The sequence below is a fragment of the Cetorhinus maximus genome, chromosome 12, assembly GCF_964194155.1.
Source record: "Cetorhinus maximus chromosome 12, sCetMax3.hap1.1, whole genome shotgun sequence".
Lineage (NCBI taxonomy): Eukaryota > Metazoa > Chordata > Chondrichthyes > Lamniformes > Cetorhinidae > Cetorhinus > Cetorhinus maximus.
Window position 1 is genome coordinate 75,114,092 of NC_135890.1, and position 72,089 is coordinate 75,186,180.

Genomic DNA, 72,089 nt, shown 5'->3' on the forward strand with positions numbered 1-72,089 from the left:
TCCAGACTCCTGATGGAAACAGTAAAGGATGCCAAGCTGCACGACGTCTTCAGCAACCCCGCAGATTAAGTGCAGAATAGATACACCTGATCACGGCCAGACGGGTTCAGCCGTTCCAGGATTGACTTCCTGTTTGTATCCTGTGCATTCACAGTCAGGCCCACCAACGTCAAACAGGTGTTCTTCTCTGACCACTGCCTCCTACTGGCTGACTGTCACTTACAGGAAGACCTGAGGGTTGGGAGGGGAACGTGGAAGCTGAACATGCAACTGCTAACCCCAGAGAATATTGAGGAACTCAAGAGGAATTACAAAGGTTGGCAAACTGTGAAACCCCTCCTTGAGTCCCTAACACATGGTGGGAAGCGATCAAGGAGAACATCAAGAAGTTTCTCATCCTCAAAGGTGTCCATAAAGCTAGAAAGGAACAGAGGGAAATGTCCCGACTCCAGAAGAACATGCAAAACCTGTTCTGGCTGCAGTCGATGGGGGTCGATATGAAGGAGGAACTCCAAGGGGTGAAGAGCCAGCAAGCCTCATTGTTTCTCTCTGAGGCCTCCAAGATCATCTTCCAGTTCAGAGTCCTCTGTGGAGCAGGATAAGATGTGTTCACCTTTCTTCTTCCAAAAGGTACAGAGAGAGCTCTGTGATCATCAGACTAAAGGAAGAAGATGGCTCAGTAAAATCATCGCAGTCTGACATTTTGAGGATCAGCAAATACTTTTATGCCAGGTTGTATAACGTGAAGCCGACAGACAGCATGACTTCCAGTCCTTCCTGCCCTCTATCATGGAGGTCTTAGACGACAGTACTCGGGAGAGTCTGGACAAGCCACTAACTCCTGATGAAATGACTAAGGCCCTTGAGTCCTTCGAGAAGAGTAAAAGTCCCAGAAGTGATGGCTTGCCAGCTGTGTTGTATTCAACCCTGTAGGATTGCGTCGGCCCAGAATTCCTAGAAGTGCACGAGCGTATGCTCCTGGCCGGCAGTATGTCAGAATCCATGAGGAAGGGGATCATCACCCTCATCAACAAACAGAATGGGGAAAAGGAGGAAATTAGAAATTGGCGACCCATCTCACTGTTGAATGTAGACTATAAGATCTGTCCAAGGTCATCCCCAATTGGGTCAAGTCTGATCTGGAGTTGGTGATCTACCCTGACCAAGCTTGCACTGTACCTGGCAGGAAGATCTCTGACAGCCTTGGGCTACTCAGGGATATGATTGCCTATGTATGGGACAGGAGAGTGGATACCTGTCTCATCAGCCAGGACCAAGAAAAGACCTTTGACAGAATATTGCACATATACATGGTGGATGTGCTCTCCAAAATGGGGTTTGGGGAGGGAATCTCTAACTGGATCCAACTGCTCTACACAAACACCTATAGCGCAGTTTCAATCAATAGGTGGGAAACAGAAAGCTTTCCAATTAAATCTGGAGTCAGGCAGGTCTACACTTTCTCCCCTGTCCTGTTTGTATGTTGCATAGAACCCTTTTCTGATTCCATCAGGAAGGATCCGGGCATAAGAGGTCTGACGGAACCAGGCAGTGGAGGCACTCAGCCCGAAGCCTCCCTGTACATGGACGATGTCGTCGTCTTCTGCTCGGATTGGCTGGCAGTGTGCAGACCGATCAACATCTGCAACCAGTTTGAACTGTCCTCAGGAGCCATGGCAAATTGTGGCAAGAGCGAGGCCATGTTCTTTGGGAACTCGGCTGACTGATCCTTTGTCCCCTTTACTGTCAGGTCAGATGGCCTGAAGGTGCTGGAGATATGGTTCGGAGCGACCAGGGTATGCGTTAGAAATTGGATGGAGTGAGTGGCTATGGTGAAAAGAAAACTGGGCACATGGGAGCGACGCTCTCTCTCCATTGCGGGTAAGAACCTGGTCATCAGGTGTGAGGCACTGTCGGTGTTTCTGTACGTGGCACAGATCTGGCCCATTCCTCACTCCTGCGCAGTGATGATCACCTGAGCCATCTTTCACTTTATCTGGAGATCGAAAATCGATCGTTTTTGCAGGGACACGATGTACAAGCCTCTAAATAAAGGGGGGGAAACGTACCCAACGTTGCCCTCATCCTGATGGCCACCTTTGTGTGTGGCTGCATCAAGCTGTGCATAGACCCTAGGTACGGAAACACCAAGTGTCACTGCGTGCTGAGGTTCTACCTGACCCCGGTATTGAGAAGGGTGGGTCTGGCCATGCTGCTGCGGAACCCTCCAAGTATTTGGACTTTGCTGTCCCACCTGCCCCTCGTGGAAAAGTGTATGTAGAGAAACACTTTTGACCACAAGTCAATCAGGCAGTGGTTGGCACGTAATATCCTAGCGGCCCTGAGGGAAAAAGAGATGATGGATTCTGTTGGATGGTTCCCGGACTGGACTGCCAAAGTAATTTGGCAGAATTCCTCATCACCAGAACTTTCCAACAAGCACCAAGCCATAGCTTGGCTGGTGACGAGAAAGGCCCTCCCCGTCAGACCCTTCCTACATGCCAGGAGTTTCACCCCCACCACACATTGCCCTCGAGGTGGCTATGGTGGGGAAGAGGCAATTGTTCACCCCCTTGTGGAACGTGCCTTTGCAAAGAAGATCTGGAGAGAGATGCAATGGTATTTGTCAAGGTTCATCTGGAGCAGCTCTGTGACACACGATTCTGTGCTCTATGGGCTGCTCCCAGGGGCACGCACTGAGCCAAGCATCAACTGCAGCTGGAGGATCATCAACTCAGTGAAAGATGCTCTTTGGTCTGCCCGAAACTTGTTGGTCTTCCAGTGCAAAGAATTGCTCCTGACCGAGTGGTCAGACTGCAGACTGGCACATTCCAAGGTCCAGGGCTACGTTCTGAGGGATGCACTAAAGCTTGGGGCAGCAGCCACAAAGGTGCAATGGGGAAAGGTTGCTGTCTAAGACCTCCTGTCTGCCATAGTGCACCGAGGGGCTGGGAATTGTCTCGACCCCTCAGGCTGTATGACTCACAATGAATGTTGCAGTGAATACTAAATGGATCATAATTGTATTGAAGCACCTCAGAGTGCAACATGATTGATGTCGATAACTTGAATACCATTGCACTGTCTGACTGTCTGTAATGACCATTTTGAAATGGTTGTAATATTCTTTGATTGCATTGAAGCACCTCATGATCTATCTGGAAAACTTGAATATGATTGCACTTTTACTGAGTGAATTTTGAAATGTTTTGTAATGTTCTTCAGATATTTTTATGGATAAAGTATATTTTTCCAAAAAAAAATTTTAGCTAACATATTCTTTAATTTAGCTTAATTGGTGTTGGCCTTTGTGCATAATTAATCTTGATAATAAGGAAATGAATTTTTCAATCTGATTTTGGGCACACGTCTTTATATAATTTGCATGAACTTTTGTTCAAATCAGATTTCAATGCACTCTTTACTGCCATTTTGCTTCTGTATTTTTACTTAAGGTATGTAAGAAGGCTTTATATTAATCTTTAATGCAAAATTCCTTAAGGAGCATTAGTATTAACTTGCATATGTTTAAACCCCAATCCTATTATAAAAGTATCGATTAATTAATAGCTCTTTATTTATATTATAATTGAGACCCATATTACTTAGCTGTCTGTTTCTGGGCTGGTATCCAACTTTTCATGCAAGTTGTCTGGTCTTTATCTATTGTTACCATAGCCACGAACATTCCAATGGTGCAGACTTATCCTGATTGTTTTAAAATTTTAGGGTCATTCTTTTTCAAAATAACCATAGATGGATTCTAAAGAATTAATCTAATTTAAATATAATGACTTAAAAACTTAACATAATACAGCTTGGGTTATATCTTATAAAAGTTGAAATAATAATGTAAGATCGTTTAATTATCAAGGGTTAAATCTTTGGCTTTAAACCTGAGTCATAACCAAGGTACACCCCTTGCAATCTGATGTTACAGACACACAGTTCACTACATAGTTATGCATTGCATTGTTGTAAAGTAGATGCAGTAATTTCTTCTCCGCCGATGCTGCCAGACCTGCTGAGTTTTTCCAGGTAATTCTGTTTTTGTTTTGGATTTCCAGCATCCGCAGTAGCTTTTAGCTTTTTGTTTTTATCTGCAGTAATTATGTTGAACTGAACAGAAGTTTGTACTTTTTCAAATTTGCGATATCATGTATTTTAAAAAGGATAATTTTTGACGAGTTTTAATTTAGTTAAACCTTTTAAAATAGCTATTGATTCATTTAAAATCTTCAATTAAATTTATTTGAGGTTCACTACATTAAAACCATTTCTTGCTGGCTTCCCTAATTCATTGTCACTATAACAACGCATGAAATGGTTGCTGTCAGGAGACCACGTCTCACTTCTAAGATGGCTTCTTTTGCCGCCGTTAGCTTCTTCAATAAATTTAGGCCGAGAATAAGTTACTTACAGTTTGCATTCTTTATTACCTTATTTATTTATTGTAGTCCTAAATCAGTCTGAATAAGGAAGACGATTTACTGAAGGGATACCGACCCGAGTTTATGATTAGTGTGACGCTGAATTTCAAAAGCGTGAATCTTGTCTCAGCTGAAATATAAACAGAAAGTACTGGTGCAGGAGCAGAAAATGCACGGCGTTTGGCCCCGGTGTCGAAAAGATAGGCGGTCACGAAATTTGCCCTGAAAGTCTGTAAACTGGTGATTTGGAAGTACTAAGTGCTTTGAATCCTTGTCATAAGCGGGGATATAGCGATCAGCTCTATCCCGTCACGGACAAATTTCAGCCTGGTCTATCTTTAAAAGCATGATGCAAGATCCCTTTCATGCCTACGGGTACATCAGTTCATTATTCCCACTGATGTCACGCCTCTACATAAATGTGCAGAATGCAGAAAATAAAAACCTTCGAGATTTGTCACGATTAGAAAATTGCTATGAATTGTTGCAGGGGGAGCAGACAGAAAATAACGATAACGCCTGAGATAACGGAAGTCATTTTATTACACTGCGAGTATTTGCAACATTACACTGAAACATTGATCAGTTCAGAACGGACACATTGTAAAATACAGACAGCGAGATCGAGCCAACAAACTGCAACTTGTTTTGATTTAAAATGTTCCACTTTACAGCACTTGTTATTTTTAAACAAACTACACTACTGGCACAACAAATCAGCGCATAACATGTTTGAATCACACGCAGCTGGATCTTGATATGCTTGATCGGAACGGGTTTGCCTGAGTCTCGTGTTTAACCAGACAGGAGTAAAGCTCGTGTGAGTTCCAGTCTGACGCTGACAGAGTCAGATAACTGCTCACACTGAAAGTGTTGTCCGTCTCCTGCTGGATCCGACTGGTCTCAACCCCATTGCCTCTGACACTGCCATCTACAGTCCATTCAATCTCCACAGCTCCAGGGTTAAAACCGCTCACCAAACACACCAGGGTCGCCGTGTTCTTCGCTGTGATTTGATCCGATGAAGGCGGAAGGAGGGAGACCGAGGGGACCCGTGGATCTGGAAAGTGGATAAGACAAAGAAGATTCGCCTTTAATAGACATAAAAGTCGGAATCAATGTCCTACATTGTGCAATCTTTGAAAATTACACGTTACTCTACAAATCTATGAGGAATTTAGCACAAGGGAACCTCATTGGTGTTAACTGCACAACCCCTAGGGCCGGCGGTCCTGGACAATATATATAACCTGTGAAGATATTCCTACTTTTTCTGCACGACAAGGAACACATGCAAATTCTTCAGAGGAAAATAATGCGAAACAATGAGGACAGAAAATAATGTAAGGATTGAAAAAGCAATTAATTGGTATTCGGAATAAATCTTGGAACAAAATTGAGAGCAAAGATTCTGCAAGATCTACCTCAGAACACTCGAGTCCAAACAACTTCCTCTTGAAAAAACTATTAACTAAGTGTTAAGCAATTTCCAGTTTGCATTTCTTTTCACATAAGTGGTAAATACTGGGCTAATATTTGGATTTCGGCACACTCAGTGCCGAGGCCGCTTCGTTCCCCCCTGGTTTGCACAATGTTTCTCGCCAGTCCTCACTCACGCACCCCCACCCCCCACAAAATCCCACAAGCCCCACCCCACCCGATGATTTAAGGTGTAACACTTAAGAAAACTATTTCTATCACATTCAAAATACTTTCTTTGGGAACATCGTTCAGTTGACGGTGTCAAAATGATACATCTTCATTAAACATAAAACTTTTTCCAACAACCATTATTTGTAGTGTCGCCAATTATGGGCTGCCATGTTTCTTACATTACACGCGTGATTGTCCTGAAAACAAGATGCACCGACTCAACTGTGAAGCGCGCTCATATGTCCTGAGGTCGTGATAGGCGCTATTCCAATGCAAGTTCTTTTTTTCTTATTCTTAAACAGAAATACTTCCATGATAGTCACAATGAAAGATCACCCAGTGTAAGAAGATTGAAAACAAACTGTCACAATCTCCTGCCTCTTTAACTGACAGTTTGCACCATGCACCACAAGTGCCAGCTGCAATGACAAACTCTCGGTAAATTGTTCATCTCATGTAAAATAACGAAGAAAGGGCTGAAACATTACTCTTTTGTTCAATTCCAGAGCTATAGGCTGAACCACTACAATTGGTTGCGGCATTGAGATGTGGTGTCAGTTGTATCAGGGGGCCTCATCTGTACCAGATTTGCCTGTGCCGGCTTAACTATCTACTGCCGTTCTGAGAGTCGGAACCCACAAGGTCGCTTTACTTTTCTGACATTGTAATTTGGAGGCTGACTCACCGCGTAGTCTGAAAACTCTTTATCAGAGTTTTATGATCTCCCTACATTACCCGGAGTTTAGCTGAACATCATGATACTGAAATATCTGAAATCTCGTCGGGTAATTGAGCAGTTTTTGTCATCAGTTTCTATTATTGGCTAAACAATAGTTTTTAAGCGAGACCTTCCTACGCTAACATTTGTAGTAAAAGTCTAGTATTAGAGGGATAACTGAAAATATGAAAGAGCATTTTCTATTTTCTATCTCGTCTCTGTCCATTTCATTTCGATGCCGCCGAAAAACCAAGTTAAAATGGCAACAGAATCTCCGAGTTGTCAGTAATATCCCTCCTCTTAGGCTAATCACAGAATCAGCAGTAAAGTGCAATTGAGTGAATAAAAGAAACAGGTACAACAATCTGAACATCTACTCCGAGATACGCACACACAGTTCATCGGGTGGAAGATAATGATCCACTGATGTATTAAGGAAATAGATGTCATTCATTTACTGATGCTTGTTATTGAGTGTGCAGAAACTGGATGGGTGTTCATCATTATCACTAGCTGATACCAGTTTTCTTATTGTAGTCAGAGGGGATTATGGTGAAATGGGGTGTTGAGAATCTTACTTTGAACGGTTTCCACTGAGTTTGAAGACGAGATTGAGTTGCAGCAAGTTGCCACACTAACTTTCTCATTCCAAAAATGGGGATTAAAGCGTGTTATTGCTCTGAGTGGAGTGAAAGTTTTGAATTTGCGTTTTAGGCTTTTGAGCGGGGCAATCAGCGCCGGGGCTGCCAGTCTAAAAACCGTGTGGGATTCGTGGAATCTTAGAATTACAGAGCAGAGAAGAATCGCGCCTTAGAATTACAAAGAACAGGAGGCCAATCGCGCTTTTTGAAAGGCGCGTGCACGATGTCTGTTTCCCAAACATTTGGTTTTCCTTCTTTAAATGTTTCTACACTTTCCATATAAACACCACGATGGTTCCTCTCGCCCCGTCATTAAGGCTAGGCCTCAGCAGTCCGAACAGCCCCTTGGGTAAAGAATATATCCTACCCTGTCCCTTCATTCTTCTAGTAATGACATTCAACTGATGCCCTCAGGTTACGGACTGACGGGAAGGTGAAATTATCTGTTTCCATCTTGTTATAAGAATACGGAACATGACTCTGCAAATTTCCGCCAGGCCATTCAGGCAGTTTCCAGTGGACCGAGCTCCACTCCCGCTCTCTCAACTTAAAACCTCGCAGTATGGATTCATCTGAGAAAAGATTAGCCCTGTGTGCTTTTTAAAGCCTGCACACTCTCCGTAAAATTGGCCACATTTATGCCTGACTATCTTTTGTATGTCAAACGACACTCATTCACTAGCCCTGTATAAATATATTTTAAGAACTATCATCTTGATTTGCTCTAACTCAACCTACCAAACCAATAGATTTAGTGTTTTTAAAGAGTGCCTGCAGCAAATAATTTACTTACTGTCCAGGTTCAGCTTGGTTCCTCTCCCGAAGGTCGCTATTCTACTGCTACCTACAGCACAGTAATAATCGGCTGCGTCCTCCGATTTCACGTTGGTGATGGTTAAATGCATCGTGTTAGTCGATGATTCCACAGCCCCGGTAAATCGATCTGGAATACCCGAAGCTGTATCATCGTACTCGTCCCAGACCAATACAGGGGCACTGCCGGGTTTCTGCCAGTACCAGCTCGTGGAGTAGCTGTCAATGCTGCCTCCGGACATGGTACAGGTGATCTTGACGGTTTTCCCCGGGGATGTTGAGATGGATCCCGGTTGAGTCAGGACAGGATCCGCGTTTGTGCCTGGCGAAATAATAATTATTGACCAGTCACACTATGCAATTGTGAATATTGTTTGTAAGTTAGCTCTGTTAAACACAAGCACACAGAATACGAGCGATGTAAATAGCAGCGATAGTGCGGGTACTTACTGTGGAGACAGAGCATCAGTGCGGAGAGAACTCGAACCAACTGAGTCATGGTGAAGGCTCTAGTGAGGGTCAGAGAGAAAATAGTTCCTGACACAACGTGTGGCTGGACTCTTTCTGAACCTCGTCTTAAGAAGTTTCAACCTTGGCCACGTCACTGAATATTAAACATGCATGCAAATCTCCATCCACCCAAAGGGGGTAATGGAATCTCATGTCCTGAGTTGACTGACATTTGCGTAGCTTCGTATGCTAGCCATTTTAGAAAGCGAGAAACAAAATGTCAAAGAGATAGAAAGCAACACGACAATAAATGAATATCAGAAAATAAAAGGGCGGATGAAACATGGGGGGTTGGATGAACCGAAGTCTGGGCTTTAAAAGGCTGAAGATTAAAATAAAGAGTAAAAGCTGAGCGCGGTAAGCGGATTAATGATCATAGGTTTCCGTGGATAGTCAAATTGGGAAAATAGGGTGAGTTGAGATTTGATTTGTACACAGCGAAAAATTAAAAGACATCGAGCATTGCCCTTATTTAAATAAGGGATTAGATAGATATATGGAGAAATAGATAGATAGATAGATAGATAGATAGATAGATAGATAGATAGATAGATAGATAGATAGATAGATAGATAGATAGATAGATAGATAGATAGATAGATAGATAGATAGATAGATAGATAGATAGATAGATAGATAGATAGATAGATAGATAGATAGATAGAGAGATAGATAGATAGATAGATAGATAGATAAAGAGATAGATAGATAGATAGATAGATAGATAGATAGATAGATAGATAGATAGATAGATAGATAGATAGATAGATAGATAGATAGATAGATAGATAGATAGATAGATAGATAGATAGATAGATAGATAGATAGATAGATAGATAGATAGATAGATAGATAGATAGATAGATAGATAGATAGATAGATAGATAGATAGATAGATAGATAGATAGATAGATAGATAGATAGATAGATAGATAGATAGATAGACAGACAGACAGACAGTGAAGGATGGATATCACACAGGAACGTTTTGTTTTTGTTGCGCCTTGGGATGTGAGTGAAGTGCCAAAAATATCCCGGGAGCAACCTAGGGAAGCGTGCGTGATTTAGGTGTTGTGAGAGAAGTATGGATGATGGAGTGCAACCTTTCGCAAGAAGTTTTATTTATGGGCCTGAGAGATATACTTAATGTCACAGGAAACCGCGCGTTTCAGAATATCAATGTATTGAAGATTGAATGGTATATGGGTCAAACGTAGCAGTTGTTAATTGATAGTTATGGCAAACTGCAAGATGAAACATAGTTGTGCGATAATATTGTAGAAAACATTGTAAGAAATTCCATTTGTGCTTAATTTAAAAATAAGAAGCAAAATTCATAAAATATTTTAAATGTTCAAAACTAATAATAAATTATTAATAACTAGTAATATCATAATCTTCCATTGCCCTCTAACTACAGCTGAATTTGGGGGCCGATTAGCTTGGTTAACTCTATTACCTAGCGTGTGGTTCAGGATAACGGCAACTGCGCCAGTTCGCTTCCCGTTCCGGCTGAAGTAGACACAGGACGTGCCATCTCACCCTGGAGAGTGGAACGCAATAGCAAACCAACACCGAGAAATGCTGCCATGAAAACGGCTCAGGCTGAGGCACCAGCAGAGAATGAGCCAAGGACCTGCTTTCGGGCAGAGGACACATCAATGAATGAACAGGGGAAACGCTCGAGGATTAGGAAGTAGCAAATGTGGCACCCTGTTCATGAAAGGGTGTAAGGACATTCCTAGTATATGTAGACAGGACAGTTTACCATCAAAGGTGGATAAGGCCTCAGAATTAATAATGAAGTAATGCTATTGGAGGGATTTGAGTTTATTAAAGTGAGCCAGCAGGGATTTGTAAAGAGCAGATTGTGTTTGGTTAATCTGATTGCATTTTCTGATGAAGTAACAGAAAAAGTTGATTAAGGGAATGCAATGGATGTTTCTTGCATAGATTTTAATAAATCCTTTGGTAAATTACCACACAAAAGGCCGGTTAACAAAACTGGGGCTCGTGCAATAGGAGTGTGAGTGCCAGCTTGGATTTTTTTTAAATGCCTTAAGGACAGAAAGCAGTGGATCATGGTAAAATGTTCTTATTCTGACTAGAGGATGGTAGACAATAGTGTTTCCCAACTGTCAGTGCTAGGGCGACTGCTTTTTGATGTACATATGTTTTTTATATATATATATATTATACATATGTATAAACGACTTGGATATTGAAATACAGAGTGAAATGTCAAAATTTGCTGAGGTGTCAAACTTCAAGGTGTGGCAAACAGTGAGGCTGATACCTATCGACTGCACAAAAGGCTAACAGAATAGATAGACAAGTAACAGATGGAATTTAATACTGAGTCGTGTGAGCTGCTGAATTTTAGTAGAAGGGATAGGGAGAGTCAATACATTTTTTTTAATCAATCATGAGATGTGGGCATCCCTACTTAAGGCAGCGGTTATTGCCCATCCCCGATTGCCCTTGAGAAGGGCAGTTACTTATATATATGCTTTACTATCTACTTAAATTCCGCAGTTCTAAAGATTGTGCAGGGCCAGAGGGACCCGAAGGTTCTTGTGGACAGATCTGGAAACGTAGAAGGACATAATGAGAGATTAGTATTTTTTATTATTTCATGGATTGTAGGTGAGGCTGTCAAGGCCAGTATTTATTGTCCATCCCGAGAAAAATATATGGAATCTTGGGCTTCATGAACAGAGATAATAAATACAAGATCAGGGAAGATATTCTGAAGCTTTACATAGTTCTGGATAGGCCATAACTAGAGTGTTGCGTGTAGTTCTGATCACGACACTTTAGGAAGGATATGAAGGTCCTGAAGAGGACATTTATCAGAATGATTCTAGGAATGAGGAAATTTAGCTACACTGTTAAGTTGGAGACCTGGGGTTGTTCACCTTGGAGAAAAGGGGAATTTGATTGAAGTGCAAAAGTCGATGGCAGTTTTCGATAAGGTAGAGAAAGAAAAGCTGTTCCCATTCGCTGATGGCACTAGGTGCAGCAAACACAGGTTGAGGGTTTTGGGCAAGAAGAACAGGAAAGATGCGGCGAAGAGCTTTTTTTCACACAGCAAGTGATAACCAACACGAGAGTGGTGGGAACGGAGACAATCAATGATTTCAAAAGGAAATACGATGTGTACTTCATGGAAAATCACTTGCAGGGCTACAGGGATAGAGCGGCGGAATGGGACTGGCTGAATTGCTCTACAGAGAACTCGATGGGCCTAATGGCCTTCTTCTGTGCCGTAATGATGATATAACTATGACATTATAATAGTTTACCACACGACTTTATGCTTCTATGACCACTTGAAAGCATGATCCAGCTGAAATGCACACATATAACAACTGAATCATCGCACTGAGAGGCCTGACTGTCTTGGTCGCAGATATCGTCCCATAAATACACGAAATTATGGAATTATATAGCTCAGAAGGAGCCCAATCGGCCCATCGTGTGTATGTCTGCTCTGTGAAGCAGATACAAAATTTCACACACTGCTCTGCTCTATCTCCATGGCCATACATATTTTCCACCTTGGTTTATTTAGCGACTATCCTGTGTATGTTATTATTGAATCTTCTTTCATCACGCTCTCAGCCATTGCAATCCAGAACATAAAACCCCGCTGCGTCTTCCTTCCTCCTCTCTCTTCTATTTCTTTCCACAAACTCCTGTAATTCTGTGACCTAGAGCTTTCTGCCACTGGAAACCGTTTCTGCTCATTTACTCTATCAAACACCTACTTGAACATTTCCTTCAAAGCTCCGCTTGACCAACTCTGTTATAAAGAGAATGACCCTAGTTTCTCAAGTTCCATGTGTTTTCACTGAATGACAACTTTTCAAATTAAGTAGTATTCATGGTTTCCATCTAACTTTAAATACTATCGAATGGCCACAATAGAAAAGTATTGAATGCAAAGATCGTTTTAATGAGGCTTTTAAAAAGTTAGGTTTTCAACTAGAGACATCAGTGAGATGGCAGTGTCTGCTTCTCAATGTCTATTCTTGACAAGAGCTCACAGAGAGAAGGAGCATGGAGAGAGCTGAGAATGGGGAGACAGGAGCATGGGGAGCGCAGGAGCAAGGGGAGAGCAGAGCATGGGGGGAGCAGGAGCATGGGAACAGAAGAGTGTTGGGAGAGCAGGAGCATGGGGAGAGCAAGAGCATGGGTTGGGAAGAGCATGGGGGAGAGCAGGAGAATTGGGAAAGCAGAGTATGGAGGGCAGGAGCATGGGGAGAGCAGTGAAAAGGGGGGGGGGATGAGTATGGGGAGACAGGAGCATGGAGGGAGCTCCGCTTGTGGAGAGCAGAGCATGGGAAGCAGGAGCATGGAGAGAGCAGGGCAGGGAAAGAGCAGAGCATGGGGAGAGCAGGAGCATGTGGAGAGCAGGAGTATGGGGAAAGCAGAGCAGGGAGCAAGCAGGAGAATGGGGGAGAGAAGAGCATGGGGAGAGCAGGAGCATGGGAAGAGAAGAGTATTGGGAGAGCAGGAGCATCGGGAGAGCAGGAACATGGATAGGGAAGAGCATGGGGGAGAGCAGAAGAATGGGGAGACGAGTGTATGGAGGGCAGGAACATGGGGAGAGCAGGAGCATGGGAAGAGAAGAGCATTGGGAGAGCAGGAGCACGGGGAAAGCAGGAGAATGGGTAGGGAAGAGCATGGGGAGAGCTGGAGCATGGGCAGGGAAGAGCATGGGGAGAGCAGGAGAATGGGGAGAGAAGGGTATGGAGGGCAGGAGCATGGGGAGACAGGAGCATGGAGGGAGCTGAGTGCAGGGAAAGCGGAGCATGGGAAGAGCAGGAGCATGGAGACAGCAGAGCAGGGAGAGAGCAGAGCATGGGGAGAGCAGCAGCATGGGAAGAGAAGAGCATTGGGAGAGCAGGAGCATGGGGAGAGCAGGAGCATGTGTCGGGAAGAGCATGGGGGAGAGCAGGAGAATGGAGAGAGCAGGGTATGGAGGGCAGGAGCATGGGGAGACAGGAGCATCGAGGGAGCTGAGCTGGGAGAGAGCAGAGCATGGGAGGAGCAGGAAAATGGGGAGAGAAAAACATGGGGAGAGCAGCAGCATGGGAAGAGAAGAGCATTGGGAGAGCAGGAGCATGGGGAGAACAGAAGCATGTGTAGGGAAGAGCATGAGGGAGAGCAGGAGAATGGAGAGAGCAGAGTATGGAGGGCAGGAGCATGGGGAGAGGAGAGATAGGGGAAGGATGGAGGATGGGGAGACAGGAGCATGGAGGGAGCTGAGTTTGGGGAGAGCACAGCATGGGGAGAGCAGGAGCATGGGGAGAGTAGAGCATGGGGAGAGCACGAACAGGGGAAGAGAAGGGCATTTTGAGAGCAGGAGCATGGGGAGAGCAGGAGGGTGGGTCGAGCAGCGCATGGGGAGAACAGAAACATGGGGAGAGCAAAACAGGGAGAGAGCAGGAGCATGGGGAGAGCAGAAGGCGGAGAGAGCAAACACGGGGAGAACAAACACGGTGAGAACAGGAGCATGGGGAGAGAAGAGTGCGGAGAAATCAAGAGTCTGGAGAGAGGTGCACGGAGGGAACAGCAGGCCGCATAGATCAGGAATGCGGAGAGAATAGGAACACGGCAGAACCATATCAAGCGGGAAGCCGTTGACGGAGATAGACAGAGGAACCGAGAGAGAGCAGGAGCACGATTGCGCACAGCGCGCCTGCGGTCTCCCCTGACCTGCTTACTCTTGAATAGGGTGCCCTGGGCCGTGATCCAACTGTAACGCTAGACTAGTGTGGCACACCGGATGGAAGGTCTCTGATGGCCCTTCGGGGTATAGTTTATGTTGTCAGGGTTTTGCAGGCCAATCCTAAGCACCAAAAAATGCTAGTTAACTAGTTAAGGACAAAGTAGGAAGTTTAAATGGCTTATGTGAATAATTATGGCGGTTACGGAGGGAAATGTCTTTAAATTGTTAATACTTTGATTGGACCGTGATATATTTAACCGCAGGATGTTCTTTTTACTGACAAGGTTTGTCTGATGAGGGATCTCTTTCACGTTTCTGTGTACCAACTTTATGTGGTGCAGCATTGCCACCTACTGGTACAGTAACATATGACATAGAGGTGATGTGGCCGCCTGAGAACCAGCCGGTTCAAATTAAGCCACCTGCTATTGCTTTTAATTCGTCCGTCAGATCTATAAATATCAGTGAATTTCAGGACAGCTATGAGTTCAAGATTACGACCTATTTCTGAGGTCTAAACTCATACGTGACCATCAGATACTCTGCACGTCTTGCATCCACTATTCAGAATGTTATCGTGAATTAATAAACATATGACAGATAAACTACTGATGGGTTCTCAGATCTGTTTTACTAAATAAAAGTCTTAGGGTAACTGTTTTGACATAATGCCACAATCACTAGAGATGTATATTGGGAGTATCCTCTGGGGTTCTACCACTGCACTGCAATTTGTGCATCTAGTGCCTGTCTGGCGCCAATGTCCAAAACTAATTTCACCCTGTTATATGTTATCGGGAGGGATTGACCCTTGACATCGACCACGGGTCCCATATATTTTCGTGGCTGACTGCGACCTACTGCCTTCCTTCAGGAGGTAAATCGATACGCCTGCATTTTGCAAATCACTTACAAGAAGCACCGAGGATAACATTTATGGAATCTGGATGGGGGACTTCAATTACCAGAAGTGGCTCGGGAGTGCCGCTGCTGATCGAGCTGGCTAAGTCTTGAAGTACATAACTGCCAGGTTGGCTTTGTGCCAGCTTGTTTGAAAACTAACACGAAGCCAAACGTACTTGATCTTCTTGCTCTGAAGCAGAGATATAAGGACTCGAAACGTTAACTCTGCTTTTTTTTTCTCTCCACAGATGCAGTTCGACCTGCTGAGTTTTTCCAGCATTTTCTGTTTTTGTTACTTGATCTAGTTCTCGCTAACCTACGTGTCATTTGCCCTTGACAGTATTATTATGTCCCGTCTCACACTGAGGACGTTTTTCATCATGTTATGCGGTGCTACCACTGTGCTAAATGGGATAGATTCAGAACATGTCTAGCAGCTCGAGGCTGGGCACTGTGGGTCAGCAGCAGCAGACGTTTTTTCCACAGCAATCTGTAACCGCGTGGTCAGGCATATCCCTCGGCCTACCATTAGCATCAAGCCAGGAGGCCAACGCTGGCCCAACTAGGTGTATAGGAGACCATGTCAGGAGCAACACCAGAAAAACATGAGGAATCAATCTTATGAAGCTAAAACAAGGACTACATGCATTCTAAGGATGGAAGCAGTAAGCTATAGATAGGACTAAGCAACCACAACTGATCAGATCCAAATTTTGCAATCTTGCCATATCCAGTTCTGAGTGGTGGTGAACAATAAACCGAAGGGAAGAGGAGGCTCACGTACATCTCTACAATAGTGAAGGAGCCCAGCTCACGACAACAAAAGACAAGCTGAAATATCCTACAATTGAAGCGTTAAGAGGGTGACCTATCTCGGCCTCTTCCAGGAAGTCGCTACCATCACATGTGCCAGACTTCAACCAATTGGCCTCACTCCATGTGATATCAAGAAACGGCTTCTTAGCCAGCTCGATCAGCAGCGGCACTCCTGAGCCACATCTGGTAATTGAAGTCCCCACCCAGATTACATTCTTGTTATCCTCGGTGCTTCTTGCAAGTGATTTACAACATGAAGGAGTATCGATTTACCTCCTGAAGGAAGGCAGAAGGTCGCAGTCAGCCCCGAAAATTTATGGGGCCCTTGGTCAATGTCAAGGGTTCCCATGGTCAGTCCTTCCTGATAAGTAAAGGCTATTGGCCCCAATAACATCCCATTCTAGTGCTGAAGGCTTATGCACCAGAACGAGCCGCACTCCTAGATAAACTGTGGCAACATTGACGTCTATTCGACAAACTACAAAATTGTCCAGGTATGTCCTGTCCAGCTAAAGCAAGGGAAGTACAATCTGACCAATCACCTCTCCGCAGTCCATTCTCAATGATCAGCAAAGTGAGGGAATGTGTCATTGCAATATCATTACGTGTCAACCTACTCCAGACCTAATTAAAGTCTTGGTCCAAATATCAACAAAATAACTGAATTCCGGTGGTGAGGTGAGAGTGGCTGTCTTTGAAATCAAAGCAGTGTTTGATCGAGTACAGCATCAAGGAACTATAGTAAAATTGACGTCAGGGGAAAGCTGTCCAATTACTGGAGTCATGCCTAACGAAAAGGAAAATGGTTGTGATTTTTGGAGGCTAATTGTCTCATCGCTAGGACGTCACTGCCAGCGTTCCCCTGGGCAGTTTCCTCGCCCCAACTATCATCAGTTAGTTCATCAATGACTCTCCCTCCATCAAAGGTTCAGGGTTGGCGATTTCGCAGTTTTCATTTCCTTTTGCAGCTCTTCAAACAATGAACTAGCCTATGTCCGCATTCAGCAAGACCTGGACATTCAGGGGTGGCCTGTTTAGTAGCAAGTAACATTAGTGCTGTATAAAAGCTAGGCCAATGATCATCTTCAACAAGAGATTGTCTAATCACTTCCTCTTCATTTTCATTTGGATTGCCATCATATTCCTGGCCCGGTCACCATTGAACATAAATGTAACTGGAAAAGTCAGGTAGAAACTGTGGCCGCCAGAGCAGGTCCGATGCTGAGTATTCTGCGGCGAGTAACTCACTCACTGATACCCAATGCCTTTCCATCATTCACAAGGCACAAGTGTGGACTGTAACATAATAATTTCCACTCTCCAACAACACTCAATCAGCTCAACGCCAGTCGTTTGATCAACACTCCATCCATCACCTTAAGCATTCGGTCCCTCCTTCACTGGCACATTGTGGCTGCAAGACGCACTGCAGCAACTCATCAAGCTCCCTTTGAAGGTACCTTCCTAACCCGTGAACTCTACACCTAGGAGGACGAGGCAGCAAATATATGGGAAGACCACCGCCTGAAGGTTCCCCTCCAACTCACGTGCCATCCTGCTGAGTCAATATCAGGGAACTCCACACCTAACAGCACTGTGCGTGTATCAGCACCACAGAGACGTGTTCAGAAGTTTCCTCATCACCACTGTCTCACGAGCAATTCGTGGGGAACAATAAATGCTGACATTGCCAGGGGCAGCGACATCACATCTGGGATTTTTTTTAAAACGGGAAAATAACAAGGAATTTCTGACTGAGACCTCCAAGCCCATCTCAGGAAACATGAGTTAAGGAGGCAGAGGCTCGTGGATGTCTTCGTCAACAAATCTATCAAGAATATCCATCCTTGCCAGCTTGGCGGAGGAGAGAAGTGGCAATGGCGCTAGATGCCTACACTCTCACTCCCAGGATTGTCGAGGAGTGCCAGAAGAAGCTCACCAATATGACTAGGAAAAGCTAGGTAATACACCAGACACCGGGTATCAACACACTCTTCATCATCCTAAAGCAACACTCGGTCAACTAACATTTCATAACTCACTCAGGTTAAAGGAGATTCCAACTCAGAACCTTACACTATGGTTATCCGCTTCCCTAACTTACGTGGTAACTCAAAATATCCTTCTAAGCCCCAGTTAGCACCTCGGAAAGGCAATCCGGGGAAGGAGCGTGTTAGGAATTAAGAGGCTTGCTTGGGTGCGCTCTGGATTTCATGATATTAAAACTGATTGTATCTCGGCATTGCGCTTTGTTACTGATGGAGGTTAGAGTCATACCTGAAACGATGCCGTTATTTGGTTCTGAACTGTACACCACAGTGGCGATGACTGGTGCCTCCATGTAGCGACAAAGGGGTGATGTGGTGTGTTGTTGGGATTGTAACGGGTTAATGAAACATGCCTTTATTGCAAATTTGAGGTGAGGAGGAAGTGATGCGATAGTGTCAAAGGCAAACTTGACTGATGTTTGTGTTCTGATGTAGCAACACTGAGGTTTTCCCGATGTTGGTCATCATGATTATCTGCACCAGGCAGTTCAGAGTTTATATCTAAGCCTCACCTGCAATATCAGAACACAAGTGTTGTGGTTTGTTTTAATGATGCATTTGGAAAAGGGCACAACAAGTTGTGAGTTTTTCGTGAAACATGATTCCCGAAATGTTTGTTTAGATTTGCTCTTGTTCGCCTCCTGAACATGGACACGCAGGAGACATTATTTTAGAAGGTTTACGAGTTCACCAGCCACAGCAAAGGGGGAAATCTTCACAATGCATTTGCAAACACTGACAACTCTAGAACGACAATATACAATTTCTGCCTGATTGGTCGGTCGTTTGATTGGGTGGGCGCACGTGCCTCTCTCACTCGCGCCGGAGTGGGAGGGTTCAGGGCAGGAGGGTAGGAGGAGACAGCATGGGAGAGGGGACGACATGGGAGGGCAGACACTAATTCGTTGTTTCCTGCAGCTCAGCTAGTAGTCAGTTAAGGGACATGCTGAGCTGTTTCGTTGCAATCTTCGATGTTCAAACTGCTGTTTTTTAAATAATTTGTATTTTACACGAGGCGTACTGTTTGACTTCCGTGTCAATGATTGCTCTCATTTGCAAACCACCCTCCTCTAGAAAACAGAGTGCGTCACTAGCTGTCTTAAGTACTTAAATTTAATAAATGTAATACTTAAATTTATTCATGTGCCCGTTGATTGAACATAACACTCTCGTATACTTTGAATTTGTTTTAAAACAGCGTCACCGCTGGGACAACTCTTTCAATGGGGGTCCAACTCCAGTGATTCGAAACAAAATTATTTGTTGCCCTACCATACCTGGAAAATACAAGTAGATTAATGAAAAAATCAATGAAGACATTTTTGATTTGTGTCTAATAGCGATGAAAAACTGTGTGAAACCAGTAATTGGGATTGAGACAAATTCTCAATCTTCATTTTTTCAGTATATTTGAAGTCAACAGGACGTGATTTCGTGTGAACAACTGCAGTGTGATCCTGTCGTCCTATTTAAATAGCTGGTCACTCTATAGTATCCATGGCGTAGAAGAAAACCATTCGGCCCAACTGGTCTATGCCATGTTCCTACTCCACACAAGCATCCGTCCACTGTAATTCCTTCTTCCCACCCTGCCTCCATATCTCCCTGCCCAATTCTTCCTCACTTAAGCAACAAGATTCCCCTTCAACGTATCAGGGCTACGAGCCTCAACCATTCCATGTGAAAGTGAATTCCACATTCTCAACGCTCTCTGGATAAATACATTTCTCCCAATAGAAGCACAGTAACAAGAGTGAGACGATTCAGCCACTCCAGTCTGTTCCAACAATTCAATTAGATCAGAGCTGACCTGTGCCTCAAGTCCATTTACCCGCCTCTGTCCCATATTCCGTGATAAACCTCACCTAATAAAACCTATCCACCTCAGTCTTAAAAGTTTCAATTGACCCAGCATCCATCGCCCTCTAATGGAACATGTTCCATATTGTCACACAATGTGTGTATCAGTCGTAATTTAACTAGCTGCAATATTAAACTTGATTTTGATTCATCATGAGAAATATATTTTCTCTATTTCACCGATCGAACGCATTAGCCATTTTCAATAACTAGATTAGATTACCCTTTAATGACCTTACATACAATGTGCAAAATGTCACAAATAAAATCTCACTATTTAGTCACATTTTAAAAGTTACCAATTATTTGTACGGTAGCAGTGGACAGAAAAGAATTCACACACCGAAGATCATTGTGCTAAGCTGCGGGATTTGCGCCGATGAATTGAAGTTTTAATCAGATCAGTGTGAACACGCTGTAAGGCACGGGCAGGTGTTCCAACAGACAGACTGATTGGCGCATCTTTAAGCGTTACACTTAAAATCAAACAGGCAAAACCTGAATATGGAATTCATTCCGAAAGGCTGGTTTCTAATGCAATTACAGGTCAAATAAGATTCTTAAAATACACAAGGCTTGTTGGAAGCGGATTTGCCTGGATCTCGTATTTAGCCGCGGCAATCACATCATCCATTGTAACAGGGAAGCCAAGTATGATGCAGATGTTTTCCTAGCGCAATTCAGACGTGGGTCGATTCATGGAGGCAAGCTGACAGCGACACATCTAAAAACTCTTAAAGGGAGAACTAATGTGTTGAATTCCATCCTATTGTCAGCGCTCAGAGATGGATAAAAGCAGAATTAACTTTGTGTCTAAAAATATACAGAAACTCAAGGTGTAATGTATAAACTTGAAGCTGGGTCTTTGGTTAACCTTCCATCGCTACCCGGCATGTTAAGCTTCTAGAAAGCAGCTTTTGTTGTAAACTTCGCTATAGTATTCCTGCGTTAATTAAACCGTGAAGTTATTGTTATTTTTAATTCATTGCTGGGGCGTGGGAATCGCTGGCTGGAGTAGCATTTATTGCCCATCCGTAAATGCCCTTGAGAAGGTGGTGGTGAGCTGGCAATTTCTGGGAGGTGTGAACAATATCGCACTGTGGATCATTCAAAAGCAACATGATAACAGGCCAGTGACATGAAACGTTAACTCCGCTTCTCTCTTCACAGACGCTGCCTGACCTTCTGAGTATTTCTGTTTTTATTGTCGATCAGTCAAGTTGACGAGCAGAGCAAGCATTAAACGATTAATAAAGATTGCTTATGACGAACCTGAATTCACATCATTCCATGTAATACAAGAGCTATTCGATTATTTAATCCTTTGATCCGAGAGACAACTAGAAAGAGGGAGTCGGTGGCATAGTGGTAACGTGATAGGTCCCGTGGCAGCTATATCCTTCAGGACTTCACCAGCTCAGTCAGGAGTAACGCTGCCGAAACATTTTTGGTGGTGGACATTGAAGTTTCCCACAGTGCATTCTGTGCCTTTGCTGAACTCAGTGCTTCTTCCAAGAGGTGCTTCACGTGAAGGAGTAGTGATTCATTGTGAGAGGGAGCTCGTTAGATGACATTCAGCAGGAGATTTCCTTGCCCATATTTGACCAAATGGGGTACAGAGTCAATTTCAGGACTCTCAGGGCCGCACCATTCTGAATGTATACGATTCTGCCATCACCTCTAGTGGGTCTTCCTCCCTGTGACTGTGATGGTGAATGAGGGGTCTGGAACAGTATGGACTGAACGGCGTGATTCTGTGAGTATGAATATGTCCGGCTGCTGCTTGATAGTCTGTGGGACAGCTCTCCCAATTTTGAAATCAGGCCCACATGCTAGAGAGGAAGACTTTGCAGGTATAAAGAATCCTCCGGAGGGGTTTCTCCTCCAATTCAATTGCCCTAATGGCTTCTGGTCCCTCAGATTTTGGAATTTTATTGAAGAGTCCAATGACGCCTCCATTTCTGTGGCGCCCTCGCGTTCGGCTTTCGGCCTCAGCAGCGCCCACCTTTCTCGGGTCATTGGGGTCATTGACCCGAAATATTAACTTTGCTCCTGTCTCCATAGCTGTTGAGTGTTTCCATCATTTTCCTTTTTTATTTCAAGTGGATCAAGGTTGACCTGTATCTCAGGTCTATGGAACATTTGTTCGATGTTCCTTGAAATCCTTGTCTAAGAATAATCTAACCAATGTTGGAGTGAAAGGTTCCGTTGATTAGGTTTTCTCTGCCGTTTGGTGGAATACGTTCCAGGGCACCACTCAATTTTGTATGAAAAATGATGCCTGACGTCACTTCTAAATGGTCTGGCGCTAATTTTAAGATTACATCCTCTTATTTTAGATTCCACCACGAGAAGAGCTAGGTTCCCTGAATCCACCCTTTCAAACCCATTTAAATATTTTCAATAACTAAATAAAATCATCCGTCAAGCGTTTCAATTTAAGAAAAAAAACAATGTGAAGCAACCTGTCCTCAAATGTGGACTCTTTTAAAACCGTCACAGCTTCTGGCTAATCCGTTCAGTATTCCAGCCAAGCAAGTATATCATTCCTGAGTTTCTGTTCATAGGAGTCCAGATGGGATCGAGGCAGGATTCTCCACAAATGAAGCATTCGGTCAACCTTCTTTGGTTACGACCCCCTTTAGATAAAGGCCAGAATTCCATTCGGTTGTTTGGCTATTTTCTGTACCTGTGTTTCAGCTTTTAGCGATGAGCGTGCATGGACACAGACAAGTCGAGCAACAGCTTGACATTGTCATACTCACTGAATCATAACTTAGAACTAATGTCGCAGGATTCTAGATCGACCCTGGGCATGCCATGCTCCATTTGCAGGACAGACCCAGAAGACCTAGAGGCACAGTGGTATGCAGTCAGGACCGATTGGTCCTGGGAATCCTCAACATCCTCATGGCATCAGGTCGAACATGGGCAGGGAAACCTCCTGTAGATAACCACCTTCCGCACTCGCTCATGAATCAGTACTTCTCCATGCTGAACACCACTTGGAAGTGGCATTAAGGACAGCAAATGCACAAATGTAATCTGGATTGGGGACATCAATGGCAATCACCAAGAGTGGCCCAGTAGAACCACTGCTGACCGAGCTGTCTGTTTCCTGAAGGACCTATCTGGCAATCAGGCTGGCAGAACCGGAAATCAGGAAAACCTGCTTGCTCTCATCCTGACAAACCCACGAGTCGCAGAAGCGTCTGTCCTTGACTGTGTTAGTAAGAGTGATAGGATGTGTCCCATGGCTGGTGAGCCTAGAAGCAGGGGGCATAATTTCAGAATAAGGGGTAGGCCATTTTGGACTGAGAAGAGGAGGAATTTCTTCACTGGCAGGGTGGTGAATCTTTGGATGGCTGTGAAAGCTCAGTCATTAAGTATGTTCACGACAATAATCGATAGATTTCTGGAGACTAATGACATCAAGGGATGTGGAAATGGTGCAGAAAAGTGGCATTGAGTAGATGAACAGTCGCGATCTAATTGAATGGCAGAGCAGAATCGATGGGCTGAACTCCTGTTCGCATTAACAATGCAAAGCACTGATGTTGACCATTGCACAGATCTTGCTGTGTCTTTAAAAACAAAAAACTGCGGATGCTGGAAATCCAAAACAAAAACAAAAATACCTGGAAAAACTCAGCAGGTCTGGCAGCATCGGTGGAGAAGAACAAAGTTGACGTTTCGAGTCCTCATGAACCTTCAACAGAACTATGTAAAAATAGGAGAGTGGTGAAATATCAGCTGGTTTAAGGTGGGGGGTGGGTGGGGGGAGGTTGTCGGGACAAGCAAGCAGTGATAGGAGCAGATAATCAAAAGATGTCACAGACAAAAGGATCAAAGAGGTGTTGAAGGTGGTGATATTATCTAAAACAATGTGCTAATTAAGAATGGATAGCAGGACACGCAAGATAGCTCTAGTGGGGGTGGGGTGAAATAAGAATACAAGGGCATAAAAGGTATAGATTTAAAAATAATGGAAATAGGTGGGAAAAGAAAAATCTATATAAATTATTGGAAAAAACAAAAGGGAGGGGGAAGAAACGGAAAGGGGTGGGGATGGAGGACGGAGTTCAAGATCTAAAGTTGTTGAACTCAATATTCAATCCGGAAGGCTGTAGAGTGCCTAGTCGGAAGATGAGGTGCTGTTCCTACAGTTTGTGTTGAGCTTCACTGGAACAATGCAGCAATCCAAGGACAGACATGTGGGCAAGAGAGCAGGATGGAGTGTTAAAATGGCAAACAACAGGGAGGTTTGGGTCATACTTGCGGACAGACCGAAGGTGTTCTGCAAAGCGGTCGCCCAGTTTACGTTTGGTCTCTCCAATTTAGAGGAAACCGCATTGGGAGCAACGAATGCAGTAGACTAAATTGGGGGAAATGCCAAGTGAAATGCTGCTTCACTTGAAAGGAGTGTTTGGGCCCTTGGACGGTGAGGAGAGAGGAAGTGAAGGGGCAGGTGTTGCATATTTTGCGTATGCATGGGGAGGTGCCATAGGTTGGGGTTGAGGAGTAGGGGGTGATGGAAGAGTGGACCAGGGTATCATGGAGGGAACGATCTCTACCGAATGCTGCCAGGGGGTGTGAAGGGAAGATGTGTTTGGTGGTGGCATCATGATGGAATTGGCGGAAATGGCGGAGGATGATCCTTTGAATGCGGAGGATGGTGGGGTGATAAGTGAGGACAAGGGGGACCCTATCATCTTTCTGGGAGGGAGGAGAAGGCGTGAGGATGGATGCACGGGAGTTGGGCCGGACACGGTTGAGGGCCCTGTCAACTACCGTGGGTGGAAATCCTCGGTTAAGGAAGAAGGAGGACATGTCAGAGGAACTGTTTTTGAAGGTGGCATCATCAGAATAGATGCGACGGAGGCGAAGGAACTGAGAGAATGGGATGGAGTCCTTACAGGAAGCGGGGTGTGAGGAGCTGTAGTCGAGGTAGCTGTGGGAGTAGGTAGCCTTATAATGGATTTTGGTGGACAGTCTATCACCAGAAATTGAGTCAGAGATGTCAAGGAAGGGAAGGGAAGTGTCAGAGATGGATCATGTGAAAATGATGGAGGGGTGGAGATTGGAAGCAAAATTAATAAATTTTTCCAGGTCCCGACGAGAGCATGAAGCAGCACCGAAGTAATCATCGATGTACCAGAGAAAGAGTTGTGGGAGGGGGCCGGAGTAGGACTGGAACAAGGAATGTTCCACATACCCCATAAAGAGACAGGCATAGCTGGGGCCCATGCGGGTACCCATAGCCACACCTTTTATTTGGAGGAAGTGAGAGGAGTTAAAGGAGAAATTGTTCAGTGTGAGAACAAGTTCAGCCAGACGGAGGAGAGTAGTGGTGGATGGAGATTGTTGGGGCCTCTGTTCGAGGAAGAAGCTGAGAGCCTTCAGACCATCCTGGTGGGGGATGGACGTGTAGAGGGATTGGACGACCATGGTGAAGAGGAGGCGGTTGGGGCCAGGGAACTGGAAATTGTTGATGTGACGTAAGGTGTCAGAGGAATCACGGATGTAGGTGGGAAGTGACTGTAAAAGGGGAGAGAGCAGGGAGTCCAGATAACGAGAAATGAGTTCCATGGGGCAGGAACAGGCTGACACGATCGGTCTGCCGGGACAGTCCTGTTAGTGGATTTTGGGTAAGAGGTAGAAGCGGGCCGTCTGAGGTTGGGCGACTATCAGGTTGGAAGCTGTGGGAGGAAGATCTCCAGAGGAGATGAGGTCAGTGACAGTCCTGGAAACAATGGCTTGATTTTCAGTGGTGGGGTCATGGTCCAGGGAGAGGTAAGAGGAAGTGCCTGCGAGTTGACGCTCAGCCTCCGCGAGGTAGAGGTCAGTGCACCAGATCTGTCGGAGACATACCCATCTTAACACTGACGATGCCGTCCCTTGTTTTGTGTGGCACTATCATAGTTATAAATGGAATAGACAAATGCAAATCTGGTATCTCAAACCTGGTCATCCATGAGGTACTGTAATCATCATCAGCAGCAGAATTTTATTTAACCACAATATAAACTTCATGGTACGTCATATCACTCACTTTGCCTTTACTATCCAGCCAGGAGCTAACTCCCAGTTTGATGAGGGGTGTAGGAGAGTAGGTCAGGAGCAATACCAAGTGGAACTAAAAACGTGATGCCAAGCTGGTGCAGCAGCAACACCGGATTACATACATCCAATAAAGTGGAAGAAGCCTGCTTTACACAGAGTTAAGTGATTCCACTTCCAGCTGGTCAGATCAAAGCTCTTTATTAGTGCCGCCCCCGGTTGTAGTTGGTGATGGACAATTCAAAAACTAACTGGAGGAGGATACTGCAAAAATATTTCAATCCTCAGTGGTGGCGGAGCACAAATGTAAAAGACATTTTACATTTAAAAAGACTGAGGCATTTGCAACCATTATCAGCCAGAAGTGCTGGGTGGCTGACCCACCTTGGCGTACTTCTGAGGTTCCTGCAGTCATAGATGGTAATCTTCAAGAAATTCGATGCACTCCACATGATATCAAGAAAGCTGAAGCACGGAATTCAGCAAAGCGTATGCACCTTAAACTGTGCTCAATAATGAGCACGCTCTTTAACCAAGTTGTGTGAGTACAGCGACAACACTGGCATCTACCCGGCATTGAGGAAAAACTCCCGAGGATGTCCTGTCAACAAAATGCTCGACACATCCAATCAGACCAATTAGCGCCACATCAGTCTACACTCAATCATCAGCAAAGTGATGGAATGTATCGTCGGCAGTGCGATCAAGTGGTGCTTATACTTGAACAATCTGTTCACTGATGCAACGTTTGGGGTCTGCTGAGGCCCCTCAGCTGAGGCCTCATTACAGTACTCGCCCAAACATGTACAAAAGAGATGAATTCCAGAGGTGAAGCGAAAGTGACTGACATTAAGTGAAGGCAGCATTGGACAGGGTTGCTTCAAGGGGCCCAAGCATAACGGAAGTCAATGGGAATCGGGAGGAAGCTCTCCGCTGATGGAATCACACCTAATACAAAGGGTGATGTTTGAGGTTATGGGATGCCAGTTACCCAACCTCCAGGACATGGGTACAGTAGTCCATCAGGATAGTGCCCTAGGTCAACCATCTTCAGCTGCTTCGTCAATGACCCTCCTCCAACATTAAGTCAGAAGGTGGGATATTGTATAGTGTTCAGTACCATTTGTAACTGCTGAGAAACTGAAGCCCCGCATGTCCGCATGCAGCAGTACCTCGGTAAGATTCAGGTTTGGGCTGATAAGTGGCAAGTAATGTTCGTGCTCTGCAAGAACCAGGAAATTACCATTACCCGACAAGAGAAAATCTAGCCATCTTTCCTTGACATTCAACAGTATTGCCATCGCTGAATGTCCCACCATCAATGTCAGGTGGGTTACCATTGACCAGACTATACTATATAAATGCTGCGGCTTTTTAAAGCACTTCAGATGTTCGGTGATCCGTGGTGACTTGCTCGCCTCCTGGCTCCCCAAAGCCTGTCCAGAATCTACAAGGTACAAGTCAGGAATGTGATGGAATATTCTCCACTTGCCTGGTTCAATGCAACTCCAACGACAATCAAGAAGCTCGACTTTGCCAGGGTAAAACGGCTTGCTGTATGACCTTAAATATTTACACCCTCTGGTGCCAACACGCAATAGGAACAGCGTGTACCATCTACAAAATGCACTGCAGCAACTCGCCAAGTTTTCTTTGAATATAGCGTCCCAATCTATGACCTCTACAGCCCAGGAAAAGAGGGCATGCAGAGGCATGGGAGCACCAACACCTGCATTTCACACATCTTCCAGTCTTGGAGCTATACCGCTGTTTCTTCACTGTCCCTCGGTCAAAATCTAGAAGCTTCCTCCCTAATATCACTGTGGCTGTATCTAAACAACATTGATTGCAGCGGTTCACGAAGACAGCTCTTCACTACCTTTTCAAGGGGTTAGGCATTAAATGCTGACCTTGTCACCGGCGCTGATATCCCAAAAACCAAAATCCCTTTGCTCATCCATAACCCCTGATGTCTCAGCAGTTAGAAAAGATGTTGAATTTTATATCTCCGATGCAAAGGAGCATAGGAATTAGAAACAGGAGTAGGCCATCTGGCCGCTCGATCTTGCTCCACCATTCAACTGGATCATGGCTGATCTTCTGCTCAACACCATTTTCCTGCACTATTCCCATGTTGCTTAAAAGCTTTAATATCAAGAAATCTATGGATTCCTGTCCTCAGCATACTCAATGGCTGAACCTCCACAGCCCTCTGCGATCGAGAATTCCAAACGTTCACCACCGTCTGAGGGAAGAAATTCCTCCTCATCTCAGTCCTAATTGGCCTGCCACTTGTTTTGAAACTGTGTCCCCTGGTTCCAGAACACCACCCCATCCACCGCCCCAAGCAAGGGCAAGCATCTTTCCTGCATATACGCTGTCCAGCCCTGCAACAATTTTTTATGCTTCAATGAGGTCACCTCTCATTCTTCTAAATTCTAGAGAATACAGGACCAGACCCCTCAGTCTTTCCTCAGAGGACAATGCCGCCACCCAGGAACCTGTCTGATGAACATTCGTTGCATTCTCTCTATGGCAAATATATTCTTCCTTGAGTAAGGAGGCCAAAACTGTACACCATAATCCATATGCAGTCTCACCAAGGCATTTTGGAATTCTGCAACTTCTTTATTCCTGTACTCAAATTCTCTTGCAATAAAGGCCGTCATACCACTTGCCTCCCTAATGGCTTGCTGCACCTGCATGTTGGCTCCCAGTGACTTATGAACAAGGATGCCTAGATCCCTTTGGACATTAACACATTCCAATCTCTCAACATTTATAAGTAGTCTACATTTCTGATTCTCCCACTAAAATGGATAACTCCACTTTTGTTCCACATTATATTCCGTCTACCATGTTCTTGCCCTGTCACTTAACCTGCCTTGAAGTCTCTTTGCATCCTCCTCACAACTCATTCTCACCTTCAGCAAACTTGGAAATATTACATTTGGCCCCCACATCCAACTGATTAACACAGATTGTGAATGGCTGGGGACCAAGCACCGATCCTTGCGGTACCCCACTAGTCATAGCCTGCGAACCTGAGAATGAAACATTTATTCCTACTCTGTTTTTTTGTCTGTTAACCAATTGTCAATCCATGCAAGTATATTACACCTAATACCATGTACTCTATTTATGCTTACTAACCTCCTGCGTGGGACCTCATCAAAAGTCTTCAGAAAATCCAAATACACTACACCCACCACTTCCCCCTTATCTATTCTGCCAGTCTTGCCCTCAAAAAACTCGAACAGGTTTATCAAGCTTGATGTTTGACTGCCCAATCCTACTACCATTTTCAAAGTGCCCAATTATCACATTATATGTGCTAGATTCTAGCATTTCCCGACAACTGAAGTCAGACGTGTAGGTCTGTAGTTCCCTTTTTCTCTCTCCTTTCTTAAAAAAGTGGCGATACATTTGCTACTTTCCAATCTGCAGGCATTATCCAGAATTTATGGAATTTTGGAAGATCACAACCAATGCATCCAATATCCCTTACAGCCATCTCTGTGGAACAGACCTGTAGTCCAACTTCTCTTTGTGTTGGATTGAAATGAGTTTCATGCTAACAAATTTCGGTTGCCTGGATTTTCTGATCGTGATATATGAACTTGTGTTTAGCTTGGTTTAACTGTCCACGTTATTCCTGTTTGTTCTTCCAGAGCCTTTGCACGCTAAGGTGGCGTGATGCTGTTTTAGGGACCAAGCTGTTCGAATACAGAACAGTATGTGTCAGTGATGTTGTCTAATCTCTTTCTCTCAGAATCTTTTACCGCGCTTAAATCAATTTAAGTACAAGGTATACCCACATTAAACGTAACAGCACACTTAAAACCAGACAGCAATGAGTTAACAACATAGTTTTCTGTCAGTGGGTGGCGGTGATGGTGGGGTGAGACTCGGGTACAGCAATTGGATTTATCTGCAGCGCTGACACATCAGTCGACGCAGCAGCAGCATTTCGAGCTGCTGAACTATTCTGTTTGCTCAATTCAGTGACTGATGCACCAAGAGGAGATCTCTGGTTCCATTCTCTCTTTCTGTTTCTTTCAAGGTCAAAGCAGTTGCACCAACGGCTTAAAACACCCATTCCCTTTTTACAGACTTTAAATTCAGTTATCTGAATATCAATTCTTTTATCCCGCCCCTGATATCGTGGCCGCCAATCTGCAAGAATGTTTGGATGGATGCCCATTTGGAATCATCCCAATTCACCAAAAGTTATTTTTCACTCTCAGTTTCGAACGAGACTTAGACCCACCGAATAAGGCAAGACTCTTCGGATAGTAAATTCATAGACGTTTTATTCGAAGCGAAATATGAATTAGTGCGAGGTTATATTACAGATTTAGTTAAGTCCAAATGTAGAAGAATCGTGCGTCCATACAAATAAATTCTCTCAGCTTAAATACACAGAACATGTGTCTGTAATTGAAATCATTCTCTGTCTTCTCTCTAGACGAGTCTAATAGAGAAGTCTAATTTTTAAACACATAGCCCAGGAAGAAACATCAGCTTACGTATCACTTCCAACTGCCCTTGAAGACTTTCGATTGGTTAACGAGGTCCATGCAAGCGTCCCCATTCTTCTTTCGAACAAGCATCCTTTGTCAGACTTCAGCGAGCAAAAGGTGTCTCTCGAGATGGGGGTTTATAACCACTAGAGAAGCTGCAAAACCTTCCACGTGTAACGAGGTCTTGTCAACCATTGATTCGCTGACATATTCTGCAGGACTGTGCGATACCGCACCTCAACCCCTAAAGGAAATGGTCACGATGGTGGCCCCATGGGCCATCGACCTGGTCGGCCGGAAACGATTCACGTTCCTCTGGCCTAGGTATTCTGCTGCGGGAACCAACTTCACCGTCTCTGAGGTTAAGGAGGTGGTGGGCGAGCGTCTCCTCGTAGCAGTCGTATTATACAAGATACTCGGCTCCAGTTAATTAATGTATATGCCCCAGCTCAAAACAGCGAGCGGCTGGTGGTCCTTCATCAGCTCCCACTGTTGCAGGGGACTTCCGGGCTGGTCATCCTGGGCGGTGACTTCAACTGCATCATCCAGGCAGCAGGACGATCGGGTAGCGTAGACAGCAGACTGGACGCCACGTCCAGACTCCTGATGGAAACAGTAAAGGATGCCAAGCTGCACGACGCCTTCAGCAACCCTGCTGGTTAAGTGCAGAATAGATACACCTGGTCACGGCCAGACGGGTCCAGCCGTTCCAGGATTGACTTCCTGTTTATATCCTGTGCATTCACAATCAGGCCTACGAATGTCAAGCCGTGTTCTTCTCTGACCACTGTCTCCTACTAGCTGACTGTCACTTCCAGGAAGACCAGGTTGGCAGGGGGACATGGAAGCTGAATGTGCAACTGCTGACCCCAGAGAACATTGAGGAATTCAAGAGGGATTACAAAGGTTGGCAAACTGTGAAACCCCTCCTTGAGTCCCCAAATCATGGTGGGAAGCGATCAAGGAGAACATCAAGAAGTTTCACATCCTCAAAGGTGTCCAGAAAGCAAGAAAGGAACAGAGGGAAATGTCCCGACTCCTGAAGAACATGCAGAACCTGTTCTGGCTGCAGTCGATGGGGGTCGATGTCAAGGAGAAACTCCAAGAGGTGAAGAGCCAGCAAGCCTTGCTCTTTGCCTCAGATGCCTCCAAGATAATCTTCCGGTCCGGAGACGACCCTGCAGATCAGGATAAGACGTGTTCACCATTCTTCTTCCAAAAGGTACACACAGAGAGCTCTGTGATCAGCAGCCTGAAGGAAGAAGACAGCTCAGTAAAGTGATCATAGTCTGACATTTTGAGGATCAGCAAATCCCTTTATGCCAGGTTGTATGACGTGAAGCCCACAGGCAGCATGGCCTCCCAGCCCTTCCTGCCCTCTATCATGGAGGTCTTAGACGACAGTACTGGGGAGACTCTGGACAAACCGCTAACTCCTGACAAACTGACTAAGGCCCTTGAGTCCTTCGAGAAGAGTAAAACTGCCAGAAGTGATGGTTGTCAGTTGTATTTGGCTCTGTGGGGTCCAATTGGCCCAGAATTGCTAAAAGTGTATGAGAGTATGCTCCTGGCCGGCAGTATTTCAGAATCCATGAGGAAAGGCATCATCACCCTCATCTATAAGCAGAATGAGGAAAGGGAGAAAATTAGAAATTGGCGACCCATCTCACTGTTGAATGTGGACTATAAGATTCTGTCCACGGTCATACCCAATTGGGTCAAGTCTGCTCTAGAGTTGGTGATCCACCCTGACCAGTCCTGTGCTGTACCTGGCATGGAGATCTCTGACAGCCTCGCGCTACTCAGGGATATGATTGCCTATGTGTGGGACAGGAGAGTGGACACCTGTCTCATCAGCCCGGACCAAGAAAAGGCCTTTGACAGAGTATTGCACACTTACATGGTGGACGTGCTGTCCAAAATGGGGTTTCGGGAGGGAATTTATAATGGGATCCAACTGTTCTACACAAACACCTGTAGCGCAGTTTCAATCAATGGGTGGGAAACAGAAAGCTTTCCAATTGAATCTAGAGTCTGGCAGGTCTACCCTCTCTCCCCTGTCGCATTTGTGTGTTGCATAGAACCCTTTGCTGAGCCCATCAGGAAGGATCTGGGCATAGGAGGAGTGATGATCCAAGGCAGTGCATGCACTCAGGTCAAAGCCTTCCTGTACATGGCCGATGTCTCCGGCTTCTGCTCGGATCGGCTGTCAGTGTGCAGATGAATCAACATCTGTGGCCAGTTTGAACTGACCTCAGGAACCAAGCTAAGCTGTGGCAAGAGCGAGGCCATATTCGCTGGGAGCTGGGCTGACCAATCCTTTGTCCCCTTCACCGTCAGGTCAGACTGCCTGAAGGTGCTGTAGATATGGTTTGGAGGGACCAGGTTATGCGTTCGAAATTGGATAGAGTGAGTGGCTATGGTGGAAAGAAAACTGGGCATGTGGGTGCGATGCTCCCTCTCCATTGCAGGTAAGAACCTGGTTATCAGGTTTGAGGCACTCTGGTGTTGCTGTACGTGGCACAGGTCTGGCCCAATCCTCACACCTGCACAATGGCGATCACCTGAACCATCTTTCGCTTTATCTCGAGATCGAAAATCCATCGTTTTTGCAGGGACACGACATACAAGTCTCTAAATAAAGGGGGGGGAAACGTACCCAACATTGACCTAATCCTGATGGCCACCTTTGTGTGTGGCTGCATCAAGCTGTGTGTAGACACTCGGTACGCAAACACCAAGTGTTACTGCGTGCTGAGGTTCTACCTGACCCCGGTATTGCAAAGGATGGGTCTGGCCACGCTGCTGCGGAACGCTCCAAGTATTTGGACTTTGCTGTACCACCTGCCCCACGTGGAAAAATTTATGCAGAGAAACACATTTGACCACAAGCCCATCAGGCATGTAATGTCCTAGAGGCCCTGAGGGAAAAGGAGATGATGGTTCCTGTCGGATGGTTCCCTGAGCAGACTGTCAAAGTCATTTGGCAGAATGCCTCATCGCCAAAACTTTCCAACAAGCACCAAGACATAGCTTGGCTGGTGATGGGGAAAGCCCTCCCCGTCGGACCCTTCCTACATGCCAGGAGTTTCATCCCCTATGCATGTTGCCCTCGAGGTGGCTGTGGTGGGGAAGAGACCATTGTTCACCCCCTTGTGGAATGTGCCTTTGCAAAGAAGATTTGGAGAGAGATGCAATGGTGTTTGTCGAGGTTCATCTCGAGCAGCTCTGTGACACAGCATTTTGTGCTCTATGGGCTGCTCCCAGGGTCACACACCGAGGCAAACATCAACTGCAGCTGGAGGATCATCAACTCAGTGAAAGACGCTCTTTGGTCTGTCCGTAACTTGCTGGTCTTCCAGTGCAAAGAATTGCCCCTGAAAGAGTGTTGCAGACTGGCACATTCCAAGGTCCAGGGCTACGTTCTGAGGGATGCACTAAAACTTGGGGCAGCAGCCGCAAAGGTGCAATGGGGAAAGGTCGCTGTCTAAGACCTGTCTGCCATAGTGCACTGAGGGGCTGTGTGACTCACAATGAATGTTGCAGTGAATACTAAATGGATCATAATTGTATTGAAGCTCCTCAGAGTGCAACATGATCAATGTCGATAACTTGAATACCATTGCACTGTTTGTAATGACCATTTTGAAATGCTTGTAATATTCATTGATTGTACGGAAGCACCTCATGATCAATGTGGAAAAGTTGAATATGATTGCACCTTTTCTGAGGGCATTTTGAAATATTTTGTAATGTTCTTCAGATATTTTTATGGATAAAGTTTATCTTTTCAAAAAAAAAGCTGACATATTCTTTAATTTAGCTTAATTGGTGTTGGCCTTTGTCGGTAGTTAATCTTGATAATAGGGAAATGATTTTTTCAATCTGATTTTGGACACACGTCTTTATATAATTAGCATGAACTTTTGTTCAAATCAGATTTCAAGCACTCTTTACTGCCATTTTGCGTCTGTATTTTTACTTAAAGTATGTAAGAAGGCTTTATATTAATCTTTAACGTAAAATTCCTTTAGGAGCTTTAGTATTAACTTGCATAAGTTTAAAAGCCAACCCTATGATAAAACTATGGATTAATCAATAGCTCTTTATTTATATTATAATTGAGGCCCATCTTACTTAACTGTCTGTTTCTGGGCTGGTATTCAACTATTCATGCAAGTTGTCTGATCTTTATCTATTGTTACCAAAGCCACGAACATTCCAATAGTGCAGACTTATCCTGATTGTTGTAAAATTGTAGGGTCATTTTTTAAATAAATAACCATAGATGGATTCTAAAGAATTACTCTAATTTAAATGTAATGACTTAAAAAGGTAACATAATACAGCTTGGGTTATATACTTATAAAAGGCTACAGAAGTAAAATAATAATGTAAGATCGTTTAATTATCAAGGGTTAACTCTTTGACTTTAAACCCATGCCGCTTGCAATCTGATGTTTCAGACACACGTTTCACTACACAGTTATACATTGCATTGTTGTAAAGTAGATGCAGTAATTATATTGAACTGAACAGAAGTTTGTACTTTATCAAATTTGCAGTGTCATGTATTTTAATAAGGATAATTTTTGAGGAGTTTTAATTTGTAAAACCTTTTAAAATAGCTATTGATTCATTTAAAGCCTTCAATTAAAATTAATTGAGGTTCACTACATTAAAACCATTTCTTGCTGGCTTGCCTAATTCATTGTCAGTGTAACAATGCATGAAATGGTTGCTGTCAGGAGACCACGTCTCACTTCTAAGATGGCTTCCTTTGCCCTTGTCAGTTTATTCAATAAATTTAGGCCGAGAATAAGTTACTTACAGTTTGCATTCCTTATGGCCTTATTTATTTTTGTAGTCCTAAATCAGTCTGAATATGGAAGCCTGAAGGGATACTGTTCCGAGTTTACGATTAGTGTGACGCTGAATTTTAAAAGCGTGAATCTTGTCTCAGCTGAAATATAAACAGAAAGTACTAGTAAAACTCGACAGGTCCGGCAGCATCTGTGGAGAGAAAGACAGAGGTAACGTTTCGAGTCCGTATGACTATTTCCGAGGCTCATATTGGAAGAAGAATCATATTGGACTCGAAAGGTTAACCCTGTTTCTCTCTCCACGTCTGATACCGGAGCTGCTGAGCTTTTCCAGCACTTTCTGATTTCATTTCAGATCTCCAGCCTCTGCAGTATTTTGCTTTTATCTGATCTGGGCTGTTTTCGGTCAAAGACTTCACACAATCTAAAGTTGCGGCTATCTGATTGCGACTAATGGAAACTGCACCAAAATATACTTTGCTAAACAATTAAAGTTATCGGACAATTTTGAAATAACAAATGCAGTAGCAGAAAATGCACGGCGTTTAGCCTCGGTATCCAAAAGATAGGCGATCACGAATTTGCCCTGAAATTCAGTAAACTGGTGTTTCAAAAGCACTTACACGAAGTGCTGTGAATTCTTGTCATAAACACGGACATAGTGATCAGCTCTATCCCCTCATGGATAATATTCAGCCTGGTGTATCTTTAAAAATATGATGCAAGATCCCTTTCATGCCTACGGGTACATCATTTCATTATTCCCACTGATGTCACTGCTTTACATAAATGTGCAGAATGCAGCAAAAAAACTTCACGATTCGTCACGAATAGAAAATTGCTATGAATTGTTTCAAGGGGAGCAGACAGAAAGTAACGACAACGCCTGAGATAACAGAAGTCATTTTATTACACTGCGAGTATTTGCAACACTATACTGAAACTTTGATCAGTTCAGAACGGGCACATTGTAAAATACAGACAGCGAGATCGAGCCAACAAACTGCAACTTGTTTTGATTTAAAATGTTCCACTTTACAGCACTTGTTATGTTTAAACAAACTACACTACTGGCACAACAAATCAGCGCATAACATGTTTGAATCACACACAGCTGGATCTTGAGATGCTTGATCGGAACGGGTTTGCCTGAGTTTCGTGTTTAACCAGACAGGAGTAAAGCTCGTGTGAGTTCCACTCTGAGGCTGACAGAGTCAGATAACTGCTCACACTGAAAGTGTTGTCCCTCTCCTGCTGGATCCGACTGGTCTCAACCCCATTGCCTCTGACACTGCCATCTACAGTCCACTCAATCTCCACAGATCCCGGGTTAAAACCGCTCACCAAACACACCAGGGTCGCCGTGTTCTTCGCTGTGATTTGATCCGATGAAGGCGGAAGGAGGGAGACCGAGGGGACCCGTGGATCTGGAAAGTGGATAAGACAAAGAATATTCACTCTTACTTGACATAAAAGCCGGAATCAATATCTTACATTGTGCAATCTTTGAAAATTACACGTCACTCTACAAAGCTATGAGGAATTTAGCACCACGGAACCTCATTGGTGTTAACTGCACAACCCTTGGGGCCGGCGGTCCTGGACACTATATATAACCTGTGAAGATGTTCCTACTTTTTCTGCACGACAAGGAACACATGCAAATTCTTAAGAGGAAAATGAATCAAAGCGAAACAATGAGGACAGAAAATAATGTAAGGATTGTAAAAGCAATTAATCGGTATTCGGAATAAATCTTGGAACAAAATTGAGAGCAAAGTTTCTGCAAGATCTACCTCAGAACACTCGAGACCAAACAACTTGCTGTTAAAAAAACTATTAACCAAGTGTTAAGCAATTTCCAGTTTGCATTTCTTTTCACGTAAGTGGTAACTACTGGGCTAATATGTGGATTTCGGCACAATCAGTACCGAGGCCGCTTTGCTCCCCCTGGCTTGCACAATGTTTCTCGCCAGTCCTCACTCACGCACATCACCCCCCACAAAACCCCCACAAGCCCACCCCACCCGACTATAATTTAATGTGTAACACTTAAGATAACTGTTCTATCACATTCAAAATACTCACTTTGGGAACATCGTTAAGCTAACGGTGTCACAATGATACACTTCCATTAAACATAAAACTTTTACCAACAGACAATGTTTGTTATGTAGCCAATTATATCTATACTATATAATAATAAACCAACAAAAACCTCAATATATACGCAACTCATAAGACCAATGTGACTTGGCCAATATTTATCGCTTAACCAATATCGCTGAAACAGTTGAACTGCTGATTGATGTTTGTGGGGTCTTGCTGTGCTCAAATAGGCTGCCATGTTTCTTACATTGTACGCGCGATTGTCCTGAAAGCAAGATGTACCTACTTAACATGAAGCGCGCTCACAAGTCCTGAGGCCTTGATAGGCGCTATTCCAATGCAAGTTCTTTCTTTCTTATTCTTAAACAGAAATATTTCCATGATAGTCACAATGAAAGATCACCCAGTGGAAGAAGATTGAAGACAAACTTTCAGAATCTCCTGCCTCTTTAACTGACAGTTTGGACCATGCACAAGTGCCAGCTGTAATGACACCCTCTCGGTAAATTGTTTATCTCATGTAAAACAACGAAGAAAGAGCTGAAACATTACTCTTTTGTTCAATTCCAGAACTAGAGGCTGGACCACTGCAATTGGTTGCGGCATTCAGATGTGGTGTCAGTTGTATCGAGGGGCCTCAGCTTTACCAGATTTGCCCGTGCCGTCTTAACGATCTCCTGCCGTTCTGAGAGTCGGAACCCACAAGGTCGCTTTACTTTCCTAACATTGTTATTTTGAGGCTGACTCACCGGGTAGTCTGAAAACCCTTTCATCAGAGTTTTGTGATTTCCCTACATTACCCGGAGTTTAGCTGAACACATGAAATAACTGAAATCTCGTGGGTTAATTGAGCAGCTTTTACCATCAGTTTTTATTATTGGCTAAACAAGTGTTTTTAAGCGAGCCCTTACGCTAACATTTGTAGTAAAAGTCTAGTATTAGAGGAATAACTGAAAATATGAAAGAGCATTTTCTATTTTCTACCTTATCTCTGTCCATTTCATTTCGATGCCGCCGAAAAACCAAGTTAAAATGGCAACAGAGTCTCCGAATTTTCAGTAATATCCCTCCTCTCAGGCTAATCGCAGATTTAGCAGTAAAGTGCAATTGAGTGAATAAAAGAAGCAGTTACAACAATCTGAACATCTACTCTGAGATACGCACACACAATTAATCGGGTGGAAGATCATGATCCAGTGACGTATTAAGGAAATAGATGTCATGTCAATTACTGATGTTTGTTATTGAGTTGTGTAGAAACTGGATGGGTGTTGATCATTATCACTAGCTGATACCAGTTTTCTTATTGTAGTCAAAGGGGATTATGGTGAAATGGGGTGTTGAGAATCTTGCTCTGAACGGTTTTCACTGAGTTTGGGGACGAGATTGAGTTGCAGCAAGTTGCCACACTAACCTTCTCAATCCAAAAATGGGGATTAAAGCGTGTTATTGCTCCGAGCGGAATGAAAGTTTTGAATTTGCGTTTTAGGCTTTTGAGCGGGGCAATCAGCGCCGGGGCTGCCAATCTAAAAACCGTGTGGGATTCGTGGAATCTTAGAATTATAGAGCACAGAAGAATCGCGTCTTAGAATTACAAAGAACAGGAGGCCAATCGCGCTTTTTGAAAGGCGCGTGCATGGTGTCTGTTTCCCAAAAAAAAATTCTCCTTCTTTAAATGTTTCCATTTAAACACCATGATGGTTCCTCTCGCCCCGTCATTAAGGCTGGGCCTCAGCAGTCCGAACAGCCCCTTCAGTAAAGAATATATCCTACCCTGTCCCTTCATCCTTCTAGTAATGACATTCAACTGATGCCCTCAGGTTACGGACTGACGGGAAGGTGAAATTATCTGTTTCCATCTTGTTATAAGAATACGGAACATGACTGCAAATTTCCGCCAGGCCATTCGGGCAGTTTCCAGTGGACCGAGCTCCACTCCCGCTCTCTCAACTTAAAACAGTATGGATTCATCTGAGAAAAGATTAGCCCTGTGCGCTCTTTAAAGCCTGCATACTCTCCGTAAAATTGGCCACATTTATGCCTGACTATCTTTTGTATGTCAAACGACACTCATTCACTAGCGCTGTATAATTATATTTTAAGAATTATCATCTTGCTTTGCTCTAATTCAACCTACCATGCCGATAGTTTTAGTGTTTTTTAAGAGTACCAGCAGTAATGCTGCAAATAATTTACTTACTGTCCAGGTTCAGCTTGGTTCCTCTCCCGAAGGTCACTATTCCACTGTCAGCTACAGCACAGTAATAATCGGCTGCGTCCTCCGATTTCACGTTGGTGATGGTTAAATGCATCGTGTTAGTCGATGATTCCACAGCCCCGGTAAATCGATCTGGAATACCCGAAGCTGTATCATCGTACTCGTCCCAGACCAATACAGGGGCACTGCCGGGTTTCTGCCAGTACCAGCTCGTGGAGTAGCTGCTAATGCTGCCTCCGGACATGGTACAGGTGATCTTGACGGTTTTCCCCGGGGATGTTGAGATGGATCCCGGTTGAGTCAGGACAGGATCCGCGTTTGTGCCTAGCGAAATAATAATTATTGACCAGTCACACAATGCGATTGTGAATATTGTTTGTAAGTCAACTCTTATAAACCCAAGCACACAAAATAGGAGCAATGTAAATCGCAGCGATAGTGCGGGTACTTACTGTGGAGACAGAGCATCAGTGCGGAGAGAACTCGAACCCACTGAGTCATGGTGAAGGTTCTAGTGAAGGTCAGAAAGAAACTAGTTCCTGACACAACGTGTGGCTGGACTCTTTCTGAACCTCGTCTTAAGAAGTTTTAACCTTGGCCACGTCATTGAATATTAAACATGCATGCAAATCTCCATCCACCCAAAGGGGTTAATGGAATCTCATGTCCTGAGTTGACTGATATTTGCGTAGTTTCGTATGTTAGCCATTTTAGAAAGCGAGAAACAAAATATCATAGAGATAGAAAGGAACACGACAAGAATTGAATACCAGAAAATAAGAGGGCGGGTGAAACATGGGGGGTTGGATGAACTGAAGTTTGTGCTTTAAAAGGCTGAAGATTAAATTAAAGAGTAAAAACTGAGCGCGGTAAGCGGTTTATTGGCTATAGGATTCCGTGGAAAGTCAAATTGGGAAAACAGAGTGTGAGTTGAGATTTGATTTGTACACAGCGAAAAATTAAAGACATCGAGCATTGCCCTTATTCACATAAGGGAACGGATAGATAGACAGATAGATAGATAGATAGATAGATAGATAGATAGATAGATAGATAGATAGATAGATAGATAGATAGATAGACAGACAGACAGACAGACAGACAGACAGACAGACAGACAGACAGACAGACAGACAGACAGACAGACAGACAGACAGTCAGTGAAGGATGGAAATCACACAGGAGCGTTTTGTTTTTATTGCACCTTGGGATGTGAGTGAAGTGCCAAAAATATCCTGGGAGCAATCTTGGGAATCGTTGGTGAGTTAGGTGTTGTGAGAGAAGTATGGATGATGGAGTGTAACCTTTCGCAAGAAGTTTTATTTATGGGCCTGAGATATACTTAATGTCACAGGAAACCGCGCGTTTCAGAATATCAATATATTGAAGAATGAATGGTGAATGAGTCAAGCGTAGCAGTTTTTAATTGATAGTTATGGCAAACTGCAATAATATTGTGCGATAATATTGTAGAAAACATTGTACGAAATTCCATTTATGCTCAATTTAAAAATAACAAGCAAAATTCATGAAATATTTTAAATATTCAAAACTAATAATAAATTATTAATAACTAATAATATCATAATCCTCCATTGTCCACTAGCTACAGGCGAATTTAGGGGCCGATTAGCTCAGTTAGCTCAGTTACATAGCGTGTGGTTCAGAATAACAGCAACAGCGCCGGTTCGATTCCCGTTCCCGCTGAAGTAGACACAGGGCCTGCCACTTCGCCCTGCCCCCCAAGAGTGGAAGGCAATGGCAAACCAACACTGACAAAAGCTGCCATGAAAACGGCTCAGGCTGAAGCATCAGCAGAGAATGAGCCAAGGACCTGCGTTCGGGCAGAGGGCACATGAATGAATGAACAGGGGAAATGCTCGAGGATTAGGAAGTAGCAAATGTGGCACCCTGTTCATGAAAGGGTGTAAGGACATTCCTGGTATATATAGACAGGATAGTTCACCATCAAAGGTGGATAAGGCTTCAGAATTAATAATCAAGGAGGGTAATTGGAGGGATTTGAGTATATTAAAGTGAGCCAGCACGGATTTTTAAAGAGCAGATTGTGTTTGGTTAATCTGATTGCATTTTCTGATGAAGTGACAGAAAAGGTTGATGAAGGGAATGTAATGGATGTTTCTTACATAGATTTTAATAAACCCTTTGGCAAATTACCACACATAAGGCAAACATAACAAAATAACAAATATAACACATAACAAAACTGGGATTTGTGGAATAAGAGTGTTAGTGCCAGCTTGGATTTCAAAAAAAAAAAAAATGCCTTAAGGACAGTAAACAGTGGATCATGGTAAAATGTTCTTACTCTGACTGGAGGATGGTAGGCAATAGTGTTTCCCAACTGTCAGTGCTTGAGCTAATGCTTATATATATAAACGACTTGGATATTGGAATACAGAGAAAAATGTCAAAATTTGCCGAGGTATCAAACTTCAAGCTGTGGCAAACAGTAAGGTTGATACCTATCGAATGCGCCAAGAGGCTAGCAGAATGGACAGGCAAGTAGCAGGTGGAATTTAATACCGAGTCGTGTGAGCTGCTGAATTTTAGTTGAAGGGGTAGGGAGAGTCAATACATTTTTTTAATTCAATCATGACATGTGGGCATCCCTGGTTAAGACAGCAGCTATTGCCCGTCCCCGATTGCCCTTGAGAAGGGGATTTACTTACATATATACTTCACTATCTACTTAAATTACACTGTTCTAAAGATTGTGCAGGACCAGAGGGACCCCGAAGCTTATTGTGCACAGGTCTGGAAACGTAGAACGACATAATGAGAGATTAGTATTTTTTATTATTTAATGGATTGTAGGTGAGGCTGTCAAGGCCTGTATTTGTTGTCCATCCCGAGAAAAGCATATGGAATCTTGGGCGTCATGTACAGAGGCATTAAGCACAAAATTAGAGAAGATATTCTGAAGCATTATGTAGTTCTGGATAGGCCGTAACTAGAGTGTTGCGTGTAGTTCTGATCACTACACTTTAGGAAGGATATGAAGGTCCTGAAGAGGAGATTTACCAGAATGATTTTAGGAATGAGGAAATTTATCTACACTGTTAAGTTGGAGACCTGGAGATGTTCACCTTGGAGAAAAAGGGAATTTGATAGCAGTGCAAAAGTCTATGGCAGTTTTCGATAAGGTCGAGAAAGAAAAGCTGTTCCCATTCGCTGGTGGCACTAGGAGTAACAGACACAGGTTGAGGGTTTTGGGCAAGAAGAACAGGAAAGTTGTGACGAAGAGCTTTTTTTTGCACAGCAAGCGATGACGAACACGAGAGTGGTGGGAGCGGAGACAATTAATGATTTCAAAAGGAAATACGATATGTATTTCCTGGAAATTCACTTGCAGGGCTACAGGGATAGAGCGGGGTGGGGGGGGGAGACTGGCTGAATTGATCTACACAGAACTCGTTGGGCCTAATGGCCTCCTTCTGTGCCGTAATGATTATATAACAATGATATTATAATAGTTTGCCACACGACTTTATGCTTCTATGAACAATTGTAAGCATTATCCAGCTGAAAGGCACAGAAAAGAGCAAGCAATAACGATTGAATCATTGCACTGAGAGGCCTGAATGTCTTGGTCGCAGATATTGTCTTATAAATACATGAAATCATGGAATTTTATAGCACAGAGGGGGCCCAATCGGCCCATCGTGTGTATGTCTGCTCTGTGAAGCAGATACAGAATTTCACACACTGCTCTGCTCTATCTCCATGGCCATACATATTTTCCACCTTGGTTTATTTAGCGACTATCCTGTGTATGTTATTATTGAATCTTGTTTCATCGCGCTCTCAGCCATTGCAATCCAGAACATAAAACCACACTGCGTATTCCTTCTTCCTCTCTCTTCTATTTCTTTCCACAAACTCCTGTAATTCTGTGACCGAGAACTTTCTGCCACTGGAAACCGTTTCTGCTCATTTACTCTATCAAACACCTACTTGAACATTTCCTTCAAAGCTCCACTTGACCACCTCTGTTATAAAGGGAATGACCCTAGTTTCTCAAGTTCCATGTGTTTTCACTGAATGACAACTTTTCAAATGAAGTAGTATTCATGGGAAACAAAAACAGAATTACCTGGAAAAACTCAGCAGGTCTGGCAGCATCGGTGAAGAAGAAAACAGTTGATGTTTTGAGTCCTCATGACCCTTCGGCAGAACTGTATTTATGGTATAGTATTCATGGGTTCCATCTAACTTTAAATACTATCGAATGGCCACAATAGAAAAGTATTGAATGCAAAGATCGTTTTAATGAGGCTTTTAAAAAGTTAGGTTTTCAACTAGAGACATCAGTGAGATGGCAGTGTCTGCTTCTCAATGTCTATTCTTGACAAGAGCTCACAGAGAGCAGGAGCATGGAGAGAGCTGAGAATGGGGAGACAGGAGCAAGGGGAGAGCAGAGCAAGGGGGGAGCAGGAGCATGGGAACAGAAGAGTATTGGGAGAGCAGGAGCATGGGGAGAGCAAGAGCATGGGTTGGGAAGAGCATGGGGGAGAGCAGGAGAATTGGGAAAGCAGAGTATGGAGGGCAGGAGCATGGGGAGAGCAGAGAAAAGTTGCGGGGGGTGGGGATGAGTATGGGGAGACAGGAGCATGGAGAGAGCTGCGCTTGTGGAGAGCAGAGCATGGGAAGCAGGAGCATGGAGAGAGCAGGGCAAGGAAAGAGCAGAGCATGGCGAGAGCAGGAGCATGTGGAGAGCAGGAGCATGGGGAGAGCAGGAACATGGATAGGGAAGAGCATGGGGGAGTGCAGGAGAATGGGGAGACGAGTGTATGGAGGGCAGGAGCATGGGGAGAGCAGAGAAAGGGGAGGGGAGGAGCATGGGGAGACAGGAGCATGGAGGGAGCTGAGCTTGGGGAGAGCAGAGCATGGGAGGAGCATGGGGAGAGCAGGAGCATAGAGAGTGCAGGAGAATGGGGAGAGAAGAGCATGAGGGAGCTGGAAAATGGGGAGAGAAAAACATGGGGAGAGCAGGAGCATGGGAAGAGAAGAGCATTGGGAGAGCAGGAGCATGGGGAGAGCAGGAGAATGGGTAGGGAAGAGCATGGGGAGAGCAGGAGAATGGGGAGAGAAGGGTATGGAGGGCAGGAGCATGGGGAGACAGGAGCATGGAGGGAGCTGAGTGCAGGGAGAGCGGGGCATGGGAAGAGCAGGAGCATGGAGACAGCAGAGCAGGGAGAGAACAGAGCATGGGGAGAGCAGCAGCATGGGAAGAGAAGAGCATTGGGAGAGCAGGAGCATCGGAAGAGCAGGAGCATGTGTAGCGAAGAGCATGGGGGAGAGCAGGAGAATTGAGAGAGCAGAGTATGGAGGGCAGGAGCATGGGGAGACAGGAGCATCGAGGGAGCTGAACTTGGGGAGAGCAGAGCATAGGAGGAGCAGGAAAATGGGGAGAGAAAATCATGGGGAGAGCAGGAGCATGGGAAGAGAAGAGCATTGGTAGAGCAGGAGCATGGAGACAGCAGAGCAGGGAGAGAGCAGAGCATGGGGAGAGCAGCAGCATGGGAAGAGAAGAGCATTGGGAGAGCAGGAGCATGGGGAGAGCAGGAGCATGTGTAGGGAAGAGCATGAGGGAGAGCAGGAGAATGGAGAGAGCAGAGTATGGAGGGCAGGAGCATGGGGAGAGCAGAGATAGGGGAGGGAAGGAGGATGGGGAGACAGGAGCATGGAGGGAGCTGTGCTTGGGGAGAGCACAGCATGGGGAGAGCAGGAGCATGGGGAGAGTAGAGCATGGGGAGAGCACGAACAGGGGAAGAGAAGGGCATTGGGAGAGCAGGAGCATGGGTGGAGAAGAGCATGACGAGAGCAGGAGCATGGCAAGAAAAGGGCATTGGGAGAGTAGATACATGGGGAGAGCAGGAGCACGGGTGGAGAAGAACATGGGGGGAGCAGGAGCATGTGGAGAGCAGAGCATGGGGAGAACAGAAACATGGGGAGAGCAAAACAGGGAGAGAGCAGGAGCATGGGGAGAGCTGGAGCATGGGGAGAGCAGAAGGCGGAGAGAGCAAACACGGGGAGAACAAACACGGTGAGAACAGGAGCATGGGGAGAGAAGAGTGCGGAGAAATCAAGAGTCTGGAGATAGGTGCATGGAGGGAACAGCAGGCCGCATAGATCAGGAATGCGGAGAAAATAGGAACACGGCAGAACCATATCAAGCGGGAAGCAGTTGATGGAGATAGACAGAGGAACCGAGAGGGAGCAGGAGCACGATTGCGCACAGCGCGCCTGCGGTCTCCCCTGACCTGCTTACTCTTGAATAGGGTGCCCTGGGCCGTGATCCAACTGTAACGCTAGACCAGTGTAGTACACCGGATGGAAGGTCTCTGATGGCCCTTCGGGGTATAGATTATGTTGTCAGGGTTTTGCAGGCCAATCCTAAGCACCAAAAAATGCTAGTTAACTAGTTAAGGACAAAGTAGGAAATTTAAATGGCTTATGTGAATAATTGTGGCAGATACGGAGGGAAATGTCTTTGAATTGTTAATACTTTGATTGGACCGTGATATATTTAACCGCAGGATGTTCTTTTTACTGACAAGGTTTGTCTGGTGAGGGATCTCTTTCACGTTTCTGTGTACCAACTTTATGTGGTGCAGCATTGCCACCTACTGGTACAGTAACATATGACATAGAGGTGATGTGGCCGCCTGAGAACCAGCCGGTTCAAATTAAGCCACCTGCTATTGCTTTTAATTCGTCCGTCAGATCTATAAATATCAGTGAATTTCAGGACAGCTATGAGTTCAAGATTACGACCTATTTCTGAGGTCTAAACTCATGCGTGACCATCAGATACTCTGCACGTCTTGCATCCACTATTCAGAATATTATCATGAATTAATAAACATATGACAGATAAACTACTGATGGGTTCTCAGATCTGTTTTACTAAATAAAAGTCTTAGGGTAACTGTTTTGACATAATGCCACGATCACTAGAGATGTATATTGGGAGTATCCTCTGGGGTTCTACCACTGCACTGCAATTTGTGCATCTAGTGCCTGTCTGGCGCCAATGTCCAAAACTAATTTCACCCTGTTATATGTTATCGGGAGGGATTGACCCTTGACATCGACCACGGGTCCCATATATTTTCGTGGCTGACTGCGACCTACTGCCTTCCTTCAGGAGGTAAATCGATACGCCTGCATTTTGCAAATCACTTACAAGAAGCACCGAGGATAACATTTATGGAATCTGGATGGGGGACTTCAATTAGCGGAAGTGGCTCGGGAGTGCTGCTGCTGATCGAGCTGGCTAAGTCTTGAAGTACATAACTGCCAGGTTGGCTTTGTGCCAGCTTGTTTGAAAACTAACACGAAGCCAAACGTACTTGATCTTCTTGCTCTGAAGCAGAGATATAAGGACTCGAAACGTTAACTCTGCTTTTTTTTTTCTCTCCACAGATGCAGTTCGACCTGCTGAGTTTTTCCAGCATTTTCTGTTTTTGTTACTTGATCTAGTTCTCGCTAACCTACGTGTCATTTGCCCTTGACAGTATTATTATGTCCCGTCTCACACTGAGGACGTTTTTCATCATGTTATGCGGTGCTACCACTGTGCTAAATGGGATAGATTCAGAACATGTCTAGCAGCTCGAGGCTGGGGACTGTGGGTCAGCAGCAGCAGACGTTTTTTCCACAGCAATCTGTAACCGCGTGGTCAGGCATATCCCTCGGCCTACCATTAGCATCAAGCCAGGAGGCCAACGCTGGCCCAACTAGGTGTATAGGAGACCATGTCAGGAGCAACACCAGAAAAACATGAGGAATCAATCTTATGAAGCTAAAACAAGGACTACATGCATTCTAAGGATGGAAGCAGTAAGCTATAGATAGGACTAAGCAACCACAACTGATCAGATCCAAATTTTGCAATCTTGCCATATCCAGTTCTGAGTGGTGGTGAACAATAAACCGAAGGGAAGAGGAGGCTCATGTACATCTCCACAATAGTGAAGGAGCACAGCTCACGACAACAAAAGACAAGCTGAAACATCCTACAATTGAAGCGTTAAGAGGGTGACCTATCTCGGCCTCTTCCAGGAAGTCGCTACCATCACATGTGCCAGACTTCAACCAATTGGCCTCACTCCATGTGATATCAAGAAACGGCTTCTTAGCCAGCTCGATCAGCAGCGGCACTCCTGAGCCACATCTGGTAATTGAAGTCCCCACCCAGATTACATTCTTGTTATCCTCGGTGCTTCTTGCAAGTGATTTACAACATGAAGGAGTATCGATTTACCTCCTGAAGGAAGGCAGAAGGTCGCAGTCAGCCCCGAAAATTTATGGGGCCCTTGGTCAATGTCAAGGGTTCCCATGGTCAGTCCTTCCTGATAAGTAAAGGCTATTGGCCCCAATAACATCCCATTCTAGTGCTGAAGGCTTATGCACCAGAACGAGCCGCACTCCTAGATAAACTGTGGCAACATTGACGTCTATTCGACAAACTACAAAATTGTCCAGGTATGTCCTGTCCAGCTAAAGCAAGGGAAGTACAATCTGACCAATCACCTCTCCGCAGTCCATTCTCAATGATCAGCAAAGTAAGGGAATGTGTCATTGGCAATATCATTACGTGTCAACCCACTCCAGACCTAATTAAAGTCTTGGTCCAAATATCAACAAAATAACTGAATTCCGGTGTTGAGGTGAGAGTGGCAGTCCTTGAAATCAGAGCAGTGTTTGATCGAGTACAGCATCAAGGAACTACAGTAAAATTGACGTCAGGGGAAAGCTCTCCAATTACTGGAGTCATGCCTAAAGGAAAATGGTTGTGATTTTTGGAGGCTAATTGTCTCATCGCTAGGACGTCACTGCCAGCGTTCCCCTGGGCAGTGTCCTCGCCCCACTATCATCAGCTAGTTCATCAATGACTCTCCCTCCATCAAAGGTTCAGGGTTGGCGATTTCGCAGTTTTCATTTCCTTTTGCAGCTCTTCAAACAATGAACTAGCCTATGTCCGCATTCAGCAAGACCTGGACATTCAGGGGTGGCCTGATTAGTAGCAAGTAACATTAGTGCTGTATAAAAGCTAGGCCAATGATCATCTTCAACAAGAGATTGTCTAATCGCCTCCTCTTCATATTCATTTGGATTGCCATCATATTCCTGGCCCGGTCACCATTGAACATAAATGTAACTGGAAAAGTCAGGTAGAAACTGTGGCCGCCAGAGCAGGTCCGATGCTGAGTATTCTGCGGCGAGTAACTCACTCACTGATACCCATTGCCTTTCCATCATTTACAAGGCACAAGTGTGGACTGTAACATAATACTTTCCACTCTCCAACAACACTCAATCAGCTCAACGCCAGTCGTTTGATCAACACCCCATCCATCACCTTAAGCATTCGGTCCCTCCTTCACTGGCACATTGTGGCTGCAGGACACACTGCAGCAACTCGTCAAGCTCCCTTTGAAGGTACCTTCCTAACCCGTGAACTCTACACCTAGCAGGACGAGGCAGCAAATATATGGGAAGACCACCGCCTGAAGGTTCTCCTCCAACTCACGTGCCAGCCTGCTGAGTCAATATCAGGGAAATCCACACCTAACAGCACTGTGCGTGTATCAGCACCACAGAGACGTGTTCAGAAGTTTCCTCATCACTACTGTCTCACGAGCAATTCGTGGGGAACAATAAATGCTGACATTGCCAGGGGCAGCGACATCACATCAGGGATTTTTTTTAAAAGGGGAAAATAACAAGGAATTTCCGACTGGGACCTCCAAGCCCACCACAGGAAAATGAGTTAAGGAGGCAGAGGCTCGTGGATGTCTTCGTCAACAAATCTATCAAGAATATCCATCCTTGCCAGCTTGGCGGAGGAGAGAAGTGGCAATGGCGCTAGATGCCTACACTCTCACTTCCAGGATTGTCGAGAAGTGCCAGAAGAAGCTCACCAATATGACTAGGAAAAGCTAGGTAATAGATCAGACACCGGGTATCAGCACACTCTTCATCATCCTAAAGCAACACTCGGTCAACTAACATTTCATAACACACTCGGGTTAAAGGAGATTCCAACTCAGAACCTTACACTATGGTTATCCGCTTCCCTAACTTACGTGGTAACTCAAAAAATCCTTCTAAGCCCCAGTTTGCACCTCCGAAAGGCAATCCGGGGAAGGAGCGTGTTAGGAATTAAGAGGCTTGCTTGGGTGCGCTCTGGATTTCATGATATTAAAACTGATTGTATCTCGGCATTGCGCTTTGTTACTGATGGAGGTTAGAGTCATACCTGAAACGATTCCGTTATTTGGTTCTGAACTGTACACCACAATGGCGATGACTGGTACCTCCATGTAGTGACAAAGGGGTGATGTGGTGTTGTGTTGTTGGGATTGTAACGGGTTAATGAAACATGCCTTTATTGCAAAGATTGAGGTGAGGAGAAAGTGATGCGATAGTGTCAAAGGCAAACTTGACTGGTGTTCGTGTTCTGATTTAGCAACACTGAGGTTTTCCCGATGTTGGTCATCATGATTATCTGCACCAGGCAGTTCAGAGTTTATATCTAAGCCTCTCCTGCAATATCAGAACACAAGTGTTGTGGTTTGTTTAAATGATGCATTTGGAAAAGGGCACAACAAGTTGTGAGATTTTCGTGAAACATGATTCCCGAAATGTTTGTGTAGATTTGCTCTTGTTCGCCTCCTGAACATGGACACGCAAGACACGTTATTTTAGAAGGTTTACGAGTTCACCAGCCACAGCAAAGGGGGAAATCTTCACAATGCATTTGCAATCACTGACAAATCTAGAACGACAATATACAATTTCTGCCTGATTGTTCGGTCGGTTGATTGGGTGGGCGCACGTGCCTCTCTCACTCGCGCCCGAGTGGGAGGGTTCAGGGCAGGAGGGTAGGAGGAGACAGCATGGGAGAGGGGACGACATGGGAGGGCAGATACTAATTCGTTGTTTCCTGCAGCTCAGCTAGTAGTCAGTTAAGGGACATGCTGAGCTGTTTCATTGCAATCTTCGATGTTCAAAGTGCTGTTTTTAATAATTTGTATTTTACACGAGGCGTACTGTTTGACTTCCGTGTCAATGATTGCTCTCATCTGCAAACCACCCTCCTCTAGAAAACAGAGTGCGTCAGTAGCTGTCTTAAGTACTTAAATTTAATAAACGTAATACTTAAATTTATTCATGTGCCCGTTGATTGAACATAACACTCTCGTATTCTTTGACTTTGTTTTAAAACAGAGTCACCGCTGGGACAACTCTTTCAATGGGGGTCCAAATCCAGTGATTCGAAACAAAATTATTTGTTGCCCTACCATACCTGGAAAATACAAGTAAATTAATGAAAAAAATCAATGAAGACATTTTTGATTTGTGTCTAATCGGGATGAAATTTTGTGTGAAACCAGTAATTGGGATTGAGACAAATTCTCAATCTTCATTTTTTCAGTATATTTGAAGTCAACAGGACGTGAATTCGTGTGAACAACTGCAGTGTGATGCAGTCGTCCTATTTAAATAGCTGGCCACTCTATAGTATCCATGGCGTAGAAGCAAACCATTCGGCCCAATTGGTCTATGCCATGTTCCTACTCCACACAAGCATCCGTCCACTGTAATTCCTTCTTCCCACCCTGCCTCCATATCTCCCTGCCCAATTCTGCGTCACTTAAGAAACAAGATTCCCCTTCAACGTATCAGGGCTACGAGCCTCAACCATTCCATGTGAATGTGAATTCCACATTCTCAACGCTCTCTGGATAAATACATTTCTCCCAATAGAAGCATAGTAACAAGAGTGAGACGATTCAGCCACTCCAGTCTGTTCCAACAATTCAATTAGATCAGAGCTGACCTGTGCCTCAAGTCCATTTACCCGCCTGTGTCCCATATTCCGTGATAAACCTCACCTAATAAAACCTATCCACCTCAGTCTTAAAAGCTTCAATTGACCCAGCATCCATCGCCCTCTAATGGAATATGTTCCATATTGTCACACAATGTGTGTATCAGTCGTAATTTAACTAGCTGCAATATTAAACTTGATTTTGATTCATCATGAGAAATATATTTTCTCTATTTCACCGATCAATAACTAGATTAGATTACCCTTTAATGACTTTACATACAATATGCAAAATGTCACAAATAAAATCTCACTATTTAGTCACATTTAAAAAGTTACCAATTATTTGTACGGTAGCATTGGACAGAGAAGAATTCACACACCGAAGATCATTGTGCTAAGCTGTGGGATTTGCGCCGATGAATTGAAGTTTCGATCAGATTAGTGTGAACACGCTGTAAGGCACGGGCAGGTGTTCCAACAGACAGACTAAACATCTGTTGGCGCATCTTTAAGCGTTACACTTAAAATCAAACGGGCAAAACCTGAATATGGAATTCATTCCGAAAGGCTGGTTTCTAATGCAATTACAGGTCAAATAAGATTCTTAAAATACACAAGACTTGTTGGAAGCGGATTTGCCTGGATCTCGTATTTAGCCGCGGCAATCACATCATCCATTGTAACAGGGAAGCCAAGTATGATGCAGATGTTTTCCTAGCGCAATTCAGACGTGGGTCGATTCATGGAGACAAGCTGACAGCGACACACCTAAAAACTCATAAAGGGAGAACTAATGTGTTGAATTCCATCCTATTGTCAGCGCTCAGAGATGGATAGAAGCAGAATTAACTTTGTGTCTAAAAATATACAGAAACTCAAGGTGTAATGTATAAACTTGAAGCTGGGTCTTTGGTTAATCTTCCATCGCTACCCGGCATGTTAAGCTTCTGGAAAGCAGCTTTTGTTGTAAACTTCGCTATAGTATTCCTGCGTTAATTAAACCGTGAAGTTATTGTTATTTTTAATTCATTGCTGGGGCGTGGGAATCGCTGGCTGGAGTAGCATTTATTGCCCATCCGTAAATGCCCTTGAGAAGGTGGTGGTGAGCTGGCAATTTCTGGGAGGTGTGAACAATATCGCACTGTGGATCATTCAAAAGCAACATAATAACAGACCAGTGACATGAAACGTTAACTCCGCTTCTCTCTTCACAGACGCTGCCTGGCCTGCTGAGTATTTCTGTTTTTATTGTCGATTCGTCAAGTTGACGAGCAGAGCAAGCATTAAACGATTAATTAAGATTGCTTATGACCAACCTGAATTCACATCATTCCATGAAATTCAAGAGCTATTCGATTATTTAATCCTTTGATCCGAGAGACAACTAGAAAGAGGGAGTCGGTGGCATAGTGGTAACGTGATAAGCCCCGTGGGAGCTATATCCTTCAAGACTTCACCAGCTCAGTCAGGAGTAACGCTGCCGAAACACTTTTGGTGGTGGACATTGAAGTTTCCCAAAGTGCATTCTGTACGTTTGCTGCACTCAGTGCTTCTTCCAAGAGGTGCTTCACGTGAAGGAGTAGTGATTCATTGTGAGAGGGAGCTCGTTAGATGACATTCAGCAGGAGATTTCCTTGCCCATATTTGACCAAATGGGGTACAGAGTCAATTTCAGGACTCTCAGGGCCGCACCATTCTGAATGTATACGATTCTGCCATCACCTCTAGTGGGTCTTCCTCCCTGTGACTGTGATGGTGAATGAGGGGTCTGGAACAGTATGGACTGAATGGCGTGATTCTGTGAGTATGAATATGTCAGGCTGTTGCTTGACTGGTCTGTGGGACAGCTCTCCCAATTTTGAAATCAGGCCCACATGCTAGAGAGGAAGACTTTGCAGGTATAAAGAATCCTCCGGAGGGGTTTCTCCTCCAATTCAATTGCCCTAATGGCTTCTGGTCCCTCATATTTTAGAATTTTATTGAAGATTCCAATGACGCCTCCATTTCTGTGGCGCCCTCGCGTTCGGCTTTCGGCCTCAGCAGCGGCCACCTTTCTCGGGTCATTGGGGTCATTGACCCGAAATATTAACTTTGCTCCTGTCTCCATAGCTGTTGAGTGTTTCCATGATTTTCCGTTTTGATTTCAAGTGGATCAAGGCTGACCTGTATCTCAGGTCTATGGAACATTTGTTCGATGTTCCTTGAAATCCTTGTCTAAGAATAATCTATCCAAGGTTAGAGTGAAAGGTTCCGTTGATTCAGTTTTCTCTGCCGTTTGGTGGAATACGTTCCAGGGCACCACTCAATTTTGTATGAAAAATGATGCCTGACGTCATTTCCAAATGGTCTGGCGCTAATTTTAAGATTACATCCTCTTATTTTGGATTCCACCACGAGAAGAGCTAGATTCTCTGAATCCACCCTTTCAAACCCATTTAAATATTTTCAATAACTAAATAAAATCATCCGTCAAGCGTTTCAACTTAAGAAAAAAACAACTTAAAGCAAGCTGTCCTCAAATATGGACTCTTTTAAAACTGTCACAGCACTGGCTAATCCGTTCAGTATTCCAGCCAAGCAAGTATACCATTCCTGAGTTTCTGTTCATCGGAGTCCAGATGGGATCGAGGCAGGATTCTCCACAAATGAAGCATTCGGTCAACCTTCTTTGGTTACGACCCCCTTGAGATAAAGGCCAGAATTCCATTCGGCTGTTTGGCTATTTTCTGTACCTGTGTTTCAGCTTTTAGCGTTGAGCGTGCATGGACACAGACAAGTCGAGCAACAGCTTGACATTGTCATACTCACTGAATCATAACTTAGAACTAATGTCGCAGGATTCTAGATCAACCCTGGGCATGCCATGCTCCATTTGCAGGACAGACCCAGAAGATCTAGAGGCACAGTGGTATGCAGTCAGGACCGATTGGCCCCGGCAATCCTCAACATCCTCATGGCATCAGGTCGAACATGGGCCGGGAAACCTCCTGTAGATAACCACCTTCCGCACTCGCTCATGAATCAGTACTTCTCCATGCTGAACACCACTTGGAAGTAGCATTAAGGACAGCAAATGCACAAATGTAATCTGGATTGGGGACTTCAATGGCAATCACCAAGAGTGGCCCAGTAGAACCACTGCTGACCGAGCTGTCTGTTTCCTGAAGGACCTATCTGGCAGTCAGGCTGGCAGAACCGGAAATCAGGAAAACCTGCTTGCTCTCGACCTGACCAACCCACGAGTCGCAGAAGCATCTGTCCTTGACTGTGTTAGTAAGAGTGATAGGATGTGTCCCATGGCTGGTGAGCCTAGAAGCAGGGGGCATAATTCCAGAATAAGGGGTAGGCCATTTTGGACTGAGAAGAGAAGGAATTTCTTCACTGGTAGGGTGGTGAATCTTTGGATGGCTGTGAAAGCTCAGTCATTAAGTATGTTCACGACAATAATCGATAGATTTCTGGAGACTAATGACATCAAGGGATGTGGAAATGGTGCAGAAAAGTGGCATTGAGTAGATGAACAGTCGCGATCTAATTGAATGGCAGAGCAGAATCGATGGGCTGAACTCCTGTTCGCATTAACAATGCAAAGCACTGATGTTGACCATTGCACAGATCTTGCTGTGTCTTTAAAAACAAAAAACTGTGGATGCTGGAAATCCAAAACAAAAACAAAAACACCTGGAAAAACTCAGCAGGTCTGGCAGCATCGGTGGAGAAGAACAAAGTTGACGTTTCGAGTCCTCATGAACCTTCAACAGAACTATGTAAAAATAGGAGAGTGGTGAAATATCAGCTGGTTTAAGGTGGGGGGTGGGTGGGGGGAGGTTGTCGGGACAAGCAAGCAGTGATAGGAGCAGATAATCAAAAGATGTCACAGACAAAAGAACAAAGAGGTGTTGAAGGTGGTGATATTATCTAAAACAATGTGCTAATTAAGAATGGATAGCAGGACACGCAAGATAGCTCTAGTGGGGGTGGGGTGAAATAAGAATACAAGGGCATAAAAGGTATAGATTTAAAAATAATGGAAATAGGTGGGAAAAGAAAAATCTATATAAATTATTGGAAAAAACAAAAGGGAGGGGGAAGAAACGGAAAGGGGGTGGAGATGGAGGCGGGAGTTCAAGATCTAAAGTTGTTGAACTCAATATTCAGTCCGGAAGGCTGTAAAGTGCCTAGTCGGAAGATGAGGTGCTGTTCCTTCAGTTTGCGTTGAGCTTCACTGGAACAATGCAGCAATCCAAGGACAGACATGTGGGCAAGAGAGCAGGATGGAGTGTTAAAATGGCAAACAACAGGGAGGTTTGGGTCATACTTGCGGACAGACCGAAGGTGTTCTGCAAAGCGGTCGCCCAGTTTATGTTTGGTCTCTCCAATGTAGAGGAAACCGCATTGGGAGCAACAAATGCAGTAGACTAAGTTGGGGGAAATGCAAGTGAAATGCTGCTTCACTTGAAAGGAGTGTTTGGGCCCTTGGACGGTGAGGAAAGAGGAAGTGAAGGGGCAGGTGTTGCATTTTTTGCGTATGCATGGGGAGTTGCCGTAGGTGGGGGTTGAGGAGTAGGGGGTGATGGAGGAGTGGACCAGGGTATCACGGAGGGAATGATCCCTACGGAATGCTGCCAGGGCGGGTGAAGGGAAGATGTGTTTGGTGGTGGCATCATGCTGGAGTTGGCAGAAATGGCGGAGGATGATCCTTTGAATGCGGAGGATGGTGGGGTGATAAGTGAGGACAAGGGGGACCCTATCATCTTTCTGGGAGGGAGGAGAAGGCGTGAGGTCGGATACACAGGAGATGGGCCGGACACGGTTGAGGGCCCTGTCAACGACCGTGGGTGGAAAACCTCGGTTAAGGAAGAAGGAGGACATGTCAGAGGAACTGTTTTTGAAGGTGGCATCATCAGAATAGATGCGACGGAGGCGAAGGAACTGAGAGAATGGGATGGAGTCCTTACAAGAAGCGGGGTGTGAGGATCTGTAGTCGAGGTAGCTGTGGGAGTCGGTAGGCTTATAATGGATATTGGTGGACAGTCTATCACCAGAAATTGAGACAGAGAGGTCAAGGAAGGGAAGGGAAGTGTCAGAGATGGACCATGTGAAAATGATGGAGGGGTGGCGATTGGAAGCAAAATTAATAAATTTTTCCAGGTCCCGACGAGAGTACGAAGCAGCACCAAAATAATCATCGATGTACCAGAGAAAGAGTTGTGGGAGGGGGCCGGAGTAGGACTGGAACAAGGAATGTTCCACATACCCCATAAAGAGACAGGCATAGCTGGGGCCCATGCGGGTACCCATAGCCACACCTTTTATTTGGAGGAAGTGAGAGGAGTTAAAGGAGAAATTGTTCAGTGTGAGAACAAGTTCAGCCAGACGGAGGAGAGTAGTGGTGGATGGGGATTGTTCGGGCCTCTGTTCAAGGAAGAAGCTGAGAGCCTTCAGACCATCCTGGTGGGGGATGGAGGTGTAGAGGGATTGGACGTCCATGGTGAAGAGGAGGCGGTTGGGGCCAGGGAACTGGAAATTGTTGATGTGACGTAAGGTGTCAGAGGAATCACGGATGTAGGTGGGAAGGGACTGTACAAGGGGAGAGAGAAGGGAGTCCAGATAACGAGAAATGAGTTCCATGGGGCAGGAACAGGCTGACACGATCGGTCTGCCGGGACAGTCCTGTTTGTGAATTTTGGGTAAGAGGTAGTAATGGGCCGTCCGAGGTTGGGTGACTATCAGGTTGGAAGCTGTGGGAGGAAGATCTCCAGAGGAGATGAGGTCAGTGACACTCCTGGAAACAACGGCTTGGTGTTCAGTGGTGGGGTCATGGTCCAGGGAGAGGTAGGAGGAAGTACCTGCGAGTTGACGCACAGTCTCCGCGAGGTAGAGGTCAGTGCACCAGATCTGTCGGAGACATACCCATCTTAACACTGACGATGCCGTCCCTTGTTTTGTGTGGCACTATCATAGTTGTAAATGGGATAGACAAATGCAAATCTGGTATCTCAAACCTGGTCATCCATGAGGTACTGTAATTATCATCAGCAGCAGAATTTTATTTAACCACAATATATAACTTCATGGCACGTCATATCACTCACTTTGCCTTTACTATCCAGCCAGCAGCTAACTCCCAGTTTGATGAGGGGTGTAGGAGAGTAGGTCAGGAATACCAAGCGGAACTAAAAACGTGATGCCAAGCTGGTGAAGCAGCAACACCGGATTACATACATCCAATAAAGTGGAAGAAGCCTGCTTTACACAGAGTTAAGTGATTCCACTTCCAGCTGGTCAGATCAAAGCTCTTCATTAGTGCCGCCCCCATTTGTAGTTGGTGATGGACAATTCAAAAACTAACTGGAGGAGGATGCTGCAAAAATGTCTCAATCCTCAATGGTGGCAGAGCACAAATGTAAAAGACATTTTACATTTAATAAGTCCGAGGCATTTGCAACCATTATCAGCCAGAAGTACTGGGTGGCTGACCCATCTTGGCGTACTTCTGAGGTTCCTGCAGTCATAGATGGTAATCTTCAAGAAATTCGATGCACTCCACATGATATCAAGAAAGCTGAAGCACGGAATACAGCAAAGAGTACGCACCTTAAACTGTGCTCAATAATGAGCACGCTCTTTAGCCAAGTTGTGTGAGTACAGCGACAACACTGGCATCTACCCGGCATTGAGGAAAATTTCCCAAGGATGTCCTGTCAACAAAAAGCTCGACACATCCAATCAGACCAATTAGCGCCACATCAGTTTACACTCAATCATCAGCAAAGTGATGGAATGTATCGTCGGCAGTGCGATCAAGTGGTGCTTATACTTGAACAATCTGTTCACTGATGCTCCGTTTGGGGTCTGCTGAGGCCCCTCAGCTGAGGCCTCATTACAGTACTGGCCCAAGCATGTACAAAAGAGATGAATTCCAGAGGTGAAGTGAAAGTGACTGACCTTATGTGAATGCAGCATTGGACAGGGTGTTGCATCAAGGGGCCCAAGCATAACGGAAGTCAATGGGAATCGGGAGGAAGCTCTCCGCTGATGGAATCACACCTAATACAAAGGGTGATGTTTGAGGTTATGGGATGCTAGTTACTCAACCTCCAGGACATGGGTACAGTAGTCCATCAGGATAGTGCCCTAGGTCAACCATCTTCAGCTGCTTCGTCAATGACCCTCCTCCAACATTAAGTCAGAAGGTGGGATATTGTATAGTGTTCAGTACCATTTGTAACTGCTGAGAAACTGAAGCCCCGCATGTCCGCATGCAGCAGTACCTCGGTAAGATTCAGGTTTGGGCTGATAAGTGGCAAGTAATGTTCGTGCTCTGCAAGAACCAGGAAATTACCATTACCCGACAAGAGAAAATCTAGCCATCTTTCCTTGACATTCAACAGTATTGCCATCGCTGAATGTCCCACCATCAATGTCAGGTGGGTTACCATTGACCAGACTATACTATATAAATGCTGCGGCTTTTTAAAGCACTTCAGATGTTCGGTGATCCGCGGTGACTTGCTCGCCTCCTGGCTCCCCAAAGCCTGTCCAGAATCTATAAGGTACAAGTCAGGAATGTGATGGAATATTCTCCACTTGCCTGGTTCATTGCAACTCCAACAACAATCAAGAAGCTCGACATTGCAAGGGTAAAACGGCTTGCTGGATTGGCACTCGATGTATGACCTTAAATATTTACACCCTCTGGTGCCAACACGCAATGGGAACAGCGTGTACCATCTACAAAATGCACTGCAGCAACTCGCCAAGTTTTCTTTGAATATAGCGTCCCAATCTATGACCTCTACAGCCCAGGAAAAGAGGGCATGCAGAGGCATGGGAGCACCAACACCTGCATTTCACACATCTTCCAGTCTTGGAGCTATACCGCTGTTTCTTCACTGTCCCTCGGTCAAAATCTAGAAGCTTCCTCCCTAATATCACTGTGGCTGTATCTAAACAACATTGATTGCAGCGGTTCACGAAGACAGCTCTTCACTACCTTTTCAAGGGGTTAGGCATTAAAAGCTGACCTTGTCAGTGGCGCTGATATCCCAAAAACCAAAATCCCTTGGCTCATCCATAACCCCTGATGTCTCAACAGTTAGAAAAGATGTTGAATTTTATATCTCCGATGCAAAGGAGCATAGGAATTAGAAACAGGAGTAGGCCATCTGGCCGCTCGATCTTGTTCCAACATTCAACTGGATCATGGCTGATCTTCTGCTCAACACCAATTTCCTGCACTATTCCCATGTTGCTTAAAAGCTTTAATATCAAGAAATCTATGGATTCCTGTCCTCAGCATACTCAATGACTGAACATCCACAGCCCTCTGCGATCGAGAATTCCAAACGTTCACCACCGTCTGAGGGAAGAAATTCCTCCTCATCTCAGTCCTAATTGGCCTGCCACTTGTTTTGAAACTGTGTCCCTGGTTCCAGAACACCACCCCATCCACCGCCCCAAGCAAGGGCAAGCATCTTTCCTGCATATACGCTGTCCAGCCCTGCAACAATTTTTTATGCTTCAATGAGGTCACCTCTCATTCTTCTAAATTCTAGAGAATACAGGACCAGACCCCTCAGTCTTTCCTCAGAGGACAATGCCGCCACCCAGGAACCTGTCTGATGAACATTTGTTGCATTCTCTCTATGGCAAATATATTCTTCCTTGAGTAAGGAGGCCAAAACTGTACACAATAATCCATATGCAGTCTCACCAAGGCATTATGGAATTCTGCAACTTCTTTATCCCTGTACTCAAATTCTCTTGCAATAAAGGCCGTCATACCACTTGCCTCCCTAATGGCTTGCTGCACCTGCATGTTGGCTCCCAGTGACTTATGAACAAGGATGCCTAGATCCCTTTGGACATTAAAACATTCCAATCTCTCAACATTTATAAGTAGTCTACATTTCTGATTCTCCCACCAAAATGGATAACTCCACTTTTGTTCCACATTATATTCCATCTGCCATGTTCTTGCCCTGTCACTTAACCTGCCTTGAAGTCTCTTTGCATCCTCCTCACAACTCATTCTCACCTTCAGCAAACTTGGAAATATTACATTTGGCCCCCACATCCAACTGATTAACACAGATTGTGAATGGCTGGGGACCAAGCACCGATCCTTGCGGTACCCCACTAGTCATAGCCTGCGAACCTGAGAATGAAACATTTATTCCTACTCTGTTCTTTTGTCTGTTAACCAATTCTCAATCCATGCCAGTATATTACACCTAATACCATGTACTCTATTTATGCTTACTAACCTCCTGCGTGGGACCTCATCAAAAGTCTTCAGAAAATCCAAATACACTACACCCACCACTTCCCCCTTATCTATTCTGCCAGTCTTGCCCTCAAAAAACTCGAACAGGTTTATCAAGCTTGATGTTTGACTGCCCAGTCCTACTACCATTTTCAAATTGCCCAATTATCACATTCCATGTGCTAGATGCTAGCATTTCCCGACAAATGAAGTCAGACGTGTAGGTCTGTAGTTCCCTTTTTCTCTCTCCTTTCTTAAAAAAGTGGCGATACATTTGCTACTTTCCAATCTGCAGGCATTATTCCAGAATTTATGGAATTTTGGAAGATCACAGCCAATGCATCCAATATCCCTTACAGCCATCTCTGCTGGACCAGACCTGTAGTCCAACTTCTCTTTGTGTTGGGTTGAAATGAGTTTCATGCTAACAAATTTCGGTTGCCTGGATTTTCTGATCGTGATATATAAACTTGTGTTTAGCTTGGTTTAGCTGTCCACGTTATTCCTGTTTGTTCTTCCAGAGCCTTTGCACGCCAACGTGGCGTGATGCTGTTTTAGGGACCAAGCTGTCTAATACAGAACAGTATGTGTCAGTGATGTTGTCTAATCTCTTTCTCTCAGAACCTTTTACCGCGCTTAAATCAATTTAAGTACAAGGTATATCCACATTAAACGTAACAGCACACTTAAAACCAGACAGCAATGAGTTAACAACTTAGTTTTCTGTCAGTGGGTGGCGGTGATGGTGGGGTGAGACTCGGGTACAGCAATTGGATTTATCTGCAGCGCTGACACATCAGTCGACGCAGCAGCAGCATTTCGAGCTGCTGAACTATTCTATTTGCTCAATTCAGTGACTGATGCACCAAGAGTAGATCTCTGGTTCCATTCTCTCTTTCTGTCCCTTTCAAGGTCAAAGCAGTTGCACCAACGGCTTAAAACACCCATTCTCTTTTTACAAACTTTAAATTCAGTTATCTGAATATCAATTCTTTTATCCCGCCCCTGATATCGTGGCCGCCAATCTGCAAGAATGTTTGGATGGATGCCCATTTGGAATCATCCCAATTCACCAAAAGTTATTTTTCACTCTCAGTTTCGAACGAGACTTAGACCCACCGAATAAGGCAAGACTCTTCGGATAGTAAATTCATAGTTTTATTCGAAGCGAAATATGAATTACTGCAAGGTTATATTACAGGATTAGTTAAGTCCAAATGTAGAAGAATCATGCGTCCATATAAATAAATTCTCTCAGCTTTAATACACAGAACATGTGTCTGTAATTGAAATCATTCTCTGTCTTCTCTCTAGACGAGTCTAATAGAGAAGTCTAATTTTTAAACACATAGCCCAGGAAGAAACATCAGCTTACGTATCACTTCCAACTACCCTTGAAGACTTTCGATTGGTTAACGAGGTCCATGCAAGCGTCCCCATTCTTCTTTCGAACAAGCATCCTTTGTCAGACTTCGGCGAGCAAAAGGTGTCTCTCGAAATGGGGGTTTATAACCACTAGAGAAGCTGCAAAACCTTCCACGTGGTAACGAGGTCTTGTCAACCATTGATTCGCTGACATATTCTGCAGGACTGTGCGATACCGCACCTCAGCCCCTAGAGGAAATGGTCACGATGGTGGCCCCATGGGCCATCGACCTGGTCGGCCGAAAAACGATTCACGTTCCTCTGGCCTGGGTATTCTGCTGCGGGAACCAACTTCACCGTCTCTGAGGTTAAGGAGGGGGTGGGCGGGCTTCTCCTCGTAGCAGCCGAATTATACAAGAATACTCGGCTCCAGTTAATTAATGTATATGCCCCAGCTCAAAACAGCAAGCGGCTGGCGGTCCTTCAACAGCTCCCACTGCTGCTGGCGACTTCCAGGCTGGTCATCCTGGACTTCAACTGCATCATCCAGGCAGCTGGACGATCGGGCAGTGTCAACAGCAGACTGGACGCCACGTCCAGACTCCTGATGGAAACAGTAAAGGATGCCAAGCGGCACGCCTTCAGCAACCCTGCGGGTTAAGTGCAGAATAGATACACCTGGTCACGGCCAGACGGGTCCAGCCGTTCCAGGATTGACTTCCTGTTTATATCCTGTGCATTCACAGTCAGGCCCACCGGTCCGAGTTGAGTGCAATGCCTGACTTGGCGGCTGCGACGAAGGGCGGTGCGTCCCGCAAGGCGTCGAAACAGTCGCTGATTAAAGTCACCAAGAAGCCACCTAAGAAGCGAAGAAAATCTCGCAAGCAGAGCTATTCCATCTACGTGTACAGGGTGCTGACCCAGGTCCACCCTTCCACCAGGATCTCGTCCAAGGCCATGAGCGTTATGAATTCCTTCGTTGTCGACATTTTCGAGCGCAACGCCTCCGGGGCGTCGCACCTCATTCACTACAACAAGCGCCACACCATCTCGGCCCAGGAGATCCAGAGCGCCGTCCGCCTCATGCTGCCGGGGGAATTGGCCAAACATGCCGTCTCCGAAGGCACCAAAGCGGTCACCAAGTACACCAACTCCGTTTAGGAAGACAATTCTAAAGATTATTTAAAAAAATAACAACGTCAAACAGGTGTTCTTCTCTGACCACTGCCTCCTACTGGCTGACTGTCACTTACAGGAAGACCTGAGGGTTGGGAGGGGAACGTGGAAGCTGAACATGCAACTGCTAACCCCATTGAACATTGAGGAACTCAAGAGGAATTACAAAGGTTGGCAAACTGTGAAACCCCTCCTTGAGTCCCTAACACATGGTGGGAAGCGATCAAGGAGAACATCAAGAAGTTTCTCATCCTCAAAGGTGTCCATAAAGCTGGAAAGGAACAGAGGCAAATGTCCCGACTCCAGAAGAACATGCAAAACCTGTTCTGCCTGCAGTCGATGGGCGTCGATATGAAGGTGGAACTCCAAGGGGTGAAGAGCCAGCAAGCCTCACTGTTTCTCTCTGAGGCCTCCAAGATCATCTTCCAGTCCAGAGCCCTCTCTGTGGAGCAGGATAAGATGTGTTCACCTTTCTTCTTCCAAAAGGTACACAGAGAGAGCTCTGTGATCAGCAGACTAAAGGAAGAAGATGGCTCAGTAAAATCATCGCAGTCTGACATTTTGAGGATCAGCAAATACTTTTATGCCAGGTTGTATAACGTGAAGCCGACAGACAGCATGACTTCCAGTCCTTTATACCCTCTATCATGGAGGTCTTAGACGACAGTACTCGGGAGAGTCTGGACAAGCCACTAAATCCTGATGAACTGACTAATGCCCTTGAGCCCTTCAAGAAGAGTAAAAGTCCCAGAAGTGATGGCTTGCCAGCTGAGTTGTATTCAGCCCTGTAGGATTGCTTCGGCCCAGAATTGCTAGAAGTACACGAGCGTATGCTCCTGGCCGGCAGTATGTCAGAATCCATGAGGAAGGGGATCATCACCCTCGTCAACAAACAGAATGGGGAAAAGGAGGAAATTAGAAATTGGCGACCCATCTCACTGTTGAATGTGGACTATAAGATCTGTCCAAGGTCATCCCCAATTGGGTCAAGTCTGATCTGGAGTTGGTGATCTACCCTGACCAAGCCTGCACTGTACCTGGCAGGAAGATCTCTGACAGCCTTGGGCTACTCAGGAATATGATTGCCTATGTATGGTACAGGAGAGTGGATACCTGTCTCATCAGCCAGGACCAAGAAAAGACCTTTGACAGAATATTGCACATATACTTGGTGGATGTGCTCTCCAAAATGGGGTTTGGGGAGGGAATCTCTAACTGGATCCAACTGCTCTACACAAACACCTATAGCGCAGTTTCAATCAATAGGTGGGACACAGAAAGCTTTACAATTAAACCTGGAGTCAGGCAGGTCTACCCTCTCTCCCCTGTCCTGTTTGTATGTTGCATAGAACCCTTTGCTGAGTCCATCAGGAAGGATCCAGGCATAAGAGTACTGATGATACCAGGCAGTGGAGGCACTCAGCTCAAAGCCTCCCTGTACATGGACGATGTCGTTGTCTTCTGCTCGGATCGGCTGGCAGTGTGCAGACCGATCAACATCTGCAACCAGTTTGAACTGGCCTCAGGAGCCAAGATAAATTGTGGCAAGAGCGAGGCCATGTTCTTTGGGAACTCGGCTGACTGATCCTTTGTCCCCTTTACTGTCAGGTCAGACGGCCTGAAGGTGCTGGAGATATGGTTCGGAGCAATCAGGGTATGCGTTAGAAACTGGATGGAGTGAGTGGCTATGGTGAAAAGAAAACTGGGCACGTGGGAGCGATGCTCTCTCTCCATTGCGGGTAAGAACCTGGTCATCAGGTGTGAGGCACTGTCGGTGTTTCTGTACGTGGCACAGATCTGGCCCATTCCTCACTCCTGCGCAGTGATGATCACCTGAGCCATCTTTCACTTTATCTGGAGATCGAAAATCGATCGTTTTTGCAGGGACACGATGTACAAGCCTCTAAATAAAGGGGGGGGGGGGGGGGAACGTACCCAACGTTGCCCTCATCCTGATGGCCACCTTTGTGTGTGGCTGCATCAAGCTGTGCATAGACCCTAGGTACGGAAACACCAAGTGTCACTGCGTGCTGAGGTTCTACCTGACCCCGGTATTGCGAAGGGTGGGTCTGGCCACGCTGCTGCGGAACCCTCCAAGTATTTGGACTTTGCTGTCCCACCTGCCCCTCGTGGAAAAGTGTATGCAGAGAAACACTTCTGACCACATGTCAATCAGGCAGTGGTTAGCACATAATATCCTAGAGGCCCTGAGGGAAAAGGAGATGATGGATCCTGTTGGATGGTTCCCCGACCAGACTGCCAAAGTAATTTGGCAGAATTCCTCATCACCAGAACTTTCCAACAAGCACCAAGCCATAGCTTGGCTGGTGATGAGAAAGGCCCTCCCCGTCAGACCCTTCCTACATGCCAGGAGTTTCACCCCCACCACACATTGCCCTCGAGGTGGCTGTGGTGGGGAAGAGACAATTGTTCACCCCCTTGTGGAATGTGCCTTTGCAAAGAAGATCTGGAGAGAGGTGCAATGAAGTTTGTCAAGGTTCATCTGGAGCAGCTCTGTGACACACTCCGTGCTCTATAGGCTGCTCCCAGGGGCACGCACTGAGCCAAGCATCAACTGCAGCTGGAGGATCATCAACTCAGTGAAAGATGCTCTTTGGTCTGCCCGAAACTTGTTGGTCTTCCAGTGCAAAGAATTGCTCCTGACCGAGTGGTCAGACTGCAGACTGGCACATTCCAAGGTCCAGGGCTACGTTCTGAGGGATGCACTAAAGCTTGGGGCAGCAGCCACAAAGGTGCAATGAGGAAAGGTTGCTGTCTAAGACCTCCTGTCTGCCATAGTGCACCGAGGGTCTGGGAATTGTCTCGACCCCTCAGGCTGTATGACTCACAATGAATGTTGCAGTGAATACTAAATGGATCATAATTGTATTGAAGCACCTCAGAGTGCAACATGATTGATGTCGATAACTTGAATACCATTGCACTGTCTGACTGTCTGTAATGACCATTTTGAAATGGTTGTAATATTCTTTGATTGCATTGAAGCACCTCATGATCTATTTGGAAAAGTTGAATATGATTGCACTTTTACTGAGTGAATTTTGAAATGTTTTGTAATGTTCTTCAGATATTTTTATGGATAAAGTATATTTTTCGAAAAAAAAATTTTAGCTAACATATTCTTTAATTTAGCTTAATTGGTGTTGGCCTTTGTGGATAATTAATCTTGATAATAAGGAAATGAATTTTTCAATCTGATTTTGGGCACACGTCTTTATATAATTTGCATGAACTTTTGTTCAAATCAGATTTCAATGCACTCTTTACTGCCATTTTGCTTCTGTATTTTTACTTAAGGTATGTAAGAAGGCTTTATATTAATCTTTAATGCAAAATTCCTTTAGTAGCTTTAGTATTAACTTGCATATGTTTTAAACCCAATCCTATTATAAAAGTATCGATTAATTAATAGCTCTTTATTTATATTATAATTGAGCCCATATTACTTAGCTGTCTGTTTCTGGGCTGGTATCCAACTTTTCATGCAAGTTGTCTGGTCTTTATCTATTGTTACCATAGCCACGAATATTTCAATGGTGCAGGCTCATCCTGATTGTTTTAAAATTGTAGGGTCATTCTTTTTCAAAATAACCATAGATGGATTCTAAAGAATTAATCTAATTTAAATAGAATGACTTAAAAACTTAACATAATACAGCTTGGGTTATATCTTATAAAAGTTGAAATAATAATGTAAGATCGTTTAATTATCAAGGGTTAAATCTTTGGCTTTAAACCTGAGTCATAACCAAGGTATACCGCTTGCAATCTGATGTTACAGACACACAGTTCACTACATAGTTATGCATTGCATTGTTGTAAAGTAGATGCAGTAATTATGTTGAACTGAACAGAAGTTTGTACTTTTCAAATTTCCGATATCATGTATTTTAAAAAGGATAATTTTTGACGAGTTTTAATTTAGTTAAACCTTTTAAACTAGCTATTGATTCATTTAAAGTCTTCAATTAAATTTATTTGAGGTTCACTACATTAAAACCATTTCTTGCTGGCTTCCCTAATTCATTGTCACTATAACAACGCATGAAATGGTTGCTGTCAGGAGACCACGTCTCACTTCTAAGATGGCTTCTTTTGCCGCCGTTAGCTTCTTCAATAAATTTAGGCCGAGATTAAGTTACTTACAGTTTGCATTCTTTATTGCCTTATTTATTTATTGTAGTCCTAAATCAGTCTGAATAAGGAAGACGACTTACTGAAGGGATACCGATCCGAGTTTCTGATTAGTGTCACGCTGAATTTTAAAAGCGTGAATCTTGTCTCAGCTGAAATATAAACAGAAAGTACTGGTGCAGTAGCAGAAAATGCACGGCGTTTGGCCCCGGTGTCGAAAAGATAGGCGGTCACGAAATTTGCCCTGAAAGTCTGTAAACTGGTGATTTGGAAGTACTAAGTGCTTTGAATCCTTGACATAAGCGGGGATATAGCGATCAGCTCTATCCCGTCACGGACAAATTTCAGCCTGGTCTATCTTTAAAAACATGATGCAAGATCCCTTTCATCCCTACGGGTACATCATTTCATTATTCCCACTGATGTCACTGCCTCTACATAAATGTGCAGAATGCAGCAAAAAAAAAACCGTCGAGATTTGTCACGATTAGGAAATTGCTATGAATTGTTGCAGGGGGAGCAGACAGAAAATAACGATAACGCCTGAGATAACGGAAGTCATTTTATTACACTGCGAGTATTTGCAACATTACACTGAAACTTTGATCAGTTCAGAACGGACGCATTGTAAAATACAGACAGCGAGACCGAGCCAACAAACTGCGACTTATTTTGATTTAAAATGTTCCACTTTACAGCACTTGTTATTTTTAAACAAACTACACTACTGGCATAACAAATCAGCGCAAAACATGTTTGAATCACACGCAGCTGGATCTTGAGATGCTTGATCGGAACGGGTTTGCCTGAGTTTCGTGTTTAACCAGACAGGAGTAAAGCTCGTGTGAGTTCCACTCTGAGGCTGACAGAGTCAGATAACTGCTCACACTGAAAGTGTTGTCCCTCTCCTGCTGGATCCGACTGGTCTCAACCCCATTGCCTCTGACACTGCCATCTACAGTCCATTCAATCTCCACAGCTCCAGGGTTAAAACCGCTCACCAAACACACCAGGGTCGCCGTGTTTTTCGCTGTGATTTGATCCGATGAAGGCGGAAGGAGGGAGACCGAAGGGACCCGTGGATCTGGAAAGTGGATAAGACAAAGAAGATTCGACCTTAATTGACATAAAAGTCGGAATCAATGTCTTACATTGTGCAATCTTTGGAAATTACACGTTACTCTACAAAGCTATGAGGAATTTAGCACAACGGAACCTCATTGGTGTTAACTGCACAACCCTTGGGGCCGGCGGTCCTGGACAATATATATAACCTGTGAAGATATTCCTACTTTTTCTGCACGACAAGGAACACATGCAAATTCTTAAGAGGAAAATAATGCGAAACAATGAGGACAGAAAATAATATAAGGATTGAAAAAGCAATTAATTGGTATTCGGAATAAATCTTGGAACAAAATTGAGAGCAAAGATTCTGCAAGATCTACCTCAGAACACTCAAGTCCAAACAACTTCCTCTTGAAAAAACTATTAACCAAGTGTTAAGCAATTTCCAGTTTGCATTTCTTTTCACATAAGTGGTAAATACTGGGCTAATATTTGGATTTCGGCACAATCAGTGCCGAGGCCGCTTTTTTCCCCCCTGGTTTGCACAATGTTTCTCGCCAGTCCTCACTCACGCACCCCCACCCCCCACAAAATCCCACAAGCCCACCCCACCCAATGATTTAAGGTGTAACACTTAAGAAAACTATTTCTATCACATTCAAAATACTTTCTTTGGGAACATCGTTCAGTTGACAGTGTCAAAATGATACATCTTCATTAAACATAAAACTTTTTCCAACAACCATTATTTGTAGTGTCGTCAATTATATCTATATTATATAATAACCCAAAAACAACCTCAATTTATTTGCAAGTAATAAGACCAATGTGACTTGGCCAATATTTATCGCTCAACCAATATCGCTGAAAAAGATGAACTGCTGATTGATCTTTGTGGGGTCTTGCTGTGCGCAAATAGGCTGCCATGTTTCTTACATTACACCCGTGATTGTCCTGAAAACAAGATGCACCGACTCAACTGTGAAGCGCGCTCATATGTCCTGAGGTCGTGATAGGCGCTATTCCAATGCAAGTTCTTTTTTTCTTATTCTTAAAAAGAAATATTTCCATGATAGTCACAATGAAAGATCACCCAGTGTAAGAAGATTGAAGACAAACTGTCACAATCTCCTGCCTCTTTAACTGACAGTTTGCACCATGCACCACAAGTGCCAGCTGCAATGACAAACTCTCGGTAAATTGTTCATCTCATGTAAAATAACGAAGAAAGGGCTGAAACATTACTCTTTTGTTCAATTCCAGAACTAGAGGCTGAACCACTATAATTGGTTGCGGCATTGAGATTTGGTGTCAGTTGTATCAGGGAGCCTCATCTGTACCAGATTTGCCTGTGCCGGCTTAACTATCTACTGCCGTTCTGAGAGTCGGAACCCACAAGGTCGCTTTACTTTTCTGACATTGTAATTTGGAGGCTGACTCACCGCGTAGTCTGAAAACTCTTTATCAGAGTTTTATGATCTCCCTACATTACCCGGAGTTTAGCTGAACATCATGATACTGAAATATCTGAAATCTCGTGGGTAATTGAGCAGTTTTTGTCATCAGTTTCTATTATTGGCTAAACAATAGTTTTTAAGCGAGACCTTACGCTAACATTTGTAGTAAAAGTCTAGTATTAGAGGGATAACTGAAAATATGAAAGAGCATTTTCTATTTTCTATCTCATCTCTGTCCATTTCATTTCGATGCCGCCGAAAAACCAAGTTAAAATGGCAACAGAGTCTCCAAGTTGTCAGTAATATCCCTCCTCTCAGGCTAATCACAGAATCAGCAGTAAAGTGCAATTGAGTGAATAAAAGAAACAGGTATAACAATCTGAACATCTACTCCGAGATACGCACACACAGTTCATCGGGTGGAAGGTAATGATCCACTGATGTATTAAGGAAATAGATGTCATGTCATTTAATGATGCTTGTTATTGAGTTGTGCAGAAACTGGATGGGTGTTGATCATTATCACTAGCTGCTACCAGTTTTCTTATTGTAGTCAGAGGGGATTATGGTGAAATGGGGGGTTGAGAATCTTACTTTGAACGGTTTCCACTGAGTTTGAAGACGAGATTGAGTTGCAGCAAGTTGCCACACTAACTTTCTCATTCCAAAAATGGGGATTAAAGCGTGTTATTGCTCTGAGTGGAATGAAAGTTTTGAATTTGCGTTTTAGGCTTTTGAGCGGGGCAATCAGCGCCGGGGCTGCCAATCTAAAAACCGTGTGGGATTCATGGAATCCTAGAATTACAGAGCAGAGAAGAATCGCGCCTTAGAATTACAAAGAACAGAAGGAGGCCAATCGCGCTTTTTGAAAGGCGTGTGCACTGTGTCAGTTTCCCAAACAATTGCTTTCCCTTCTTTAAATGTTTCTACACTTTCCATATAAACACCACGATGGTTCCTCTCGCCTCGTCATTAAGGCTGGGCCTCAGCAGTCCGAACAGCCCCTTCGGTAAAGAATATATCCTACCCTGTCCCTTCATTCTTCTAGTTATGACATTCAACTGATGCCTTCAGGTTACCGACTGACGGGAAAGTGAAATTATCTGTTTCCATCTTGCTATAAGAATACGGAACATGACTCTGCAAATTTCCGCCAGGCCATTCAGGCAGTTTCCAGTGGACCGAGCTCCACTCCCGCTCTCTCAACTTAAAACCTCGCAGTATGGATTCATCTGAGGAAAGATTAGCCCTGTGCGCTTTTTAAAGCCTGCACACTCTCCGTAAAATTGGCCACATTTATGCCTGACTATCTTTTGTATGTCAAACGACACTCATTCACTAGCCCTGTATAAATATATTTTAAGAACTATCATCTTGATTTGCTCTAACTCAACCTACCAAACCAATAGATTTAGTGTTTTTAAAGAGTGCCCGCAGCAAATAATTTACTTACTGTCCAGGTTCAGCTTGGTTCCTCTCCCGAAGGTCACTATTCCACTGCTACCTACAGCACAGTAATAATCGGCTGCGTCCTCCGATTTCACGTTGGTGATGGTTAAATGCATCGTGTTAGTCGATGATTCCACAGCCCCGGTAAATCGATCTGGAATACCCGAAGCTGTATCATCGTACTCGTCCCAGACCAATACAGGGGCACTGCCGGGTTTCTGCCAGTACAAGCTCGTGGAGTAGCTGTCAATGCTGCCTCCGGACATGGTACAGGTGATCTTGACGGTTTTCCCCGGGGATGTTGAGATGGATCCCGGTTGAGTCAGGACAGGATCCGCGTTTGTGCCTGGCGAAATAATAATTATTGACCAGTCACACTATGCAATTGTGAATATTGTTTGTAAGTTAGCTCTGTTAAAC

At 44.6% G+C, this 72,089-nt stretch overlaps 1 protein-coding gene and 1 gene segment (V, D, J or C); both read right to left on the reverse strand.

The window, feature by feature from the left end:
* Positions 1–5,167: 5,167 nt before the first annotated feature.
* Positions 5,168–40,424, reverse strand: LOC144687997 (Ig heavy chain C region-like). The segment is given in 6 exon segments: positions 5,168–5,490; positions 8,236–8,577; positions 8,706–8,830; positions 36,644–36,962; positions 39,845–40,186; positions 40,315–40,424. Coding segments are annotated over 6 exon segments (1,500 nt in total).
* Positions 40,425–68,244: 27,820 nt separating this feature from the next.
* LOC144687588 (immunoglobulin lambda-1 light chain-like) overlaps positions 68,245–72,089 on the reverse strand; it is a 3,994-nt gene continuing 149 nt past the window's right edge. Inside the window, exons 2-3 of the mRNA XM_078553912.1 lie at positions 71,674–72,015; positions 68,245–68,779 (exon numbers count right to left, since the gene is read on the reverse strand). Of these exons, the coding sequence (XP_078410038.1) occupies positions 68,457–68,779; positions 71,674–72,015 (665 nt within the window). The 3' untranslated portion in view covers positions 68,245–68,456. The remainder of the gene's footprint in view (positions 68,780–71,673; positions 72,016–72,089) is intronic.